The 72,089-nt window shown below is 45.2% G+C and overlaps 1 pseudogene; it reads right to left on the bottom strand.

Moving 5' to 3' along the window:
* Positions 1 to 23,927: 23,927 nt before the first annotated feature.
* Positions 23,928 to 63,042, bottom strand: LOC144254022 (transmembrane protein 132B-like; annotated as a pseudogene).
* Between the last annotated feature and the right edge of the window lie 9,047 nt (positions 63,043 to 72,089).

Raw genomic sequence — 72,089 nt, 5'->3', positions numbered from 1 at the left:
CCAGTAAGACCAAGGCTCTTGTAGGGGATCTGCAAAAAGGGTTGGGATTTCCTGAAATTTGAAACGTTGAGATGAGTTCTGTGTAGATTTCTGCATTTTTGACAAAAGGGTTCCCTGACTTAGATCACTTGAAATAGAGGGAAGGGGAGGACCAGGAAAACAATGGAAAGGGAGCCAGAAAGGCCACAAACTGGAGAAGGCTGCTTTGCAGGGCTGGAGCTGTGGCCTCAGCAGGGTGCTATGTCCCCAGGTGCACTCTGCATCTGCAGGAGCCCAGGGGCACCCTGGTGTGTTCCCTCTTGCTGGTGCTAGAGGCGCAAGACCTTGGAGACCCAGCAGGCGGGCAGGGGTACTCTAAATAGAGGTGGCAGGAGCTGAATCCTGATAGCAACTTTTGCTTTGGAGAGGTTGAGGAGTGTTGCAAATAAATAGTCCAGTGATCTTTGCAAAGTCATCTCTCAGGATGTCTGAGAGTCAGGCATCCCTAAAATGGAATCTCAGCTCTGTGCTTGACTGCATGCTTTGGAAAGGGGAAGCTACGTCTTGAATTTCAGTTCCCTTGGCCCCTAAAATGGAGATAATGACATCCCTAAGTGATAAGTTTGGGGCAAGGATTAAATAAGTCCCTGCCTACGGAGCACCCAGTAGAGACACGAAGGAGCACCCATGCACTGTTCTGGTGTGCTATTGTTGCTCATGAAAAAAAAGGTGCACTTTTCATTGAACCAAATAATGGCTTTGCACCGCTAATCAGCCTGAACTTGATTCTGCTATTTGGTGGCAATTAGATCTGGCTGTTGACCTAATTATCCAGGTCTAGGATTAGACTCTACCCCTGAGCTAGGGAGAGCTGTTCCCAGCTGCTCCAACAACTTACCTGGTGGTAAAGGGACACCTGTAGTCAAAGATTTGCCCCAATCAGCCTCAAGGATGCCATGAGCTAAAGCTACAAGTAGTGAAGAAAATCTCATTTTCCTCAAGTCCTCACTAATTACAGCATGTCATCACAGGCTGATGAGTGTTTACCCAACAGAACGAAACAATGTGCTGATTCCTGATCCAGCCACAAGCTTAGCTGCCATTTAAACAGGGCATGATATTTAAAATATTAATTTCATTATCTTCTAGCATCTTATAATTATAACTCCAACGTATTGCTCAGCATATATTTGCATGTGTAAAGAATCCATCACTGTTATTCTTCATGGCACAAATGGCTGTTGGTTTGACTTCTGACCTGAGCTGGCATCTAGCTACTGGGAAAGAAACAACATGTTTTCTGCACTGAAGCCTCCCAATGCGGAGGAAAGAATGGAAGGGCAGCCATGCAAGAGGAGCACCATGTCCCTCACCTGGGAGGCAGGCTTCACCTCAGAGGGGTTCAGTGATGCTCGTCCTTTCTGCTGCCAAGCCAGCCAACAGACTGAAAGTCACTTCAATACTCCTCAAAGTCCCCCATCATTGAGGGGGAGGGGGCAGGGAGCTCTGGAGGTCACTATCCAGCTGCAAAGTGCTCAGGCTTCAATGTCTACTTTAGTTCTCTAGGATAATGTTCTCCAGGGAGTCTTGATGTACACTTTTATCAATAAGTACTCACACACACATCCATAAAGTAATTACTCCAGTAGCTGTTGGTCCTACCTGCGGAACACTCCAGTTTACATCTCACCAGAAATACCACAGGATTGTAACTGTAGAGCTGCTCAGCTTAATAAATCAGATGATTGACCCTGAGCAGAAGTGGCAGATGCTATAAGGAAGGGACACCCATGGTGGGCAGATATACTCAGAATGGCCAGTGTCATCTGCAGCCCTCCCAAGCCACCATGGCTGCCATGGCTGACCAAGAGCCCCTGCCTGGAGTTCCTGGCCTCTTCACTCATGATTGTCCCCTTTGGTCAGCTTGCTATGTCCCTCAGGGCCCTTGCCATTCCTCTTCTCCCGCTCTAGAACCTTCCCTTCCCCACTTACCCCATGGACTGCCCACTCACTCCTCCTGGGTCCTGCTTGGACCAGCTGCTCAATAGTCTGGTGGTTTCTCCCTCCCAGCCCTGTCTCCACTGGGCACTCCTGTGCCCCCCACATTGCCCTTTACCCCTCCTGGCCTACCCTATATTTACTCTCTCCCTCCTCAAAATTACAAGCTCCATTTACATTCTATGCCCAATGCCTAGAACAGAGATGCTCACTAAATGTTTGCTGGGACAAATCCTGAATCAACATCTAGCACAGGAACTCAGCACATGCCATCCAGTGACACAGACCCTCCCTCCACTCAAACCTGTTTCTGGAGAGCTGAGATACGAGGGTATGTTTCCAATAGAAACCACAGGTGTAAGTGGAGTCTCCTCATGCCTCCCAAAGAATCCTCTTTCTGTCCACTCTCCTCCCACTGGTGAAACAGGTCACATGACCAAGGCTGAGGGCAACAGAATCGAGGCTGGACTCTGTCCAATGAGAGCAAATGACCTCTTCCGTCTCAGCTGCTGACACTTATCATCACCACATGGTCATCATCATCATCATCATGCCATCATCCTAATTGCCATCATGTCACTATCATTGTCATCACCATCATAGTCATTGTCATCATCATCACCATCACCACCACCACCATCACCATCATTGTCATCATCATCACCACCATCATCATCAGCACCACCACCCACCATTTCTACCATCACCATCACCACCATCACCATCATCATCACCATCACCATCATTGTCACCATCATCATCATCACTAGACCACCATCACCACCATCACCATCATCATCACCATCATCACTATTATCATCACCACCACCATCACCATCACCATCATCATCATCACCATCACCACCATCATTATCATCATCACCATCACCACCTCCACCATGTCCACCATGTCCACCATCACCACCATCACCATCACCATCATTGTCATCATCACCGTTGCTGTCATCATCATCATCATCATCATCCCCAGATGGAGGGCATCACCAGGACCTCTGAGGCAGGGACTACAATGCGTAGGGTCAGTGCCTTCCATCAAGCTCAAAAGCAAAGGTGGCACAAGAAATTTCCGTGGTAAGAATGCAGTGGTGGTGTGGTTTGTACCTCCAGGAAAGACCGAGAGAAGCTCCTGGGTGTGAGCACGTGAGGGCCTGGTGAGCTCCTCATGATAAAGCTTGAGCGTGACCTGCTGCGCCTGCTGTGGCAGGTATCTTCCTCACACAGAAACCAACCAGCCTGAGGCAGATCAAAGCACATTACAGATAAAACACAAATGTGTGATTGTTAAGAGCAGCACAGTAACAAATCTAGTGTGAGGCAGTGAACGTCACTCTGTTATTCACTCCAGTTTGAAGAAAAACATAACATATAATTAACAAGGTTGCATATTTCCTAAGAATGTTTTTAACCTGACATTCTGGAATAATGACCATGTTTTCTATTTCAAAACTTGCCATGTAACCCATATGGACTGCCCTTGTTTCAGGGGGAAAGAAATTCATCAGTTTGTTAAGTCAATAAGGGCCTTCTGTTTTATTTGTACTTGTAGTTTCTTCACTAATTTATTGCTTTGGTCTTTTTGGTGTCTCACATTTTCTCATGGGGATGAGTTATTGCCCACAAGTAGCTGGCTTGGAGGAGATGCCAAGTAGTGAATCAGGGCGGGTGGGTGGTCAGGAGAAGGGATAATGGGACATCAGATATCTGTGGACCCAAAGCAGAATTGGACTCACTGTACAAAACAGAGGTGCTCCTCAAAGGTGCAGCCCAGAGAATCCCCCAAATGGGCCATAGTCTGAGGAGAGATCACTCGTGACTTTCAAGTTGCTGCCCTTCATCTCTCCTTGGCCTCCAGTGGGCAGAGGCCCCTACCAAGTCAGCATGAAGTTCATCCTCTCTCTGTTGTCAAGAAGTTGGCTTTGCACCCCTGAATCTGCAGAAAGGGACATCATGTGAAATGCTTTGTGAGAGCACCACACATCACTCCACCCTCTGATACACTCTGCAATAAGTAGACTTTCCGGAAACCAAGGGGAACATGGTGACATAGTGACACGGGGCAAACAGAGTGGCTGCATGTCGTTTATGGGCTCAAATCCCGACTATCTTGCCACCTGGCCTTTACATTTTGTTCTAGTGTCCAGGCCTCACTCTCCTCAAACTCAAAATGAGGAGAAGAGGAACCGACAGCCAGGATGGTGCCGTCGACGCTGGCAGCACAGCTTTTCCAGGACAATTTATCTTGCGTGTTCAGATGTTCAAAGCTAAAAATGCCCACCCAGGTGTGGCAGTGCGAGACGCAGGTCCTCGGATGAAGTTGAAAGCACAAAGTTGGTCCATGGCTCTGAAGCCTTGAGGCCCTGGGTCTCAAGCATGTGGTCAGCCAGGATGCCACCGGTGGCACCTGCCTAAGGACCCTGCTTCGAGTCCCTGCCTTGGCTGACACTGAGCACAGGACCAAGAAGGACCAGCTCATCTTGCCACCACCTGGTCCCACCTCATTTCGCTCTCAGCTGCAGCTGTGCAGTCTGACCTGCTCTCTCCAGATACAGATGGAGACAGGAGTCCAAGAGGTCAGTCCCCTCCCCCAAAACATAGCACTGAGTAAGGATCAAGTCTGGATTGAGAATCCTGCTTCTACCCACAGTCCACGGAATGTCAAAGATGCCTCCCTTACCTTTTCCAGGAGGGTGCAGACGAGCACTGGGTTGGTGACCCTCCCAACAGCTCTCTGCCCCCTGAGTCCCCACACAGCCGCCCTCCAGTCCTGTGAACTGTGTCCATGTGTCCATGAAATCCCAACAGCCTTCTTTCCTCTGACTCTGGACAGACAGTACCAGCCTCACAGGTACCCGAGATCCTGTGCCCAGAGGGTCCCCCAGTTGTTCCGCTGCGCTACGCTCACCATCTTGAAATCATTGGACCTGTGCTCTGGAAGCACAGTCTGGGGGCAGAGGGCAGTGCAGGAGCACAGAGCACCACAGCAGGTGTGGCCGCCCTCCTGGCTTCCTGTCACCTGCAGAGCCTGCAGCACACCGGGTAGGCTGGCAGGGTGCCTCGGGGCCAGCAGGATGGGTAGTGAGTACTGCAGGTGCATCCCAGGAGGGGATGCTTCAGCTGCCCCAACAGGCGCTGACACTTAATCACAGCTGCTTTGAATGCAAAAAGAAGGCAGCAGCATCCTAGGAGCCATGACAGCCAAAGAGCTGCCTGGCCCATTCCTGCCTGGGGCTCTCCTGGAGCATCGGCCACCGTTCAGGCTGCCATGAGGTCAGGGAGGAGATGGGGAGGATGATGCCAGGATGATGCCCCTTGCTCACTGGCAGGCTGGGGCCGAGCTGGCCGGCAGGTGGCGTCACATCAGGAAGTGAAAGAAACAGGGGAGTCCATTTGTGCAGTGCTGACACCATTCCAGTGAGAACAGAGGACACCGCCTTCCCAGCTAGGAATCAGGGACTTTCAGACGTGGGGGTTCTGCACCCAGGCTCATGTGCGGGCGCTGCGTTTAAAACTGGCATCAACTGCTTCAAGATGACTGCAAGACTCATGCCAATAACTTGGAGATTTTGGGTTTTCTTAACTCAGAAAAACACTAAACAGCAAGCTAAAAAAAACACCATGAAAAATTGAGAGGCCACAGGAGAAAGGCACCGATTCTCCTTCCACACCAAAGGTCTTATCCCTTTGAACCAGCTTTGCTGTGCCCTGCAGGGGATGCACCTGCCTTGCCCCCAGGCTCTGGGGGGTCTCAACCATGCTCATGATTTCCACCCTGTTTTAATGACATCCTCCTTGGATGTAAAGCTGGTACCTTACAGATTGCTGCACCCCCTGGTCACCAAGAGGATCAAGCCCCCAAGGGGCATTCCCAGGAGTGTTTTAAATGAGACTTTAGCCTGAAGCGGGAAGAGTAGGAGTTCTCACCAGTGCAATGAAAGACATTAAGAAGGAAGTTAATCAAGCTGCTGATGAAAATAAGAATAAAAATTTGTATGCACTTCTTGTAAGTTTCTTCCTTACAAATAAATGTACTCTTTAAAATCCTCTCAGCTGTACATAAAAACAAGCTCATTAGTCTCTGTTTGAAATTTTTCAATGTCTAATAATAGAAAATTGGAATCAAAATGGCTTTAAAACTAAAGGCAATTTATTGCTTCACTTAAAGAATCACAACATTTTGTCCCAGTTTGACAGTACTTCCACAGACCTGGTGTGTTTGTTTCTTGTCTTCTTCTCCTTTGCAGTGACTATATCACAAGCATGTCTCATGATCACAAGATGGCTGCCAGAAACTCCCAGGCACACAAGCTTCCTCATTCATCTCTTTTTCCATGTATGTGTGGTTATAAGCTAACATAATTAAAATCAACTTGCATCTTTTATGTGCTACCATGTGCACAAAGGTTATGTGAAAAATGAAGTCAATGCACAGGATAACATATCTCAGGCACAGAGAAAATGCAAGAGAATGGCTAAAAGTATTGTCTAAACAGCTGGATCAAACTATAACTGAAATCACAATCCTGACTTTTTTTTGGGGGGATGGGGTACCAAGGATTGAACTCAGGGGCACTTGACCACCGAGCAATCTCCTCAGCTATATTTTGTATTTTATTTAGAGAAAGGGAATCACTGAGGTGCTTTGTACCTCACTAAGCTGCTGAGGCTGGTTTAAACTTGGGATCCTCCTGCCTCAGCCTCTTGAGCCGCTCGAAGTATAGGTGTGCACCACCGTCCCCGGCACAATCCTGACTTTTCTATTACAAGTTATCCATAAAAGCTGGTTTTTTGCTTGTTGATGGATTTCAGTTATTGTCAATCAAAATAAAAGACAATAAAAAGAGCTCTTCAGCACCAGACACTCACTGCCTTGGTTTCTTGAAGCTCCCAACCCAGAGAGAGAGGACACTAAGCAACCATCTGGAAGTACTAACTTCATGCTCCTGAGAGTCTGGACACGATGTGAACTCCTTGGACAGTAGCCACGCCACCCTCCTGTGAGTGTCAATTTCTGGAAACCTGGTTTAGAGAGAGGGCGGCAGTATACTTCAACACAGATGGTTGGCATGTTCTTAAAGTGTTAGTTTCCCTACTGCCAAACCCAACCTTGAATTTTTACAAAAGAAAGAAGATCAGATGTCTACAGATTATTTTCATGAAAGATAACATATTTCTACTGAATGTGGGCAGTGGAAGAACATACCCAGCAGTCACCATGCTGAGTTTTCCTCGTTGTCTGTCCCTCCTCCTTCATTGTGTGTGAATATCCCAAGGATGCCCTGGTCCCCTGCCTGGCCTCTGCTGAGCCCTGTACTGGCAACAGCAGGGGCATAAGTGGCTTTGATGAAAGCTCAGGTTTAAGCCACTCACTCACCTCCAGTGTGTGCGTTTGCTCACCCATGTCACACAGCTCCTGACAGCCTGGAGCCGCGGGCCCACCCCAGCCGCCTCTTTCCTCTTAGAGGATCTGGCTTTGGGAAGAGGGACTCCTCCCTTCCTAAGCCCTCTGCACCTGCTGGAGGTGGGGATGTAATGCCAGGTTCCTGGGACCCCAATAGACCTCCAGGAGCCGAATCCGATACAATCACACAAGAGTCTTTATTGCAAGCTCAAGCCTGGACTCAACTGTTCCTGACGCAGTGGTCCCAGGGAGTGAGCCCCGCTCCTTTGTTCAGTGAGATTTTATAGGTTTTGGGGGATACTCTATGAGTCACAACATCACACAGCAAATCATCACACACCGCGGGAGAGTCAAACAACAACTCTTAACATTGATTAGCACATTCACTGGCGGGAACTAGTTGGGTAGGGGTGATTGGTTAGTACAAGAGGGGGATTCATTTGAACTGATTGGTTTAGGCCACGAGAGGTGTACGTGCTGAACTACATGGTTTCCCAACACGTTATCAACCACCATAAACTACTGGGGGGTCATCTGGCAACCAGGTATTTTCCCTGTCTCGTGCTAATTGGTGGTTGCTAGCCTCACCTAGCCTGACTGAGTCAGGGACATCTGGCATGGCAGATCTCTCCTGTTATTTGCAGGCAAACAACTCAGCAGGGTGGGTATGTGCCTAGGAGTGCTCTGTGGGTCTTTCCAAGGACAAGGGTCACACCCCCTTAGACAGGCTTTGCTCTGAGGTAGAGGCTGGTTTCTCAAAAATGGAGTCACATCAGTTTCTCAGGAACTGATGTTTTCATGTACTTGCAAGGTTCATCTCTATCCCCAAATGGTGCATCTCCCCGTGCACTCTCCTGGGGAGCTTCACCAAGCGCTGTCCCTGCACTTCCTGCTCCTTTTCCTCAGCTGGTTTCAATGCTCATCTTGCCCTGCATCTTCTGACTACAGAGAGGCAAGCCCAATTGGGAGAGTTTGGGTCACTGAGTGCTTCCTTCATCGGATTTTCTACAGGGAACCCCTTGTATTTCTTAATGCTCTGCTTGCATTCAGCCTGGCTGTCACATCCATTCCTATGAAGAAGCTTTACCATGTGGCCCAGGTGGTCTCCATTTCTGGACTCACTTTCTGTCCAACTCCCAGTTTTCACCCTCTGGGGTCCTTCCCCGAGGAGGGCAGGTGATGTCTTCAGCAGGGTCCCTAGTAGAAGCTGGGCAAACCCATTTTCTATTCACCCAGATCCTCTCCTTCTCCGCCTCAGCTCCTGTGAAAGCAGGCCAGTGACCCCTAACACCCTCCGGGGCTCTGAGGTCCCTTTGGGCTTGGACCCCTTAGGGTTGGGGGCTTTTGTTTCTTGGGATGACAGCCATCCTCAAATGAGTCATCAACAGTTAAAATGAAAGGTGCAGCATTCTCTTATTTGGAGAAGGTCTGCTTTATTCTCAGAGAAGGACTTTTTTCAGATTTGTATTACTTTCCATCAAACACAGAGTCTCTGGCTGGCTGAGAGTGGTGACTTCCATGGAGGGAGACTTGGTCTCTACAAGCTCTGCAAGCAGGAGACGCTGGTCTTGAATTTCATGAAATCTTTTAACTCATGCATAAATCACTGGGCTACCATTTTTGCCACCTTAAAATGAATGTTTACTGTAGAGACCATGACAGCAGGCCCTGCCACCCTCTGCAGAGCAACACTGGCCTGGTCACGAGCTTCAGGCACCACCAGGAGCACCTGCCCAACTCTCCAGGAGCTGGAAGTGATGGGGTGGTGGCCAGCACTGAGGGGCCCTGTGGATCTGCCTCTGCTGGCCAGTCCCCTACTGGGGCCACATGGAACCCCGTGGATTGTGCTGCTTGGAATCTGACCAAGGGGACCAGGGGAGCATTGTCAGCGGACTGAGAGAGGGAGCCAGGTTTAATAAGGAGGTGTCACCTATTGTCCAACCTCTTCTATGTGAAGAGCATGAGGTACAAATGAGTAAGGATGATTAAGGGCAGAGGTGACCAGCTGGAACTGGCAATTTGGACCCCAGAGGATGGAAGCTAAGCCAGTCACTCACATTCTGCACCCATGGTCCAGGGCAGGAAGGTCGGGGCGTCTGCAGGGGGGCGTGTGTGTCTTGTCACTGCCTGTGGCTCCTCTGGTTCTCCACGAAGACTCTTCCTGCAGTAGCCCAGCAGCAGACCTCTGGCCAAAGGTCACAGGAACCTCCCCTCAGAGTCTTCCTGTTGATTGCTTAGTGTCCTTGGGGACAGGCAGGGGGAGCTGATCCTCCAGGTACAGGACTCCGCCCCCAAGTGGAGGGAGAGAAACAGGGTGGGCCTTCCAGGGTATCTGGTTTTTGAAGAGGATTGTTTTCCTTGTGACGTGACTTATGCTGAGTGCAATTTTCAGTGGATGGACACATCTTAAGGGCACAGCTCTGAGGGCTTTTAAAAAGCCTTCACCTACACAGTGAGTCCCAGGTCTAGATGAAGGCACCTTTCCTGGTCAGCACAGGCCCTTGTGGAGGCAGGCATGCTCACTGTCCATTCTTGGAGACTAGTTTGCCCACAGTTGCCTGTCAAGCCATGAAAACTACCAGGGCCACTCTTCCACATTCACCCTCCTGCAGTTCGAGAAGCTGCATGGGCCAGCTTCCTTCTGAAGAGCACCCACCTCTCACCACTTGAGGACGGCTCCTGTCTGTCATTCTCCTAATGCCATCTGGGTGGCTCCTTCCTTTTCTGTCCACTATGAATAAAGCTTCTGGGAACACGTTGTTCACGTCTCCATCGTGGTTTTACTCCCCTGGCTGAAAGCCAAAGAGTGTTGTCCTAGGTAACATTGTATCTGTTTAACTGAGCCAGGAAGTGACAGCACCTTTCCCAGATGGCGACAGTACTGTGCAGCCTCCCACAGTGCCTCAGTGCTGGTCCCCCACGCCCTCACCAATGTTGGGTGTTATGCACAATAGAGGTGCGTGGCGGGACTTCACCAGGGCTTTAATTTCCATTCCCCGATGACAAAGACAGTGGGACACTTTTTCTTTCTTTATTCATTTGGGAACTTTCTATTCAACTCTTCTGTCACTTTTCAAAGTGCTGCTTGCCTTTTTACTGAAATGCAGTAGATCTTTCATTCTAGATAACAGTATTGAATTAAGAGTAGTTTCTCCTCTACTGTGAATTGCCCATGTATTTTCTTAAGGATGTTTGAAATCATAGATTTTTAATTTAGTGAAGTCTAATTTACTAATTTTTCTTTATGCTAATTGACTTTGTCTTAAGAAACTTTTTCTTGCCCCATGATTAAAAAATATGCATTCTTCTATGTTGTCTTCAAAAGGTTATAAATCTCATTTTACATTTAAGTCTGTGATTCATTAAGACATGATGTATGGTGGGACTTAAGGGTGAAATTTCATTTTTCTCCACATGCATATCAACTTTTTCCAGCATCATTTCATAAAAAATCTTCCTGAACACCCATGGAATTCCCAGGACTCCTGTATTCCAAAATCAAACAATCATAAAAGAGTGGATCTATTTTAAGACACTATCCTGTTCTAATGACTGGCAGATATTTACTTTCTTATACTTATTCTAGAGTATTTTTTGTTTTTGAATGATACAGTAAATGATATTCATTAAATTTCTTTTCCAATATTTTATTTTTAGAATATGGAAATTGCTTCATTATGCATTAGTCTTGTATCTCATTGCTTATATTATATGGTCTGGTTCAGATATTAGCATTAAGACTGGCTTCCTAACTGTACAGACTGTTTTCTCCTCCTCTGCGTTTTCACAGCATGTCTTTAAGGATAAAGATGTTTTGTTTTTTTAAGTGCTGGGAATGAATGCCAGGTCCTCCTGCGTGCTAGGCAAGCGTTTTACTATTTAGCAACACTCCCAACCCTAAGAAGACTATTTCTTCCTTACATATTTGACAGAATTCATGAGTGAAACCATCAAGCCCTTAAGTTTCTTTGTGAGCAATATTTTATTTAATTGATTTGGTCCATGCAGACCTTGATTCCTTCTTGTCTCAGTTTTGACAAGTTTGAAGCTAAGTTGCATCTTTCAAAGAATCTGTCCATTTTATCTGAATTGCACATTTTATTGCATAAAGCTACTCATACCATTTTCTTATTAATGCCTCTAGAGCTATAGTAATTTCTTCTTGTGATGCAATTCATAATGTGCATTTTATTTCATTCATCTTACTAGGGATTTGTTGATTTTATGATTTCTTTTGGGGAAATAAACTTTGGCCATGTGTGCCCACTCATTATCTATGCCTTATTTTCACCCACTTCAGTATTAATTTGCTCTTCTTCTACACACTCCTTAGGTGATGGTTTAGATCAAGATCAAACCCTGTTTCTAAAAAAGGCCCAATAATAAATATTTTAGATTTTGTGGACAACACAATCTCTAAGGCAATGACTCACCTCTGCCATTGTGTGAAAGAACAGACATGGACATTATATAATGTGTGACAATGGTTCTGTGTCAATAAAACTTTATTGGCAAAAACAGGCATCTGGCAGGTTTGTCTTGTGAGCTATAGTTTACTGCTATATAGATTATCAGCTTTAATAAGCTCTTCATTTATAATTAATGAAAATATGTTATGAATATTTAGCCATCTTACAAAGTTTGATATACTCTGATTTTTCACTTTGATTCAGTTCAAAAAGTTTTCTAAAGATTCTTTTGATTCTCCTCTTTGACCCATGGGTTCCATAGAATTGTGCAGATTAATTTCTAATATTTGGAAATTTGCTAAATAGCTTTCTTGTTTTTGTTGTTGTTGAATCAGGGATTGAACCCAGAGTCACTTAACAACTGAGCCACATCCCCAGACCTTTTTACTTTTTGGGACTGGGTCTCACTAAGTTGCATAGGGCCTCACTAAATTGCTGAGGCTGGCTTTGAACTGGTGATCCCCCTACCTCAGCCTCCCAAGCCACTGGATTAGTCATGTGCCACTGCACCCGTCTTATTCAGTTGATTTCTAATCTACTTTTATTGGGATCAGAAAACAGATGCCAGAGGAATTTAACCCTCTGATGTTATACTGAGACTGGTTTCATGCCCCAATGTATTTTCTATCTTGGAGAATTTTGTTCTATGGGTGCTTCTGTGTTCAGTTATTCAATACAGTCTTATATATTTAAATTTAAATGATTGGCATAGATCCACTTAACTATATTTTTATTTTTTCCTATTCTTATCAGTTCTGAGATAAGAGTGTTGAAATCTTCAAGCAGATAAATAGATAGATTTCTCAAATTTCCCTTCATTTCTGCTATTTTTGCTTCATTTAATTTGAAGTTCTATTTTTAGTGCATGTCCACTTAGGATTTTCATATCAATAAGCTGACCATGTTGTTGTGGTGGTGATAGTAAAGAAGGAGGAGGAGGAGGACGATGAGGAGGAGGGGAGAAGGGAAAAGATGATGTTGATGATGGTATCCACTTGAGGTAATGACCCTTCTTTTTTAAAGTCTATTTTATCTGATATTTGCCTAGTCACACTGGAAAACTTATTTGTGTTGAATATTATATCTTCTTTCAAACTTTTATTTTTTGTTTCTTCACATTTAAAGTATGTCTCTTCAAACCCACATATACACAGCTATCTCATCTAGACAAAGGTGCCATAAACATACATTGGAGAAAAGATAGACTCTTCAACAAATGGTGCTGGGAAAACTGGAAATCCACATGTAGCAAAATGAAATGAAACCCCTCTCTCTCACCCTGCACAAAACTCAACTCAAAGTGGATAAAGGACCTAGGCATTGGACCAGAGACCCTGCACCTACTAGAAGAGAATGCAGGCCCAACTCTCCATCATGTTAGCATGGGAACTGACTTCCTCAAAAGACTCCTAAAGCACAGGAAGTAAAATCAAAAATCAATAAATGGGATGGTATCAAACTAAAAAGCTTCTTCACAGCAAAGGAAACAATCAAGAATGTGAAAAGAGAGTCTAAAGAATGGGTAAAAAATCTTTGCCACCTAATCCTCAGCTAGAACATTCATCTCCAAATATACAAAGAACTCAAAAACTTAACACAAAAAAACAAATAACCAAATCAATAAATGGGAAAAGGAACTGAACAGGCATTTTACAAAAGAAGAAATATGAAAAGTCAACAAATATATGAAAAAATGTTCAACATCACTAGCAAGTAGAGAAATTCAAATTAAAACTACACTGAGATTCTATCTTACTCCAGGCAGAATGGCAATTATCAAGAATACGAGCAACAATAAATGTTGGTGAGGAAGTGGGGGAAAAGGTACTCTCATCCATAGCTGGTGGGGCTGCAAATTGGTGCAACCAGTTTGGAAAGCAGTATGGAGATTTCTCAGAAAACTTGGAATGGAACCACCATTGTACCCAGTCATCTCACTCCTCAGTATATACCCAAAGGATTTAAAATCAGCATACTAGAGTGATGCAGTCACATGGATGCTTTAGCAGTTCAATTCACAATAGCTGAGCTATGGAACCATCCTAGGTACCCTTCAACAGATGAATGGATAAATAAAATTGGTATATACACACAATGGAATATTACTCAGCCATTAAGAAGAAATTATGACATTTGCTGGTAAATAAATGGAACTAGAGATTATCATGCTAAGTGAAATAAGCCAATCCAAAAAAGCCAAAGGCCAAATGTTCTCTCTGCTATGTAAATGTAAATGCTAACACAATAAGGGCAGGGGAAGTAGAAATTCATTGGATTAGACAAAGGGGAATGAAGGGAAGGGAGGGGGAATGGGATTAGGAAAGACAGTAGAATGAATCAGACATGACTTTCCTATGTTCATATATGAATACATGACCAGTGAAACTCCACATCATGTATAACACATAAGAATGAGATCCTAATTAGGTTAAGTTATATTCATAAATGTATAATATGTCAAAATACACTTGATTGTCATGTATATCTAAAAAGAACAAATGTTAAAAATAAAGTATGTCTCTTATGAACTTCAGATGGCTCTCTTCCTATTAATCCTGACTTGCTGATAAATAAAAAATCATTTGATTTCTAGTTGTCGCCTCTTCTTTTTTTCCCCTTCTGTCAAACAACTCTTAATATTAATCAAGTATTATTTGGCGTTCCAATTTTTCTCTTCTACGACCTTATTCAATATACCTTGCTGCATTTTCAGTCTTATCCTAGATCACTATTTATCACCTTATAGCACAGATATAGAGTACTTCATGTATAATGCAGAACTGTTAGCAGTGTCCCTTCATTTAACCCTCCTTGTGCTTCTATTCATATCACTTATTCTACATGGAAATATATATATGAAACAGGCCCAACCGCAGGTTGAAATTGGTAGCAGACAGACTCAGTGACAAAGATATATTAATAGAGATTATGTAATCCAAAAAACACAAGGAACACAGAGGAAAAAAGAATAGAGAAAAAGAAAGCCTCTGAGGCTTGTATGAAACCATTAAAATCACCAATATACAAAGAGAGTATAGGCAGGAAAGGGAAAAGTTTTAAGAGAACAACAGTTGAAAACTTCCCCAATTTAATAGAAATAATTCATCTATACCCCTGATAAGCTCAAAACACTTCAGACAGGGTAAATGCAAAGAGATCCACACTCTGACATAATAATAAAAATGTTAAAAGTATCAAGAGAAGAATGAATCCTCATATACCAGGGAACAACAACAACAAGGTCACGCTCTATTGCATCAGAAACTGTGGAGGTCAAGAGGGAATGGAATGGCATGTAAATTAATGAGAAAAACTATCACCCCAAAATGCCACATCTAGAAAAAATATCAAGAAGGAAAACTAAATAAAGCCAGCCCAGGAAACTAACGCTGAGAGCATTTGTTGCTGGAGATTTTCCTTATTAGAAATGCTAAAGAAAGTCCTTCAGGATGAAAGCAGATGGTGACAGGTGACAGGTGGCATTGGAAAAGGTGATCAGGTGCTTATAAACATAGTATAAATGCATATCTCTTCTCCATTTTTAACTGCTTTAAAAATAAATTGTATAAAGCCACATGAGTGTTCTGCACCTGGGCCAATTACATATTTAAATGCAGCAGACCTGACAAAGATGCCACATTGTCAGCAGCAGGGACCCTTGTGACCTCCGATGCCAAGCAGAGTGCTCACAGGCAGTTCAGGACCCCAGGGACACTCACCTGCACATTACCCTTGCTCCAAAGTGGCACCAAACTTCTTGAAGACATTGCCTTCTTAAGTTTTTTCACCTCTTCGTAGGAAAGCTGGGCCCAGAACATGCATATGCTGGCCAGCCCTTCTCGGTGCTGGAAGTTACTGTCCTTGGCACGACGAAACAGGTGTTCGGTAAATTCCTCTCTAACAATAGAGTACTGCTCATCACGCTGCTGTTGACAAGTGCTGTAGAACCTGCGAGCATCACAGTGAGCCGGGGAACATGGGCAGAGCTCATGCTCATGCCACAGCTGCCTGACATCAACCTTACCCTGCTGTGGAGGGTATTCTAAAGCTGAATGAATTCTCACATGGTTGGTCCTCTCTACAGACTCCAGCTCAGGCAACAGACATTGGAACCAACTGTCAATACAGGGCAGGAGTGTGACACAGCAGGGTGCCTTCCCTGGCTACATGTGTGGAGCCCTGGAGGCAAGACGTACAGAAGTATTTTAGTTATTCCCGAGTTAAATGCAATTGGCGCCTGCGTGAGTTTTCCTGCGTCTCCAGTTTTATACATAGAACTAACAGCCTCTGTCTGGCAGGGAGGGACACATTTGAATAAAGTTTTTTCTCTCATTAAAATTCAACTTTGTAAGCTTTATGGAAATAGGGACTTTTCTTGGCCTTCTCCAAGAACTGAATTTGCCTGTCTTAGCTATAGACACTCAGGGCCACTTGGGAATGTCAGTGATGAGCAAGACTTGGACTCAACAACTTCCCGAGACTTTCCCTGGAGCTCAAGGGCAGCCTGTTTCTCCTGGAATCTTTCTCCCAGACTTAAATAAGTCATTATTTTCTCTAACTCTTAGGGTCTCAAACAATAGATGTCCATTACTATGACAGCTATAACAATGCAGTTATGGCCACCTCTATGTACATTTTGAGGATTTCTCAGTATCTTCCTTGGAATGTCTTTTTGAAGAGATCCTTTCCTGGAACCTACCAATTAATTGTCTTACTATAACAAGAAATCATCCAACATGTTTTATTTCTTCTTTTTAAAATGATTGGAAGTGCCTTTACAGGTATGGTGAGGTACACTGTGGAACATACACAACAGGTTGTACTGAAAGCCATGGGCATCGAAATGGATAAATACATTACACAACCAAGAGTCAGAGAAGCACAGAGTGATACCAGCATGCTCTGTACATAATATCTGGCATTAAGAATCCAATTTCAGAAAAGTGAAAAATAAGGGATAACACCCTTTTCTTCCAAATGCCAGATAAAAATTATTTCTTTTATTTCTGCCTGGAAACCACCCAGAATGTACAGTTGACTGGGCCCAGTGTGTCTGGCCACTCACTATGGTCTATAGCCAAGGGTCCACCTGTACAAGAGGCATCTGAGGCTGGGCCTGACAAGGGGGACACAGGTTTAAATCTCTAGGTAACATCATGCTCTCTAGACATCTATCACAGAGAAGCAGCACTGTAAAAATGATTGGCCACAGAAGACATGCGGCTGCCTCCTGCGAGTGTGGCCCTGCAGGGTGGTGCTCAGCGTGTGGGTGTGCTGCTTCTCACTGGGTCTCACGTCTTTTCCTCTGAGCTCAAGCATTTCTTTCCTTAGTTCTCCACTCTCAGATCCTGCCTTTCAGTTTTGATGTTTGCTTAAACCAACAATGATGTGTGGAGAAGGCCTAGAATATCTTGTAATGGAGCCCTGGACAATGGGTTTGTTCTCAGAATCCACTCTGAATTCTGAATTGTTGCCCTTGCTGTAAGTCCAAAGCAAGGCTCCAGAGAAGGACAACTAAGGAAGGAAGCCACTGGATCTGTGCTAAGAGGAGGGACATCTGCCAGTCCTGGCATCTTCTGGTGTCTGAACTGGTGGCTGTGGAACACTTCACTGCACAGGAGAACTGGGATGGTGGAAGGTCTACTGCATGTTTCCAGATGTGTCCCATGGAGATTGGCAATATGGATGCTGAGTGCAGGAGTGGTGTGCTTCCTGTCAGCCCACGATGTTCATGGAATGGAAATGCTTGTACCATTTAGGAATATACACGGGAAAAATGGAGACCCTAAGTGATTGTGATCAGGAGAAAAGACACATTCCCTAAGGAAGCATCTTGGAGTGAAGTGAATACAACATAAGCTATTTCATTCAGTGAGTCAGATTCCTACAGGAGAGGTAACAGTAAAGTAGTAGGTCTTTCAGCTCCAACCTTAGAATAGAAAGTAGAAAACCCCATGTGCTCTTTTGGTAGAAGGAAGTGAAAAAGAAGTGCCAAGTCAAAAGTGAGTTCCGCCATCCTGAAAAAGTGCAATGGTCCTCCATATCCACAGCTTCTACATCCACTGATTCAACCCAGATCAACCCATTCAGAAAAAAATACATCTGTACTAAACATGAATACTTATTCCTGGTAATTATTCCCTAAACAGTACAGTATAACAACTATTTACATAGCATTGACATTGTGTTAGGAATCATAAGTAATCTAGAAATCATTCAACTCTACAGGTGGGTTGTATAGGTTCTAGGCAAATTCTACTATACCTTTTTTACATAAAGAACTTGAGCATCCTCAGATTTTTGTAACTTCGGGGGGACCTGGAATCAAGTACCACAGATATGAAGAAGGGACCATAATATTTTCAAACAGGTAAAAAAATTCAGCATCACACAGACCCCAAATTCCAAAGCAGCATTCAACTCTAAAGTGTATCACTACAGAGGGTGGTGGAGATGTATGAAAAAGCCATTGTCTTCTCAGTTTCTGCAGCATCTTAATGAGATTCAATCTTTAACATACAATGACAATGTTTCATCTGAACAACTGACCAAGAGGAGCAATTAAAACCAAAGAAATTTTGAAGACGTTTCATAGAACACGAAGGTTGTTCAGCGTTGAGCTGACAACATTATTGCTTCCTTAAACTGGGAAGATAATGTTCCTGAATGAACTTGAATTTCCACCTGGAAAGCACTGGTGTCCTACTTGTTTGAACCATGGAACAGTCTGTAAACACTGTAACCCAGGTTAGATGTCTCTACTTTTATACTTCTAGAAATTTCTAAAAGCAAACAACAAAAACACTCCATTACCTATCCAAATTGTATAAAGTCATAAAGAAACTAACAAGTATTAAGGACTTTAATATTTTAAAAAACTGAAATACAGTTTTTGCATTTTGTGCTCATATGCACAAAAAATTAAATACAAAGTGATCCCTGTATAACATATCTCATTTCAAACTTTCTTTTTTGTTCCTTCTCTTTTTGAGATATAAACTGTGAACAGACACACTGAGATCTAGGACAAGATATCTGGGTTCTGTGGCTCAGTCTTCCCATGTTTCAAGGACAAAGAGGCATTGAAAGCTGTTAGTGGGTAACAATTACCCAAGTGCTGAAAAGTAATCCTGATGGGGGTGGGTTTGTACACCTAGCAAAGTTTTTTGGCTCATTTGCTGCCAAATGAGCAGAACATTTTATAAATAAGCAAGAAAGCCTGCTACCTCACAGCCTAGATTTCACAAGTCAGCTACCTCATAGCCTACATTTCACAAGCCAGCATTTACAAGGGTCTGAAGGGTCTAATGAGAGACCAGGTGTAGCATGAAACATTTACAACATGCCAAGTTACTGCCTGAGACACTCATATGCACCCTGAGAACAATGGGTAGTATTTGCCAAAGTGCCAAAGATAACACTGGCAGTTTCAAGAAATGCACTTGCAGCCTTAGGTACTTGGCCAACACACCCACCAGTCCCTCAAATGAACCAGCTACCTCATCTTTGAAGCAGAGGTCCCCACTGTCCTGTGTCTCATTTGCATCTCTAGAGCTTCTGTCTGGATCCTCAGCACCCAGGCTCAAGCCCATGCAAAGCTACTGCCCAAATGCATCCACAAAACCAAGTCACTGACCAGGGAAAGCCAGAGGGTGGCCAGTTATCACACTACCAAACACCCACTGCACCTTGCACTTTAGCCCTGATTTCAAGGTGGTTTGACCCTCAACAGAGACATGAAAAATGAGTCCTCTTTGTGAGACATCTGGAAAGTTTCCCCAGCCTGTTAGGAAAACAAATGGGAAAATTTTTAAATCTCAAAGTCATCTTTGACTTTTAGGGAATATTTCATTTTGGTGTCCATTTATTACATCATCAAGGATGTTACAATCTCTGGCTAAAAAGAAAAATATATGTATCTATAAATATGGCCAATCATAGAAGTTGAAATTAGAAAAAAAAAACATGTAGGTAAAATAATGAAACAATTGAAGAATGTTTAAATGTTTATTTTCATGTTAAAAACGATGAATTACCCTGTGGTTAGAATATACAATTATGCAGGAAAAGTGAAGACACTTTATTTCTGAAATATTTCCAGGAAAAAAGGAAAGATCCAAAAGTAATGAAGAGTAAAATCAAAATATTCCAGCAACTTTCATCAACATTGCCAACATGAGGCATGTCATTTCCAGGCCAGAATTCCTAACTCAATGCATTTCACGATGTCAGGTCCTAATGTTTTTCCCATCATCAGTTGATATATTTTTGAGTTGGAGGTCTGTACATTTAAATGCTACAGTTTTGCATGCTTTTATTTTAAAATGTATTTATTTTGATACACCTCTCAGAGTTTCAGTGTAATGTCTATATTACATACAAAAATATCTGATATCCACATTTCAGCATAGCTTTTCCACCATCCAACCTGTCCTTTTACATACAGGTGATGTACGTCACAGAACACATATGTAATTTTAATTGAGAGGAAGGTTACTAAGTTTATAAACCATCTGAGGTGTCATTTACAGAGACCAAAATGGATAATTAAGATAGTTTTTAAGATAATTAGAGTAGAAAGCCCAATGGTGCCAGTGGCATGAAGGATTCAGATGAAGCCACCCTCAGTGGACTGAATGGATCTTTGCTGACAAAACTTTTACTATGGTCTCAATTTGCCAATATTAGAAAGATCGCTTTCTAAAAAGCTGATCAATTTACACAAAAGTGGACTTCTTAAAACTTAAAAATCAGCAAGTACATATCTCCAGATATGGCGATGGGACAGAAACACCAATCCATGTTTTCACTGCATTCATGTACATAAATCGAAACTTTCTGTGTAGATATGGAAGATTATTGTAGGCTGGGAATTTACCCTGGCCAGTGTGTGCAACAGCTAGGAAGGTGATGTTCCTTCTCTTGGTACACAGAGTATTCTGGGGTTTGCTGGATCTTTTTCTTCCTCTTCTTGCTCTCTCAAATGCAGCACACCTATGTTTAAAAGCAGGCTTTTTGGTCTGGCAGCTGTTTCTTGGTCCCTGTACTCTGGACTTGAAAGAGGAACGCCAGGACCTGGAAACAGTGGCTGCACATCTTCAACTGCTCCAAGCCACACAGTCCTCAGCTCACATCTCAAGCTCCCTGCCTGCGACCAATGTCCACAGCCTGCAGGTTCCTCCCTCAGGAGGAGTCTGAGCATGCCACTCTATGGGGAAAAAGGGAACTTGGCAGCCCTTGACAACCTGGGGCTAGGTTATTCATCGAGCCCCAGGATCTGAATATCTCAACCATGAAAACCCAGAGAATGAAGACAGGTGAAAGCATGGTGACTGGAAACTGGAGTTCAAGGCTTAATAGTTTATGTTGTTCCCATTTGGGTTTAGGTATCTCGAGGTGTAGTGCTTAATAGCTGTGGCTGACTAGCTGGAAAACAAGGTGATCTAACCCATGATTTATACTCTGCAGTAAATAGGAGCATAACATACTTCAATGAATGATGTCCACACCACATCTGAAAACCACTGTCACTCTTGAGTCCCACTGAATGGTCTATGTTTGACTCTTCAGCTTCAAGCACACACACGTGTACATGTGTATGTGTGTTTGTGAGTGGATATTATATGGTAAAAGGGACCTTTTCCCATGACATTCCATTTGACTTCCTCCATGTTGAACTAAATGAACTCTAATGTGAAGGAGCACAGGTGACTATATGGGCGCTGATTCATGCTGGGTGAGTCTGTGTTGTCCACCAGAAGCTTCTTCAGGATCATGGTCAGCTTCCAGCTCCATTTAGGCTGATCTGGCACAACCCAATACTCCCTATTTGCTCTCTGTCCCTGCCCCATGTTTCCACCTCAGGAAAAGCTCCGATTTGTATGTTCCTTAGTGATGCTCCCCATGACAATGGCAATTCCTCCCAAACTGTGCCCCACCAAAGTCTTGATGTACCAGTGGTTGGGAGGCAGCCTGCTGAGTAAACCCCTCCCCTTCAGTTCACACTCCTCACTTTCAGAAAGGACCTCCATTATTTCTTTGATATTGAAGCTCCAAAAGAAGATGGAACTGAAAACGTCTCCTAGGAGCCAGACTTCCTGGATAGCTTGGCTATGCGTCCATCAGGCATGAACTCTCTTCTGTCCTCACAGTTGTTTTGTGCTACCTTCCCACTAAGCCCTCTGAAAGGCCACTGGCTAACCAGGGAGTTCTTCCTAAAAGGCGCCAGCTGTCCTGCAAACTCCTTTTGCAGTTAAGGCCTAGGTATTCTGCTTCATTCTCCAGTTAAGTTGAAGCTCTCTGTAGTCCCTGGCTTCAGCTCCTAAGCACCATTTTAAATACTTATAAAACCAATCCAATACCAGCCTCTGAGGTCACCACTGTACCACCTGCAATTTCAGCCCTGTCTGTGGCATGCAAGAGATATAGGAGAAATTTCTGGCTGCTGCTTCATGGCTAGAAGAGGCTGAGTTGTCAAGTTCCCATCCATGAGAATCTAAAATAAGAGAGCAATTGAATGAAAACAATTCTCTTTTGAATAGTTCAGTTGTCATCCACTGGCAGTAAGGGTGACTTGCTGTATGTGCCTCTTACTTTGGGCCTTTCAAATTCCATTTCTTAGGGATGCAAATGGCTCAGTTAACTCATAATGAGACATATTAGTCCAGATGCTTTTCCACCTAAAGCATCTTAATAAATAAAAATGTCACATTTTGCTAATCTGAAATTCTTGCTTTGAGATGATGACTCATGATGATTCTAAATATTTTTATTTAAAAATTATACAAGAATCACTTTTTTCCTCTTAGCACTTTGATTTCTCAATAGCTATATTTTGTTCATAATAGCTGCTTCTTGGGCTCTGGAACAGTCATTTATTTTTGTAAATTCTGGGGGGAACCCATTGCTTTTCCCACAAATGTACACCTGTGAAGATAGTTATTGTATGGATAATTTATATATATTGCTAACTTGAAACATCATTTAATTTTCTTTTTTTCTGGTAAAATGGAAAGTTTAATTGGAAGCTATTTCCTGGACAATTTCCCTTCAGCACAGATGTATATGGATTCTACCTTTAGATTCAGTTTGGATGGTACATTGTGTTGACTACAAAGAACCTGCATAGTCACTGTTCCTTAAGGGCTTTCTGCCCTCAGCAGTGTACTCCAGGAGCTCCCCAGAATTCTTGGCAAACAGAGGACAAAAATAAATGTGTGTGTTCACAACTTTCCTCCAAGTTGTTTTAAACTTCACATAGAAAAATGTAAAGAGATGACCCTCCCTCACTGGATATCAACATTTTAAGCAAAACCCCTGTCCCAGTCATACACAAGAAAGTTCAACAGCAAAAGGTAGGAAAAAGAAAGTGAGAATAAGCTTCTTAGATGCTGTCACTAAAGAAAGAAGTGCTCAAAACTTGAAAAACCTGACATCCTGTATGGAGACCCAGGAAATGACGTGACGCAGCAAATCCCAGGGAATAAAACTCATTTGTAAATCACACAGATCTCAAAGACTGAAATTTCTTCTCTTCATGTTTCAAAAAAAATTCCGGAGGTCAAAGAAACAGGTGCAGCTGGAAATGTATATAAAAATACTGAGCAGTGCTCCTAACTAATAAGGAAAGCTACATTCAGTCACTTCTCATGTGTGTCCAAACCCAGGCCACGGGCTGTACCTGCCCACTGTGCTTTAAAAGGTCTAGGAACAGGAAAATCACCATCCAAATCTCTCCTCACTACACACAGCCATTCGCCATGAGATGACGAACAATGTCTGTGGGGTCAGGTTTACTCTACCTGCACTGAGCTGGTACCAGGCTGTAGGCAAAACTGTTGTCTTAGAATTCCTCCAGTCCCTACATGTAGCTGTTTTAGAGGCATTTCCCAGCTTAAAACCCAGCTGACAACTCTCCAGGCCTCTGAAACATGCTTAGAAAGGGCTCCCTCCAGACCTCCACGTACTCAGCTTTGTGAAGTCACCCTATTGCTGATCAGACTCACTGATCTACCGTTCAGAAAATAGAAGGCATAAAGGTGAATATAACATAAGAAAGGAGTTTACATCTGGTCCTGCAGTCTTTCCATATAGTCTCTGAGTCCTGTGAGTCCCCCAGCCCCATGTCCTGGCAGACCCACTTGACGTTGTCATCACTGTCAAACAGGATGGAGTTGGTGTACAGGCCCCCATCCTCGGGAAGGATGGTGGTGTAGGAAGTAAACTTGACCCTCTTCCTCTTCGGGCCAGAAGAGTTTACAGGTTCGTTTTTCATCTCTTTCTCATAGACATAGTCAGAAGGTCTGAGCAGCTGACTGGTGAAGGGCTTCTGGGAACCTCCATTCAGCAGGAAGTTCCTCTCCTTGAACTGCAGCCCCCTGTCCATCATGGTCGTGCACTCCTCCGAGGGGAGCGTGATGTCCACTGGGTTCTCCAAAAGCTTCACCTCATTCCCAAGCCAGACCCAGTCGTGGGAGTGGGGGATGTTGCCCTGCTCGCTCCCCGCAAGCCTTTTGTGTCTGTACTTCCAGGCAAATGCCACGCAGTTGATCAGGAAGACCAGGATGGCCAGGCAGAAGATGCAGAGCAGGGCGTACATGCCGATCTCCAAGTCTGTCAAGCCCCTGGAGGCCACTGTAAGGTCACTAGGGTTACTGGATTCTGGAAACTTCCCCTGGGTGGGGAAGCTGGTGAAGGCATCTGCACCACCACTCTTGAGTAGCTTCTTGTCCTTCCCCTCCCCAGGCAGTGGCAGGGTTGTGCTCCTGTTGGTCCTGTCCTCTGGGCCAGCAGGGCCCCCACGCTGGAGCCACTCCTGGACTGCTCACTCCTGGCTCCCTCCCCACTCTATGGAGTTGCTCAGGTGATCTTTGTATTCCCAGTTCACGCCCTCAATGTCATTGCTGCCTCCTCGGTGCTCCTCCTCTGCCTGGTGCAAACCTGACCTTGACACTTCCTTTACCCACAGCAAGAAAACTCTTCCTCTTGGTCCTCTGGCAAGGCTCGCTGATCATCATCTCCAACTTTATCAGGGGCCCTTGTCCTTCACCCTCTGCAACCACAACTGGCCACTGGGACTGCAAGTTTGGCTGGACAGACACCACCATTTCATCCAATGATGAGACAGTTATGGAAAAATCCTTGGGATCATGAATGTCTAAAGGTGTCACGGAGCCATCACTGAACAAAATCCAAGAACTGACTATGGCTTCTTTAGGGAAACAAAATCAAAGCATGACCAGCTCCCTTCAAATTTACAACATAAGCAAGATTTCCTACATAAACGCTTTTAAGTATATGTAGAAAAAAATCTTCCATTTTATAATCTTTACCAGTTTTTGTCATGCCTTGAACTGGCATCAATAATCTGCAGGAGCTCCACTAGTATGAGAAATAAATAATAAGCTTTCATGAATGCACTAAATTGTGAATTAATTTATTGCATGCCATATCAAAGAATTTGACTTTGACCTTTCTAAAAACACTTTGAAAGATCAGGCAATTTATCTGAATCAATTTTAGATGCAACTAGTCAGGCTAGTGCTAAAGATAATATCGCTTTGAACCTTCTTTATTAGGAAGCCAATGCTGATGAAGCAAAACGCACTCTGGTAAATTTCTTGGTAAACGATGGATTATGAAGTTGGACTGCTTGAACGGCCCATTGCCTCGGTTATCTTTATAAATGATTTGCAACAGCCAGGCACAGTGATGCACAGCTGTAATCCTAGCCAACCAGAAGGTTGAGGCAGGAGGATCATGAGTTCAGGGCCAGTCTCAGCAACTTAGCAAGATGCAGTATCAAAAATTACCCATTTGGTTTGTCCAAGGTAAAAAAACATGGCCCTCAGCTCACAGTCCAACAGCAGACTGCGCCTGTTACAGGTTATCCTGCTGGAGAACAAATGGCAGAGGAAATGAGCCTCTGTCTCTACACGCTTTCCTAGACCCAATGTGCTAGGGGAGATGCAGGGAGCAGCTCCAAGAATAGCAAGGTGCTGCGAGGGGCTGCGAGACCCTGCTGACCTTCTGTGTAGGACAAAACGATCTGGAGAGGAGCTGACCATGGACCAGGGCACAGGCCTCCAGGCTCTCACCTGCTGTGGGGCCTGGAGGACATCCTGGGCAGCCACTGTGGAGACGATGACCCTTCGGTCCACACTGTGAGGCTGCAGGGAGAGGGACAAGCCAGCCACCAGCTGCACGCCCAGCTCCACGATGGTGACATGGTCATCCAGGACAAACACTGTCTTCTCAGCCAGGATGGAGTCAGAGAGAGGTGAGAGGACCTGGGGAGTAAGTGAGACAGCGCGGTCTCTGCCCACGTGACAATTTCAAGTCCTGGAGCTGGCGGGGACCTTGAGAGACTTTGCAGTGCTCTACAGAGCGCACACAGGAAGACAGCTTAAGTAGGTATCCTGCCATTGTCCAATTAAACTTAGCACTTGAAGGAGTTTTATAAAGGTCACCTTAATCCACTTCCTTTCTTGGGATTCATGCCATGATAACAACAGTGTATTTTCTGAGATAAGCTTGTTTTAAGTTAGAGGCAATAACTCAAATTGCCTGCATTGGTACTCAGCACTCAAAGAGTAGCACTTTCCCAACAATTGACATTCAGGCTTTGAAAGCACTGACCTGTGGTCAACTCTTTTGAAGGAAATGGTGCTCAGCCCTCTTCTCCTGCTCACATCCCTTCCAATGGGCAGGTGAGATGCCTATCATGGGACAATATGATCACTGTGTGGACCACTGTGGGCTAACTGGATGAACAGTTAAAGTGGGGCAGGGAATAGTCATGTCCTAAGGAGCCATTCCTACCACTTTACCATCTAATGTGCAACCATGGGAGACTGAAACCGGGACAGGAATATGTCAAAGGCACAATTTCTAGAACAGTCCCCCTAAATGTTGACCTTAACCTTCAAACACAATGAGAAAGCACTCTACAATCACACTGTTATATGGCATAGCTGGCTCTAAAACAAGGGTCTCCCGAATTATACAGGAACCCTTAACAGCAGAGTGTGTTCCCCAGCTGGTAGCAGGAGAATTCAGACTCTAAGTGTGAGAAGGACTGAATCCAGCCATTACTGATGAGAGAGGGACCATGTGAGAAGGAATGGAGGGGTCCTCTTAGAGGATAGGGCAACACCTGGCTGACAGTAAGGAAACTGTGACCTCAGTGCTATAACTATAAGAGAGCTAAGTTCTTCCAAGAAACTGAATGAGATTAAAAGCCAATGAGTTCCAAAACTCCAAGATTAAGGGCCAAGCCCAGCCAGCACCTGGATCTCAGCCTTAGGAACCCTGAGCATAGAACCAGCCTACCCACCAGGACTGTGTACCCACAGAATATAACTTAATAAACTACTGTTGTCTTGAAATGTTAAATTGGTGGTAATATATTACACAGAAATAGACACGAATATAGAATGTTACATATTTAATTCAACTTTGTCGAAAATTAACTTTGGCAACACCTAAAATAAGACATAATTAACTATGAGCAGTAACATTTTAAATTTGCAAAAATAAAACAAGCTGTGACTTTTTCTTTTTTAATCTTGCCAAAATCAGTTAGAAATTATTTTACTATTAGTATGATGAAAATAGAGAGCTTTTAACTATGGATTCTTTGTGATTTATAGCCAAATACATGCTTTAAAAAATATTTGCCTACTGTTAAAGGTATAATATAGCTAAATGGTTAAATGCCAAGGTTGAGGAGAAATTTGCTTTCAGAGGTTCTACCACCTCCTAGTACAGATAAAAAAAAAAAAAACAGTGTCATATTGGGAAAAGGATGACTTACACTATGTGTTTCATTTAGCTTTCTCTGATAAAAACAGATCAGGCATTTTTCTCAACCCTCTCTAAAATACAAAATGTGTTTAGGTTATTAAAATTGGTGAATACTCTATTGCTTGTCATGATTCTGTTACAGGAAGACCCGGTATCAGCACATTTGCACAATCACCCTCACACATGTGCACACCCCTCCATGGCAGCATTTGCCTACATCATCAGCAGGTACTGGTGTTGGAGAGGTAGCAAAACATGAACCCCCTGTACCTGAACAGTGGTGATTCCCAGCTCCCGACCAACCAGGGTCCTGCCATCCTGTAACTGGGCGACTCTGGGCTCCTCCACCTTCATGAACTCTGTCACGAGGTCAGTGATGTCAAACTGCCAGTCTGGGCCCAACACGTAGGTCAGCTGACCCAAGTCAGATGACTGGGTCACAAACTGGGTGAGGACATGCATCAGGGCATGCTGGTACTGCAGGGAGCAGCCTCGCCCCTTCTTCTCCTCGTCCTCCTCGTCTTCGCTTTCCCAGGTGGGCCTGAACACAAACACACCACAACAGAGTAAGCGTCCTTGTTGGGAAGGGGTGTCATGTGTCCCTGGTTTAGAGTACAGGTGATGGTGCAGAGTGAAATAAAGTGGCTTTTCTGAGGTCAAATCTATTCATCCATTGATTCACTCAACTTTCAGCAGTTAATTCATTCAATACCTTTTCAGCAGTCATCTTGAGCCACACAGGCTGCTTCACACTTAGAAGGTGGACAGCAAGTGCACCCTGGCTTCCCTGGTCCACTGCCACGGGAGACTCCAGACCAGACAGGCAGAAATGGAGCCTCTGCTCTTTGCCTTCTGGAAACTGGGCATCAAAATACGATTCCCCATGTGGGAATGAAGCAAGACCATGGCTTCTGAAGCAGAAATGAGAGGTCCTGAGACAGAGGAGCTGTCTGGATTCCTGCTTGCACTCCCTGTTGGGCCTTGAGCCAGGTGCTCTGCTCTCCCATGGCTCACCTCCCTGTTGGGCCTTGAGCCAGGTGCTCTGCTCTCCCATGGCTCAGGTACCTCATGCTGGAAATGAAAATAAGAATGGCTGCCTGTTCCTCCCCTTTGGGAGTATAAAGATCAAGGACCAAGACATCAAGGTGTGAAGACACTGGGAATGCCCCTTAGGAACTGCAAACATAAACCAGGAGCCAGTGGGCTTGGCCTGCTCTCATATCCCACTCCTCACTGGCCTGGGCCAGTGGACTCCACAGAAGCAGCTCCTTCCTGCTTAGGCCCTTGGGGTGCCAGAGCGCTCTCCCCTGGCACATCCTGCCCTCACCCACAAGTACTGCTCTGGGAGCAAAGCTGCTCGTGTTACTGGTAAAACTTGTGAGTGGATCTCTCCTTTTGCCCATCCTGGCTTTTGCTTTCCTTCCCAAGGCTCTGGCCCTTCCTCCAATCCTGGCACATGCTATGCATCTGTCCATATCCCACCCTGAGAAATCCTCTGGTTCTGTAATTCCAGAACCTTCCCCTAAAGAATAACCTCTCCTGTGGCCTCATAAGAGGGGACTTTGATTCATGGCTGTTGCCTAGTCTGCGACCACCAGTGAGGAGGAATACATCAGGGGATGAAATGACAGCAATTCCTATGTACTGTTGTTACACCTACTATGGGCCTAGTCTCCCCATGATGACAGCTGACTTTACAACAGCCACACGTTTAATTCATTCATTCCTCACAAAACCTGAAGACTGAAGTTGGACTGCTATCCTGATCATGTGGATAAGAAAGGGGCCACGTAACTGATCATGTGCAGAGGCAGGGCCAAGCCCAATCTGGTTGTCCCTGTGTGCGTCCTCACTGGCTCTACAACTAACCTCATCTTTACTGTGGCTGTGACAAAAGGCTAACAGTGGTTAACACGTGTGTTACAGTTTAGATCTGAGGCATTCCCAAAAGCTCATGTATGGAACAATGAAAGAATGTTCAGAGGTGAAAAAATCAGATTATGAGACCTATGACCTATTAATCCACTGATATGTATTAACTGGTGGTAACTGTAGGCAGTGGGGTGTAGTTGTAGGAGGCAGGTCACTGGGAGTAGGCTTTAGGGGTTTATATTTTGTCCCTGCTGAGTGTGGTGCTCTCTCTACTTCCTGAGAAGAGTTACCATGTCTGCTTTCTTCCTCCCTGCCCTTCTGACATGATGGTCTGCCTCACCTCTGGCCCAGAGCTATGGAGTCATCTGACCATGGACTGAACCTATGATACCATGAGCTGAAATACACTTGTTGTTCTCTATGTTGTTCTTGTCAGATTTTCTGATCTCAGTGACGCAAACTGACTAAAACATGTGACAACTGCTAACTAGCAGGCTTGCATCCAGTTCCATTTGATTTCTGAAATATGTGTTATTCACAATAGGTCAATCTGCCTCCTTGAACCAGCACTGTGACCAGCAATTCCAGTTTCCTGAAGTGAGAAGTAAAGATCTTTATGGGTAAGAGAGATGCCTTCAGAAAGAAAGGGACACAGCATTAAAAACATTGTGACATGCTGAAAAGTCATTCCCATTCTATTTTTGAGTCCATCAGAATATATCACCAGCACTGTTTCTGTTCAGTGCTACAAAGTCTTTAAATGCTGTCCTGATACTTAACAAAGACACACAGAGACAGCATCTACTCAGAAATTTAAAACATTGTTTTCTTTATATTAATTTTTGATACAATTTATTTTATAATAAATGATACCAGCTGTCTTTTTTGTGCTAGTGATGAGAAGTTCCCCTTAATTAAGTGGATAAAACTGAAAGAAGTGCATTATAAAGTATATTTTACACTTCATTAAAAGGTGGCAGTATGATAAAAGTTGTCAGTAAATACGTGAACTTTTAGAAGTTCTGAATTATTGAAACAAAACAGTTCTGTTAAGTTAGGATAAACTGTATTCTATTAATTCTTTTAACTTTTAATTTTGAAATAATCACAAATTCACTGAAAGAAAAAAAAGTATGGGGAGATCCCATAGTTTCATTACCCAGTACTTCAAAGTGACTATCTTTGTAATGAGGACAATACCAAAACCAAGCAATTGGCCTTGGCACACACAGAGCTCATTTAGATTTCACCAAATTTAGAGTCACTTGTGCCTGTGTGCATACCATGGGTGTGCAATTTAACCTCCATGCATAACTTATTTTGGCCTGGTAACAAAGTTTGACCACTTGGAAGGCAGGCACCTTAATTCCATTTAGGTTCCTTGGCCTCCCTGCTTTCACAAACAATTGTTTTAAAGACTTTCTCTATGTGCTTTAAGCACCACATTGATGAGGTCCTAAGTTTTTGTTTCAACCAAATATGATTGTCAAATATAATTTAAGAAATTCATGAATTCAGGAAGACTTCTATCCTATTTAATTTTCACTGATTCTGTCATTCTTTTTTTCCTTTTCAAAGTTCCAAATCTTTTTCAGTTATCATTTTCTTTTTCTTTGGAGACGCTCCGTCAGCCATTCTTTGAGGGTAGGTCTCCTGGAAATAAATTTTGTCTCTCTTCAGGTAAGAATGTCTTTATTTCCCCTTCATTCTTGAAGAATACTTTTTCCAGATATAAATTCAGGACTGACACTTCTTTTCTTTCACCATTGGAAAAATGTGCCACGTCTTTCTGGCCTCCGTGGTCTCAGGTGAGAAATTCATCCTCATTCAAATTAGTGTAATATCTGGATGTTTTTAAGATTCTTCCTTTGTCTTCTAAGTTTCACAAGCTTAATTATGATTTGCCTTGGCATGGATTTCTTTGGATTTGTCACTTTTGTGATTTCCCAAAGTTTCAAATCCATAAGCTGTGTCTTTTGTCAAATTTGGGAAGTTTTCAGCCACTATTTCTTCAAATACTGTTTCATCCCTATACCATTTCCTGTCTCCTCAGATTCTAATTACAGAACTTTAGGTCTTTTGTCATTGTTCACAAGTCCCTGAAGCTCTGTTCGCTTGTTCCCAACCTACTTTTCTCTTACTCATATTGAGTAAATTCTTTTGTCTGTCCTCCACTGACTTGATCCTCTTACAGCCCCACTGACAGTTACTCTCTTTTTTAGTCCTATGATTTACATCTTCTTCTTTATGATGAGTACATGTGCTTGCTGAGATTTTCTAATTTTTTTGTTTTGTTTTGTTTTGGGGCTATTTGTAATTCCTCACTAAGAGCTTTGTTTTTTTCTCCCTGCTTGGTGTAACAAGTGATTTTCAATTGTCTTCTGCACATTCTGAATATTATGACAGAAAACCCTGGATCCCACTAAAACCTGTTTTAGTAACTTTGTTCTGTTTTAGTGCACAAGTGCTGATGGGCTTTTCTGAGCTTTGGCTCTAATGACAACTTGGGTTTGGAGCCCAGGTGATCTGTTTCGGACACCATGGGGTGCCCACTCCTTCCCTGCTAGTTTTGCCCAAAAGGCAGAATTCACAGCCCTAGAAGAGGTGGAGGGTGGGCCAAAATCAAGAAGCCACACAGGCAGTCAGCTCTGGGCCTGTCCTTTGGGTTTCAGGAAAGAGTCTTGAGTCCCATCCTCGGCCTCTGCTGAAGGGCCCACTTTTCCAGCAGGGAGTCTCTTGCTTTTCCCATAGCTGGCCATCTAGTGATGCTAAAAATTTCAACATCCTCAGGTCCTGTTCCTTTTTATCAGTGCTGCCTCCATTTACCTCTCCTCTTGCATTTTACCATACATAGCAAGAAGACTCCAAGGTGCACACCCATCACTTCCTCAGCCACAGCCAGCCTCACTTGCTTTCCACATACCGGCAGTACCCAGCTCTGCTGAGCACTCTGCGGCCTCCTAGCAAGGATCAGCCTTCCTCAATTCCCTCCAGGCCCTCAGTGGCAGCATTCTGAAGTCTAGATTTCTACCAGCCCTGCAGTTGTCTGTGCAGTGAGTGATTTCCCCAAGACGATCCTCTCACATTCTGAGCGCCATCACCACCTTCCCTGTTGCCACTCAGGCCAACCTTGGCCTTTCCTCTCCTGTTTCTGGCCTTGACTCTGATGAGCAGATGTGAGGGAAGAGCCCACCTCTAGGATCTGTCTGATTGTTGCAGGTTATTTGGATCCTTTTGTTGAAGGACTGGGGCCCCCATTTTCTGACTGGTGCGCATCCTCAGGCTACTCCCAGTTCCTAAATACTGTCACCCTCTCTCCTTGAAATGTGGCTCAGTCCATTTTCAAAGCCAGCAACACTCTGTCCAAATGTTCACACCTTCAAATCCCTCCCACTTACACTATGTATTGGCTATGGAGAATGTTCTGCTCTCAAATGGCTTATCTGATGGGTCTGGCCCACCAGGGTACTCTCCATTGATCAGTTGTTTGTAGCTATTTCTGTGAAGTCCCCTCACCACCCTATCAGATCAGTGTTTGGTGATGGGAATCTTGGAGAGCAAGCAGTTCATCTTTAGAATTCTGTCTACTGGAGTATGCATCACATCACTGAATTCTTGGGACAACTTTTCAGTAATATTATTCTCAATTCAGATAAAGAAACTGAGGAATGGACAGGTGAAGCCACAAGTTCACAGAGCTTTAAGTGGGAAAACCAGGGTTTAAAACTCAGAGAGCCTCACTCCAGAGCTCTCAGTCTTAATCCCTGCATTGTGTCCATGAGAAATGACCAACATCCATGAGCAGGAAGACTAAGGAAGAGGAACACAAGAATGAACGGGAGTGAGATGGGGATGGAAAACAGCTGAGCCAATGCCAGGCCCCATGCTTGGCACACCTGTCATTTCACTGAATCCTCACAACTACTCTAGAAGGTGTTAATACTAAAATGTGAGTGAGTCCCAAGTCAGACTCATCTGAACCCCAAGCACAGACCACTGTAACTCACTGTGGTATGGTCCTCACCTTCTGTTGGAGGCCCCGGGATCCTCCAACCCTTGATCTGGCTCAGCTCTGTGTCTGAGATCTCAATCTGCAAGGGGAGTCGGGGCGCCCAGACAGTGACTTCCACCTGGGAGGTGAAGTGCTGGTAGGTGAAGTTCACTATTGTGTCCACTTTACTCTTCATTTCCTTCCCATTCACGAAAATGGAGTCACAGTTGTTGGAAACCTTTGGGGAAGAGAGAGAACCATGAGATGCACCAGAAAGAAAAGCACAAGCAAAACCTAACAACAGCAAAGCACGTGAGCAGCAACAGCTCTGATTTATTAAGACACCAGAAGAACATGACTCCCATAAAAGGGTAATTTGTAGGCACTAATTAGTGACAAATACTGATAAACAGACTCCAGTAAAAGCATTTTGTTACAAAACTCTGACAAGTAAACCCGTAAACATAATTTAGTGGAGTTACACAACCTCTGTTGCTTTTGCGATGTGCTTTTTCTTTATCTTACCTTTTTTCATGAACTCAAACCACCACCAATCAAATCCCAGGTGCAATTTGTTTCACTCTGGCACCATATTAGAAGATGCACAAAAGGTTTTTGTTACATAAAAACATACTTAACTCAAGCCATAAAGAGGATATTCTGAAAAACCAAGAGAGCTTTGTACTAGATTAAAATCCTGGTAAATCCATGAGGCAAAGCACTCATGAAATGTGCTAGAAACATAGATGCAATTATTTTTGCCCCATTAAACTATAATTTTGCAGAATAGTGGTAAGGATGTAGCATTTTAGCATGGTCTTTTGACTCAGCGTTTGGAGGCTCTCCCTTTAATTGATCCACTCACAGATTCAGAATTAGACAATTTAAGGCTCCATTTCAATTCACATCTTCAGGATAAGCAAATAAAATGTTGCTGCCTTGCTCTCCTGGCCCATCAGGAAAACGTATAGATGAGGAAAGGGGAAGGAGTAGGCATCACGTCATGAAGAGGAGACAGAAAATAAACCATCAATTCACAACAGAATCACAAAACTGCAAAGGGGCCAGAATCTCATTTTACAGATGAAGAAACTGAGGCTACAACATAACTGGCCAGAGGTCTGACAACTTTTTTTAACTTAACAAAATAAGCTTATTATCTTGAAGTTCCAGAAGTCAAAAGTCCAAAAATCAATCTTGGTTAAAATTAGCAGAGCTGGGTCTGGGGATGTGGCTCAAGTGCCTAGCATGCATGAGCCACTGGTTTTGATTCTCAGTACCACATAAAAAAATAAATAAATAAAGATATTGTGTCCATCTAAAAAAAAAAAAAAGACTAAAAAAAAATTTAGCAGAGCTGTTTTCTTAAAAGTCTGTATCAGACTGGGCGCTGGCAAGGCTCACAACTCAACCCAGTGATGGCACCACACAGCCAGTCTGACAAGCCACCAACTAGAACCTGACACTTCCCTTCCTCCTCTCTTCACCTAGATCTGGAGCTGCAGCTCAGACCTCTGCTCCAGGCCTCAGACCCAGGAGCCCAACTGCCTGCTAAGCATCATCAGGTGATTGGCTCAAGAGTGACATCAGAAATACCAACATCCACACCCAGGGAAAACCTCCAAGTTATTTGAGACAAATTACTACCCTCCCCTGCAAAATGGTACCAATATAAATGTGCTCCCTGAGGAGGAAGAGGAGGCCTCCAACCACCCACCAATCACGTTTCTGGATGTGGTAGTTCACCGTAGATTCAAACCAAACTCTCACCCTTCATCCCAGTCACAGAGAAAGAACCTTGTCATTTCCACTTCACAACATCAGCATCATCTTAGGGAATATATAAGTGTATTTCACTTAGGCCACTAACTAGAAGATCAGCTGAAATCACAGTGATCCTGACTGAGTAACCCTGGTGCATAAAGCAATGCAGAGGTAGCCAGAGAGCAACTGGGTCATTTTGGAGTCCCCTTCTGCCCTGTCAGAATGGAGTAGTCCAAAGTCCCCTTCTCTCCAGAATCTGCTCTTCTGAGCAACAAATCTGCCCTGGCATCACAGTGGATTGTTTGTGGAGTACTTTGTGTTGATGTTGTTGTTGCTCATGTGGCTATTCTTATTGAGTGTTTTAAGTTCCTGTATATTTCACATAGTAACTTTCTGTCACATTCATTGTTTGCAAAAATTTTCCCCCATTCTGCAGGCTGTCTCTTCCCTCTATGGCAAGTTTGTTGCATAGAAGCTTCTCAGTTTGACTAATCCTATTTGTCTATTTTTACTTTTATTCCCTGTATTTTGGGGTCTTATGAAAAATGTCATTGCCTATACCAATGTCACAAGATGTTTACTCTGGTTCCTTCTTGTGGTTTCACAGTTTCAGATCTTACATTTGAGTTTCTTACCCATTCTGTTCTCATTGTCATTTTTTGTTGTTGTTTGTGTTATGGGGAATGAAACCAGGGCCTCCCACATGCCAGGCAAGTGCTTTAACACTGAGCTACAACCCCAGTCCTCAAGTTTATTTTCATACCAAGAAATAGAGGTCAAATTTAAATCTCCTCCTAGTGAATATCCAGTTTTTCCAGCACTATTTATTGAAGGCATTCTCCTTTCTCCAACATATGTTTTTGGCACCTTTGTTGAGAATCGTTTGCCTGTAAGTACATAGGGTTATTTCTGAATCTATTCTGTTCCACTGGTCTGCATGTCTATTTTTAAAGGGATAAATTCAAATGGCCAACAAATTCATGGGAAAAAAATCCCTCAACTTAATTAGCCATCAGGGCCATAAGACTCAAAAAATACTATCTCACCAAAGTTCGAGTGGTCATCACCAAAAAGAAAACAAAAAACAAATGATGGCAAGGATGTGAGTGAGAGGAAACTCTCATACATCATTGATGGGAACCCAAACTAATACAGTCATATGGAGAACAGATGGAGGCACTAAAAGTAGATCTACTATATAATCCACTTCTGGGTATATCTCCAAAGGAAATGATATCAGCATATAAAAGAGATACCTGCCACCCACATTCATGGATGCACTGCTCACAGTAGCTGATATGGAATCAACCCAGATGCTATCAGTGGATGAAAGGATGAAGAAGCTGTGCTATATACACACAGTTGTATATAATGGAATATTATTCAGCCACAAAATAATGATATTTCATCATTTACAGCAAAGAGGGTGGAATTAGAGGGTATTACATTAAGAGAAATAAGTCAAACTCCATGTTTTTATACATGTATGTTTTTAAAAGTTAATCTAAATGTTTAACAGTGATTACTAGAGGCTGAGAAGTGTTGAGGGGTGGGGTGGGTAGTGGGAGATTGGATAATGTGTACCAAAAGAGTTAGATAGCAGTAATAAGTTCTGGCGCTCTACAAAAGAGATGGGGGACAAGTCTTTGCAATGACCTATTATGTTTTATGTCTAACCAGAGAGAAAAGCTCAAAGGCCCCAATTATATGATAGTGAGAAGAAAATGGAAATATTAATTGTCCTGATTTGATCAGTACCCACTGTATACATGTATTAAAATATCACACTGTGGCCCATAAACATGTACAATTATTGTGTTCATTTAAAGTTTGAAATGTTTGAAATGAAAATGTTAACTACCTTGATTTGAACATTATGTTCTCTATGTAAGCATAAATTATCACACAGTACCCATGAATTTATAGAATTAAAATAATACTGTTTTTAAAAGATGATTCAGGTGATAACCAAAAATACAAGCAACAATAAATGTTGGCAAGAATGTGGGGAAAAAAGGCACACTCATACATTCCTGATGGGGCTGCAAATTGGTGCAACCACTACAGAAAGCAGTGTGGAGATTCCTCAGAAAACTTAGAATGGAACCACCATTTGACCCAGCTATCCCACTCTTTGGTTTATACCCAAAGGACTTAAAATCACATACTACAGTGATGCAGTCACATCAATGTTTATAACAGCACAATTCATAATAGCTAAACTATGGAACCAACCTAGGTACCCTTCAACAGATTAACAGATAAAGAAAGTAGGGCATGGAAACATAACGGAATATTACTCAGCTTAAAGAATAATAAAAGTATGGCCTTTGCTGGTAAATGGAGGGAACTGGAGAATATCATGCTAAGAAAAATACGCCAATCCCAAAAAACCAAAGGTTGAATATTTTCTCTGATATTCGGATGCTAATTCACAATAAGGGGGTGGGGGGGGGGGCTAGGGAAGAATGGAGGTACTTGGATTAGTACAGAGGGGACTGAAGAGGGGAGAGGGTGTAGGGGCAAGAAGGATAGTAGAATGAATCAAACATTATAACCCTATGTGCATATATGATTACATGAATATATAACTCTACATCATGTTCAACCAGAAGAATGAGAAGATATAAACCATTTATGTATGATGTGTTCTACTATCATGTATAACTAATTAGAACAAATCTTTAAATTTTCTCTAAAAGATGATAGTAGACAGTGGAGCTAACAAGTCTCTTGGCCCCATAATTACAGTTTGAGCTGAAAAGGGCAATTCTTGGATTCTTCAAATTTTAGGAAAAAAGAATACTTTCCCATTTTCTCTGCTTTACTTTTTTAAAGGGGAGAAAATGAAGAGCAAAAAAAAAAAAAAAAATCAGCTATTTTGGGGGGCATGAATGAAGAACTTAAATCTGCATTATTGTGCCCAGGAAAGGGAACAATCAGAATATGATTTCTGTTTAGAGCAGAAAAATGGAATGGAGGGTCATGCTCTTACTTTAAAATCCCATGATGCTGACTCAAAGTTAAACCTGGCTGCCATCCATTTAGATACTTAGGAATGGTAACAGAAGTCCTATTACAAAGCAAACCCTCTTTCCATGGGAGCACTACACTGGGGCAAGTGGAGATTCAAGAAGAACCTTTCCTCTTGAGCAAAAGAATGTAATCTGCCCATGCCTTGCAGACAAATCCATTGGTTCCCTGCCAATCAGAAGGCTGCAGTGCACATATTAGGAGGTTCCCTTCTGCCCTCTCCTTCTCCCTGATGCAAGTAGTTGTCACCAATTGCTGGGACTTTCCCAATCCTACCTTTTAGAGTACAGATCTCAACTCTCCTACATTTATGAAAAAGTCTGGTTCTTCTTTGTCAACTGCTTCCCACACACAACTAATTCCACTTTGGATCACTCTGAACCACATCTCACTGCCAGGAACACTTCATCTTTGGAAACCATGAGAGTTTTTTTTCTGTCCTTAGAATTGAAATCATAATGCAGTGATTCTGCACCCTTTCAGAGCATGTACAGATTTAACCCTGCCTTGTATTTCAGGAATCGATGTACAAATGAAATGGACAAAATAATTAATTATTTAAAAATGTAAAAGAGTGAAAGAATTTAGCAGTTCTGCATGTTATCATTTTTCTCTCCAAGGATATAAATATCCTTTAAAAATGTATGTTCTCCATCTTTGTGTGATTCAACTAAAACAGCTCATTTAATATGAGTGCTAACATCTGAATACGTGAAAACATACAGGGGCCATATCAGACATACAAAAAAACAGAGTTCCCCACTCCACGGATTCACCAATTTACAGCTGGCCCTGTTACTTATGGGTTCTGTATCTGTAAATTCACGCTTTCTAAAAATTATTTGTAACCCCCAAAGCAACATTCAGAGGACTTTTGTGGTGACTGGTGGAAACATAGACTGCACTGAAAACTCTTGAGTCACCTGTCCCACGCACACACCCCCAGCTGAGTGCTCCCTGTCACTTTACCACAACTTCCAACAGGACCACCGCCTGCGGGGCAACTCGCCTTTGCCCAGGGCATCACTGCTGGCTCTTCCTACCGCTCCACACAACAAGCCCCACCGTTACTCCCTGAATGGTCCAGATGCTCACTTCACCTGTCCAGAATCCAGGCACGAAAAGGCTGCCATATGCTCAATTTCGTGAGGGGGTCAGGGCGGACCACGCCCAGCGCTACCCAGGGGCTGAGGCCGCACAGAGGCAGCTGATCCCCTGAGGCGTAGGGCCGCTTCCCCACTCACAGGCAGCGATCTCGCCCGCGTCCTTCCACCGCTTTTCCCCATGTGGACCGTGTCCGCAGACCTGGGGGTCACACAGACAGGACCCCACCGGCCACTCACCACACAGCAGCCCTCGGCCCACACCTCCTGGGTTCTAACACCACTATGGCTTCCTTTCACTTCAGGAGACCACGGCGCTCCGCCCACCTCAGCCTCGCTGCCCCTCCACTGATTGGCTAGGAAGAGGCACGTGGTACGACCCTGGCCAATGCCGTGTGAGAAGCCCACTAGGGATTCTGGGAAAGGGCTCCTTCACAGAGACACTCAGGAAGTGACGCATCCTTCCACTGGATGTTGTCTCATGGAAATGCAGGAGGATTGCCCCAGGCTCCAAGAACCTCCTGGGAGCTGGCCAGGGCCTGGAGATGTGAGCTGGGAAGGATGGAAGGAACCCAGGTGCTGCCTTGGCCCTGACCCGGAGAGGCTGATGGACCGGCTCTGCCGGAAGGGCAGACTTGGACACCTTCACCATTGTGAAGACCATATTCATGGTCACCACTAAGATCATGCCAAAGACCCCAGCTCAAGGGCCACTGCTCAGAGGGCCCCCCTTTAGGCTTATCCACTCCAAACTTCCTGTACCCTTCTGGTGTCCCTCTCCATCTATGTTACTCCACATTCCTCTAATTTGCTGTGCGTGCCCCTGAGTACACACTACACGATTTCCTTAGGCTTGGTATTGTTGCATGTTTTACATTATGTAGATTGCACCAGATTGCTCTGTTATGCTACATCATTTCCTTCTCAGTAGCTATTCTTGGAATGCTCCTGGTTGATTCTTATCCCTGGACTCCACCTGAAGGTAATCTGCCTGTGGACGTGGACCTGTCTCCTCTTCACTCCTCTGGCACAGTGCAGGGCACTTAGAAAGCATTCAATAAGTAGATGCTGAATGTGTGACCAGGTCACAACTGGTTCTTCTGGGACCTGTTCCTCCCAGGCATCACCAAAAGCAGTGTGTGTCTTGGTGAAAGGGAAACAGGGGCACTGAGGTCTCATGCTGATGGCATAAAGAAAAATGAAAGTAATTTCAAAGGTCATTAGAGAAAACACGGTGGGAAGATACAAAGTAGGTAAGAAAACACAAAGCTGTTACGTATATGACCTTGGAGTCCCAGGGGTCAATTTGGCCTTTTTACTAGGAATTGAGATCCCTATATATGAAATTATACAGAGTACATGTGTATTGGGGCAGACGAATTTTAGGAGATAAATGATGAGATATTTATGATGAGATAAAAATCAGAGTCAGGTTTCCATCATTTTTCTAAATAATACATTCAAGGCTGTCTGAGCCCCAAGAGGAACATTGAAAACCAAATGCTATCAATCCTAATATAAGAAGAACTGAAGACAGGATTGGAAACAGACAACTTGTGTCACATTAATCTATAAGCATGTGTAAAATGGCTTGTAAATGTCATCTTAGGAAACTTGCCTTTAGAGGTTAATATTTTTACTGTCAAATTACACTTTTGCAACTACATTAGTCATGAATAAAAGAGACCAAAGGGGACTCTTCAAATGTAAAGATATCTCCTTGGGGATCTTGTAAGACACAATTTCCTTCATTTTCTGTTTAGGAAAGCAGCAGGAATTTCATCTGCATTACCAGTCCTCTGTGTTTGCCAAATTGTCGACCCATTGGTTAGAGATGGGAGACTGTGCATTAAACCTCTTCCTTATGACACCTCCTCCAACCCAAGAACTGTGCCGCTAAGTTAGAAGGAAAGAACAATACAGAATCAGGTAGTATGTTGCTCACAAAATTCACAGAATATATTGAAATTTTATACCAAAACAGACAAAAAGAAAAACCTAGTTAATTGAAATCTGAACCAAACACTTTGTATATACTAGTGTTTAGCAAAGTATACTCTAAGGTACAATAGATCCCAAACTATTTAATTTACCTTGAATTTTTGCCAAAAAATAAAAAGGAATAATAGTAGCTATCATGTATTTTTTATTACATAACAATTATTTTCAAAGATTTACTTAGAATCATACAAATTAGACACTCCAAATATTCGGTATATGAGGTGTTTTATCCCTATGTTACAGATGGGAAAACTGAGGCCCAGGTTAGGCTGCTTCTCCAGTGATCACAACGGGCAGATGCAGAGTGTGGGTTCACACTGGGGTCTGTGTCAGAGGCCTCCTAGGTACAGTGTGTTGCTGCCTTGCTGCACCCCACACAAGGAAAACGTGGCCTTGCCTCTAGAGGACAGTAGGCTGATGGGAAAAGGCAAGATCTAAATGCACACATGGGGACCTTTAACCAACCTTGCTGAGATATAATTTATAATTAATATGGTGCATATGTTTAAATGGTACAGTCCTATGAATTTGATGCTGTATATACCTATGAACCCACCCTCCACTCAGAATATTCCTGTCACCCTGAATGCCTCTTTTCCATCCATCACTCCCTGAGTTCCTGACTCTGTGTAACTGCTGATGAGCTTTCTGCACTGTAGAATCACATGTGCGCTCTGTGCTTACGAGATGCCCAGGTCTTGCTGGCTGCATTCGGTCCATCCAAACAACAAGAAGGGGCTGCTGCTCACCTTAATTTGAGGTGCCCATGACATCTCCTGCCCAAAGAGACTCTCTGTCCCTCATCCCCCACCACTGGACCACCTCTATAGAGGAAAAAAAAAAAGGAAGAAACAAAAAAGCTACCCAAATTGCATTCAGCAAAGCTTAAACAAGCACTACCAAAATGGTGCCCCTTATCAAGACTATGCCAACAACCAAAGCCCAAGGTTAGGATTTGGTGCAAAGCTTAGCATGTACTTGTCTATGGGATGTCTTCATTCAAGCACTTTATCCCTTCATAGGGAATAGTTAAAATGCACTGCCAATGAAGGTTTATATGAGAGCCCCGTACTTCACATGCATCCCACCGTGCCTGGAAAGACAGTGTCCACCTGCTGAGCCCAGCAGCACATGGTGCTGCTAGCATCCTGCAGAGTTGTGACCAGGGCCCTGGGCTTTTGGGAGCATCTCTGCAGCATAAATGCCACGTGCCACATGCACAGGTGCAGGGGCCACAAGCTTAAGTCTTCAGGGTGGGTATATAGATAAGCCACATAAAAGACAAATATTTTGCAGGATTCTGAATCATAGTCTCAGAAAGAGAGGAATATTGAAGGATAGAATTATTTGTGTTTTTCAAACTTGTTTTGAAACTACTTTTGCGGGGGAGGGATTGAAGATTTAACCCAGGAGTGCTCAACCACTGAGCCACCTCCCCAGCTCATTTTTTATTTTTTGAGATGGGTCTTGCCAAGTTGCCAAGGCTACCCTTGAACTTGTGGTCCTCCTGCTTCTGCCTCCCAAGCCACTGGGATTACAGGTGTGTGCCACGACAACTAACTGAAAGTTGTTTTGTTTTGTTTTTTAAGAAAAGAAACTTTTACAAAAAGAATAGTGTGAACTGTGAACTTGTAAAAATCAGAAGCTAAGAATTTTCATCTCTGAGATTTTAGGAAAAGTAGCTTCTCACCACCTACTCCAGGTCATAGGAAGGCCCATGCTAGACACCTGGAAGGGCCAAGAGAAGTCTGGACACCCACGTTCACACTCACAATGAAGATTTCTGGGGAGGTCCAGGAAAACAGACCCCAACCAGGGTCAGAGAGGAAAGCCTGGTGCTCGGGCAGGCCGGTTGGCCCAGTCAGTCATCAGAATCCACCCCTTAATTGACTCTGAGCCCTTTCTGTCAAGGGAAGTGCTGGTTGAATCCTGGCTATAATCCTGGTTCTGGCTGGTCTGAGAAGGAGCCCCTGGGGTGAAACTACAGTGATTCTTATGTAAATGACTTGCACGCCTCCTACATATCCCTTGAGACACTGCTCCAACACCACCTGCTCCACGAAGTCACTATGGCCTGTCAGCCCTCACTCTCCTGTCCCCATTTCACTTTGCACACATGTTTAAAGGAACATTTCTAAATCATGACCATTGAGGCTAAGGGTCATGCCCAAACCATCTGTGCAGCTGTAGCACCTGGCAGCACAGTGTGTGTTTGTAAAGTTACAAGATTAAGGGAGACTTAAGTTCCTGTGAGGTTTGAGCCAATGGCTTCTCAGGCCAAGTCTCCCAAAGTTTGGTTGTCTGTGTGGTGTGGTGTGGTCACCCACTGGGAAAGACAGCCAGCGAGGCTTTGAAGTGAGAGCAGGAGGAAGTCTGCTGGTGACCCATACCCTCAATCTCCCTGTCCCTCCAAGGATCCTAGAAGGAAGTCACTTGCTGTAGGTTCATAACTTTCACAGACACAGCTTGCTCCTGTCTCCCCAGCTCACTCAGTTTGGGAACGACCAGTAATAGTTCAGTTCTGCCCACCCAGTTTGGCCCCCAGCAGGCAGGTGTCTGTGGGGGGTGGGCTCCTTGCACTGAATGCATCATTTCCTGAGGTACTTTAGAAACAATCCAATAAATATTTGTTTTACGTCCTACCAAGTCTCATGTTCCGTATCAGAAGTGGCACATGTGCCAGGCTTGAAGAAACGCTGAAGCAACATCTATAGATGGATTTGCAAGGCCACAATTTGAATTTCAGACAGCTTAGCAGAGACTTCAAGTACTAGACAGCGGAAGAGCACACTGAGCCCACTGTCCTACCAGAAGGCTCTGAGCATGACCAGGGCTGTGCCCTCTGAGGAGCAGCAGGAGCCCCACAAGGGAGGGAAGAGAGGCTCTAATTTCAGGTCCTAAATAAACAAACAAGCAAACAACAACAAAGCCTGAATTAGGGCTCCCTCAAGTGTATCACCCCAAACAGCAGGTTTTCAGGAAAAACCACAAGACATGAAAAGAAGCATGTCTTAGCGGAGACTGCCACAAGGAAATATGACCCACTAGGAAACTTCAGCCTCATTGTTTTCTAACCATTCTGGAGGGTGAGAAGCTTGAGACCACAGTGCTGGCACACGTGGGGACTGCAGGGGTGTAAAGAGTGTTCCCAGCCTGCCCAGCCCTGCCTCCCACTGTGCGCACACCTTCCTCCCAAGGCTGGGCCTTGGGGCATGCAGAGAGGAGAGGAGGGTCTGTCCTCTTCCTCTGCTGGAGGGAATGAGCCCCATCATGAAGGTCCCACCTGTATGACTTCATCTAAACCTAATTATGCCCAGAGCGTACCTCCAAATATCATCACATTGGAGGTTAGGGCGTCACCAGGTGGATTTGATGGAAGGATTCAAACATACAGTACACAGTAAACAGAAAACTGTTACCCACCCACAGGGGGAAAGGCAGGTGCCAGAAACTTCCTATGAGAGCTCATATGTCGATCTTAGCTAAGATTTAAAAATACGGAAGATATATATCATACAATATATAAACATATTTATTGCATATTATAAATAATACATATAAAATATCATATATTTTTTAAATAGTAAAAGGATAGTAATATGACAATGTCATAACAAGTAGAAAATATCAGAAAGCAAAATTATTTTTTGGAAAAAAAATTCCAGAAATTTAAAAAAGCACAAAAATTGAAACAAAAAATCTTTTAGAGAAGATCAAAATTAGGATGAGGTGGACAGAAAGAAGTGGCCAAGCTGAGAGATTGATAGAGATTATACCCCAAAGAACAAAGGAAAAGACAATGAGGAAAGTGAACACAGCATAAGAGAAACACTGAGCTCATCCACAGATGTAGACCCAGATGCTAGACAAGGGGAAGGGGAGGGGCAGGAAGTGTTGAGGAAATAATGATTAAAACCATCCAAACCTGATGAAAACACCACACATCCAAGAACTTGACAACAAGCAGGGTAAACACTGAGACAGTCACGTTCAGACACATCTCAGTAAAAATTTTGAAAGACAAAGAGAAAATAATACAAACATCAAAAGAAAAGTTATTCATTATGCACAAAGGAAACTCAAATTAACATCTGACTTATCAGACATAATGGAACCGGAGGCTGAGGAACACCATCCAAAAGGTTCAAAAGGGACTGTCAATCAAGAATCCTATAGGCAGCAAGATTATTTCAAAATGAATGCAAAATAAATACATTCCTGAAAGTTCTTCAAGCTGAGAGCAAGTTAGCTATATGGTACTTTGAATCCACATTAAAAATACTATTGAAAGTAATTGCCTAATTATAAAAGACTATAAATGTGTATCTGTTTTCCTACTTTAAACTGATTTTAAAAGCAGTTATCTCAAGCAGTATGTATATAATTGTACTGTTGGGCCCAAACCATGTAGAAATGTAATATGGTGAACAATAACAGGGAAAAGGAGGTAGGCAAAAGCAAAGCTGCGCGGAGTGGGAGTTTGACACCAAAGGCTGGAGCCACAGAAACACACCAAAGGAACAAGCCAAGATGGTAAATAAGGAGGTTAATTTTAAAATTATCTAATTATGGACCTGCTCTCCTACTCTAACCTTCTATATGAGTCATAAATTACATGGTGGTAACAATGCACTGGTATGCCTATGACATATTTAATATGCACAATAATAATATCACAAAGAGGGATAAGAGTTATACGGAAGTAATCCTTCTGTATCTCAAAGGAATTATTACTACAAAAATCTCAAGTTGATCTGGTAAGATGTGTATGGAAATCCTGTAGCAACTACTAAGAAATTAACCCTAAAGTAGTTTAAAAAAATCATTAAAAGAATTAAAATATCACACTGGAAAGCATTCAGCTAGTGCAAAAGAAATTGGTAAAAGTGGAAGAGAGAAAAACAATAGGAAAATAATACGCAAAAAGTGTACAGAAGAGGTGATCAAATATATCAATAGAATGTTCCTGTGAGTTGGTTTGAAAGCCCAACAGAGAGAGATCATCAGACATGACGGAAACAGGAGGTCCCACTATGTGATGCCTGCAGCAGAGGCACCTATGTCCAGAGATGAACCAGGTGGAGGGGAAAAGGGCAAAGGAAGGAGCTCTGTACACACCACTCTACGAAGCCTACAGCAGCTATCAATGGGAGATAAGTGGATTCTGACAAGAAAGAACATTGTTATTAGTAAAACTGCGAAGATATTAGGAAGAAATAGCAATTATAAACATTAGATCTGAATTAGTGAAACTGATCATAGAAAAACATAGAGAAAATACACACAGAAAAGAATTGGTACATTAAAAATAACAAAATAGACATTAGGTGGGCTGGGGTGGTGGCTCAGTGGTAGAATGCTTGCCTAGCATGTGTGAGGCCCTGGGTTCAATTCTCAGCACCACATATAAATAAATAAAAATAAAGGTCCATTGACAACTAAAAATAAAAAATAGACATTTGGTTAGACTGACAAAGGAAAATGGAAAGAAGACCTAAATAACTAAAACCAGGAGTGAAAGAGAGAACATTATTACGACATTTAAAGAAAGAAAAAGGGCTACAGATGAACACTATGAATGGTTGTGTGTTAACAAATCAGAAAACCTAGAGAAAATGGACAAGTTCTACAGCTGACTTGGGGAGGAACCTAAAACCTGAACAGTCCTGTGATAAGCACAGGCGGTACTGGTGATCACAGGAAGAAAAGCCCACGCCCAGGTGGCATCTCAGCGAATTCACCAAATGTTTACAGAACCGACAGCAACCTTTGACAAACTCTTTCAAATAATACAAGAGAAAAATCTTTCCCGATTCATTTCATGGGGCCACTTTTAGCCAGATACCAAAACCAAAGAAAAGTAAAAGTATTCAAGAAAATAGCCAACAGGATCCAGGAATATATAGCAACCTATATGAAGACTGTGCACCATGGCCAGGTCAGATTTGTCAGAAACGCAGGACTGGAGTGACATCAGAAAACTAACTGAGGGAGTGCCCCATACCAATAAGGAACAGAAGCACACCAGCATCTCAGAAAAAAAAAAAAAAAAGGCACTTGACAACATCTAAAAGCAACTATGTCAGGGATGACAAGCTAGGGACAGAAGGGGCTTCCTGGCCCAGATGAGGACACCTGCCAAAACCCACAGCTAACATCAAACTTTGTGGTGACCTTGGCCACAGTAACACACAACACAGGATGCTGGTTCCCTGGGGGCACCCTCTGCCTCGTGATTGGTTCAGTGCTAGCCAATGGCATGAGAAGGCGTTTGCTGAGGGCTTCTGGGAAATGAGCTCCCCCTGCCCTCCTGTGACCTCCAAGAGCTCCTGCTGCTCTGTCTGTGGTCCTGGGACCTGGGGCAGGACCAGCTGCAGCGGGCTTTTGACCAAGTGGTGGGAAGCCACCTGGGCAGGGGAGAGAGCCCCAGAGAAGCCTCTTCCTTAGGGCGGAGGTGGAGGGGTGTGAGGCCAGCAAGTCCTCTGCCTCTGTCCCCAGTTTGCACATCTGAAGGGAATCAGCACTGACCTCAAAGCTTGTCTTGCCTGGAAAGTGCTTGGGCAGTGGAGGGCTCAGTGACAACTAGGTATTCTGACCACGTGAGTGAGGACACACAAGTTACAAGGCACAGACTCCACTGAGAAGAGAAGGGCGGGGGTGGGTCATACTAAGGCGGGAAAGTGGCAGAGCCTCAGCTGCAACCAGGAAATGTCCCTGGCCCGTCTCTCTGCCTCTTGGCTTCTCAGCTGCCCCTTCTCACTCTGTGGCAGGACTGGCCCTGTCCTTCCAGGCACTGGCAGACACTTTACTGGGACCTCACCTGTTAGAGCGAAGCCCAGGCTGACTACTTCAAGTCCTGGGAGGGAGAGTGCCATGGGTCCTGCTCAGGGGGCAAGCGGCCCTTAGGCTGGCTCCTCAGGGACGGGTCATGCAGGGTAGACATGGCAAGCAGCCGGCCCACAAGTGCAAGGAGAAGTGAGGGAAGCAATTACCAGAAAGAAAGGGGGAAAGATAATATCACCCTGGGCAGATGCCCACAGGTGTCTCCTGTGTTGGTCTAATTAAGTGAACGCGGTTGGCACACTGGCCACTTCCTCATCACAGGTGATCGACACCATGTTCACAGGAGCCAAGGACCACCCAAGCAGCGTTTCCCATTGTGTCGTCTGTAGGCCAAACTGCGCTCTCCCTCACGTGGCTGACCACCTCTCCCCGCCCCTCAAACAGATCTGCACACGTGCCTTTGTCCTTATGGTTCAAGGGGGTCAGAAGGCATGACAGGCTCAGGAGCATCTGTCACAGAGCCTCTCTCCTGTGACCTGGTTATGAGCTCATGAGACCACAGTCATGATTAAGAAGCAAAGCTTGCCCCCCAAGGACCAGGCATGACATTCCACAGTGCTCTTCCCTGTTCACGGCACCCACTTCAGGGAGGGAACCTTGTCTCCTCTGGGGGTGGGTGCTCCTGGGAGATGTCCCCTCACATCACTGGTTCCTGGCAAGATGAAAACCCTGCCCCATAAGCACCTGATCAGATGTTTGATACTTTGTCCTTTCACAGAATGATGTGGAACATGGAACAGCAAATACCCAAACACCAACAATAAATAAGTCAGCACATAAACATCACAATGTCAACCAGAGCTAAAGGTATGGGTGACAATAAGGAGATGGCAGAGAGGGACTGGGCAGGACTGGGCAGGGGTGAAGGGAAGTGGAAGTGTGGACCACGAGGATGGCAAGGTCCTCTTCACCCTGAATCCGCTCAGCCCCATTGCCCCGTCTCTCGCTGGTCTGAACAATTCCAGGGTTCTTATTGGAGAAATGAAGGGGATTCTTCAAGGACCCTTCCTCCCTTTCACTCATCCCTCTCTCTGTTGCCAAAATCACCTCATTTTCAGTTAATTTCTAAAATTCTCACTTAATAAAATAACGTCCTCCATCGATGACAAGATAGAGCCCCCAGCTCCTTGGATGGAGTGGCCAGCCTGACCCAGCCCCCATCAGCCTCCCAGGCTCACGGTCATGTGGTCTCCAACTCACCTGCATCTCTGCCTTTGCTGCCTTGTCCTGCCAAGAGGACCTGGCTATTCTCAGTCTACCTGGTAAAGCCCTCCGTCACCATCGAGAACAAAGGTAAGCTTCCCCCTGCTCACAAGGAGGCTCAAGCCCCTGCCTGAGCTTGCTTGTCCCCCACACGTGAGTGCTGAGGGGAGCCATTGGTAACTTAGACTATTGCCTGTATTTCCAGATTTTCCAGACCCAACAGATAGGTCTGGAAACACATTTGAATTTCTAATTTCTAAAACAAAAATGTTTGCAAAGGGGCTCTTGTCTTGTTGATGTACTCAGCAACGCTAGCCCCTTCCTTTTCCTAAGATTCTGCCTGCAAGATGAGCAGGTGACCAGGTACACTCATCCGGCTCCCTGAGGATGCCCGCACCACTTGGACCCCAATCTCACCCCACCAGGTTCCCACCACTGGCCCCAGCACAAAGCTGAGGAGTTGGACCATTCTCAACTGGCCAGGACACTGCCTCAAAAGTTTTGAACAAGGAGGGTGAAAGATTCTTCTCCTCCCTCCTTACAAGGCTATACAGATGTGATCTGAGGCTACAACAGCTGTGGACAAGCTGCTCTGGGAGGAGAAAGTCCATGCATGGTAACAGGCACAGAAAGCATAGTAAGCAGCTCCGTTCTCTGGCTTCTGCCATCACCAAGACGCAGGCCTCCCACTGTCTGCTGGGACACCAACACACTCCTCTACTGGGGGAACTAAGTTGGACCTAGCCACTCAGAGCCACTCAGAGCCACAGTCCTGATTAATACACCTTTGCCTCCGCCTCCCGAGACGCAGAACTCAGCTCCTTCTCAGGGGACAGTGGACCAGGCCGCCCCACGGCATGCCTACCAAGGCAGAGCACGCATCTCAAAGGAAGCTTTTCATGGGCGCTTCAACTGCACTGTTTTGTTTCTATTCTTATAGATGTGACTCTTGGCGAGCTCCGCGCCCATCTGCCCTGACTCACTGAGAAGATTCCGTACAGAATCCCGCTCAGGCAGGCTGTGGGTGGCGCCTGTTGGCAGCCTCAGAAGGGCCTCCTCCTGCCAGGACACCACAGCCATGCTCTGCTGTCGATGGGCCTGGGCCCTGAACTGTCATGGGTTGGGGACGGTCATCGATTTATTAATGATCCATGTTCTGGATTTCAATGACCAGGTGTCACCTCCGAGTCCAGCCTCAGGGAATTCAACCTCAATAGCAGTGGCCCTCCCGATGCCGCCCAGCTGTGCAGCTGCATGCTCTCTCCACCTTCAGCAGACCAGGGATCCGGGCTCCATGCAGGACTGCAGTATGCTCACTCGGTGCTGCTGACATCTTTCTCTAGGGCTCTGACTCACTCAGTACCCTTCACCACCCTTCACCACGATGTCCTCCAGCCTCACCTGTGCCCTCCCACGCCCTGCACCCCAGACACCCCCGTCCCAATTCAGCATCCTCCGGATTCACTAAATCTTCCCTAAATTCTACAGATCAGGTCTGTGTGGGCAGCACACAGGTGAAGTGCGGATTCTGGAGTGACGCAAACCTGGGCTCCAGCTTCCCGTGCCTTCCTTCAACCTGAAGGGCCTGGACACTTGACCTCTGTGAGCACTGGTCTCCTCATCTCTGCAGTGGAGGTAGAAACAGAGAGTTCCGCGGTCCATTATCAGAATGCAGGATTCAGCCTTCAACGCAAAATTACTGAGGATATAAGAAAACTAGCCAAAGAGGAAACAGAGCAAATGATTAAACCGGCAGTTGACGCCTGAGTGAGGAGACAAGACAAATCGACTCACAGGAGGTGGGGGGAGGCCCGGTTGACCAACAGGGATAAACCCCACATGGGACAGATCAATCCCAGAAAGGCCTTCCTGCCCAGGAAAGCAAAGGGAGATGTGGAAACTCCATGTACATCCTTAAAATAACCAATAGGGGACAGTAAAACTAGGTGACATTCAGGAAGACTGTGCACCCCACAGTTCTCAGACACTGAGGAGCTGGGGAGGGCTCTTGCACCTCGAGGAGACAAAATGCTGGTTGGAACAGTCGGGGGTGTGCCTGCGCCCCCAGACACCCAGGCTTGCAGGACTGTCAGTAAAGCCTCAATGTTTGTAATACTTTGTGTCTCTTGGTCCGTTCTTTGGGTTTGGACAGGAGAGCATGTTTTTCATAGAGGCACAATTCCTGTTATCCAAAGGGGTTACTGTGACCTCTACTTGAAATAGCAAGTTTCCTATGTGTGCTTTTTGTCTCTGGCCACATGACCTCAGAACTCTGCTGAAAAGAAGATCATCACCAAATACAGCCCCTTGACCTTGGACCTCCAGAACCATGAGGCAAAATTAAACCTCTTCTCTTTATAAAGTTACCTGGCCTCAGGTCTTTAATTATTGTAACTAGAAGACAAACCAAGAGCAGGGGAGAGACAATATAATCAGAGAAGGGTGAGAAGATTGTGTGTGAGAGAAGTGGTCTCTTACTACTGAGAAACCATTCCTCTCAACAACGGGATGTAAGCAAGAAGCCTGGGTCTGTGAACAGGAGATCACATAATCCACTCCACCTGCTCCTGGAGGAAGCACATACCCTTGATTCCCACTGAGATAGAAGTCATATTTCACCAGCTGAATGGGCAGAGATCACTTCCAAGAGTCCATAACAGTCTAGTGATAAACATCAATAAAGCATTAATAAATTCCTTGAGCCAAACTCCCTGAGTATTTGGGGAAAGCATGTGAGAGTCTCAGAATCTCTCATCTATGTTCCTTGCATCTCCTTGGTGCCAGGACCTTGGCTGCAAAAGGAGTTCCAGTCTTTCATTCTTTTTAGGTTTGTTAGTTCCTCACATGAGTGAATTTCTCTGTAGACCTTTGAGATATTTAAGAGAAAAAGAGGACACATCTTTATCTGCAAAAGGTAAGAATCATACAATCTCATTGGTATCTTTAAAATGGCCAATGTGCAGTCTAAGAGTGGGGAGAGAACAGCCCACCCCAGAGATCAGCAGGGCGCACTCAGGGTGAAGTCAAGGAGCACCAAAGAAAGCAGCCTGAGAGCCCTGCTCAGAGGCAAGATGGCGCCCTATGCTCGCTTCAGGTGGGGTGACTGACTGTGGGGTTCAGGTACTGTGAGCACAGTAAGGCATGAACTCATGCACAAGAAATGTGTGGGTGCCCAGTACCTACGAGGCTTTACAGAGTCAGGATCCAAAGCTCACTTAAAATGTTCAACATCTCTAGCAAGTAGAGAAACACAAATTAAAGCCACACTGAGATTTCATCTCACTCCAGTCAGAATGGAGATTATCAAGAACACAAGCAATAAATTTTGGCAAGGATGTGGGGGAAAAGGTACTCTCATACACAGCTGGTGGGACTGCAACCTGGTGCAACAACTCTGGAAAGCAGTATGGAGATTCCTTAGAAAACTTGGAAAGGAACCACCATTTGACCCACTCCTCGGTCTATACCCAAAGGACCTAAAATCAGCATACTACAGTGATGCAGTCACATCAATGATTAAAGCAGCTCAATTAACAATAGCTAAGCTATGGAACCAACCTAGGTGTCCATCAATGGATGAATGGATAAACAAAGTGTGGTACATATACACAATGGAGTATTACTTAGCCATAAAGAAGAATGAAATGATGGCATTTGCCGGTAAATAGATGGAGCTGGAGAATATCATGCTAAGTGAAATAAGCTAATCCCCCCAAAAAAAAACAGGTTGAAAGTTTTTTCTGATATGTGGAAGGTAAACCACAATAAAGGGCCGGGAAAATAGAAGTCTGTAGATTAGACAAAGGGGAATGGAGGTAAGGGAAGGGCACCGGAAAAGGAAAGGCAGTGGGATGGGTGTGACATGATTCTCCTGTGTTGGTGTATGAAATCACCACTGTGGGACTCCACTGTCACACACATCCACAAGAAGGGGGTTCCTAACTAGAATAAGATACATTCCGTGCTTGTATAATTATGCAGAATGGATTCTGCTGTTGTGTTTAACTAAAAAGAACCAATTTTTTTAAAAGAGCAGCCTTCCCACGATCCCCTGAGAGTGAAGGCTGAGTAGGTCTAGACCCGCATCCCTGACTGCACAGCCCCACTCTTCCACAGCAGTGCTGTCCTCTTTGGGCCCCAGGGAGTGGCCAGAGGCTGTATTCAGCATCTGTTTGTGGAGCAGCTGCTCGGTGCCAGGCTAGGTAGCAGGTGACCAGGATGCACTGAGGAGCCAGACCCATAGTGTCCTGCCCCATTGGAGGGCTGAGGGGAGAAGGGCACAGCCAGTCCACCAGCAGCAGGGCCACTGGACGCTGACCATGGGAGAGAGCCGAGCAGGGAGCCTGCATCTCAGGAGAGGGCCACACCAAGCTCCTACTGTGCCTTCCCTCTGGCACATCCATGGTGCCATCCACGCACTCCCCCAGCCGCGCTTGCTCCCCAGGTGACAGGGAGGAGCTGGAGCTGGGGGTGACCACTGGACAAGTCTGCTGCCCTGGGAACTCGGAGCTCGGCAGCTCACCAAAGAACCGGCTCCCAGAGCATTTCCTTCTCAGCATTGTTAAATAACCAAAGACAGTACTGGTGCAACACCCCCATCCTCCTATGGAATTAGGGAACAAACAAGCAAGAATTTAACTTAGATATAAAAATTAAAACACAACCCAAAAAGAGCTGGCCCACGGTGCTGTCATCTCCCACTTTATCAAGAAAAAAGAATTTTGAAATACTTCAAAGCTCTTTTTCTCTAAGAAACAGCCTTATAACCCCATATAGAACAAAGGACAAAACCCATGCAGTCATCTGAACAGACACAGAAACAAACAAACAGGATTGGAAGGAAAATTCCTCCACTTGATGAAAGTCGTGTGCAGAGCAACAGAAACAGCTAGAGTTAAGCTTACTGGAGCCAGGAGAACGTCCTCTCCCCAGGATTAGGGCTGAGGGAGGACACCCACTTATGCCACTTGGTCAAGGCTTTGTGAGGGATTCTTTATAGGCAAGCCTAGCAGGGTGATTAAGCAAGACAATAAGCCACCCAACAAGAAAGGCAGAAATAAAGCTCTCAAAACAGAGAACAAGGACTCCAGGATAATTCAACATGGAAAGAATGTCTTCAACAACAGAGAATAAATGGTGCTGAGAGGACCATAAAATCCATGCTAAACAGAAGAATTTAGACCCTTACCTCACATTCAGGAAAATTAACTCAAAAAATGGATCACACACCTAAATGTACCAGCTGAACTATTTAGAAAATTTAGAAAAATATGTGAGACAAATCTTGTGAACGTGGATGAGGCAATTATTTCTTAGGTTCTACAGCAAAAGCTTAATTCATAAAAGAAAAAATTAGGGGCTGGGGATGTGGCTCAAGAGGTAGTGTGCTCGCCTGTCATGCATGTGGCCCGGGTTCAATTCTCAGCACCACATACAAACAAAGATGTTGTGTCCGCCGAAAACTAGAAAATAAATATTTTTTTAAAAATTCTCTCTCTCTCTCTCTCTCTCTCTCTCTCTCTCTCTCTCTCTCTCTCTCTCTTTAAAAAAAAATAAAAGAAAAGAAAAAATTCTACATTGGATCTCACCAAGTGAAAATTTTATGCTCTTCAAAAGATGAAAGATCATGAAAGACAGGTTAAAGTCTGGGATGAAGTCTCTGAAATCATACCTGATAATGTCAATCACAAGCATTTTTAAAAATTTGTAACGGGCAAAAAATTTGAGCAGCACTCTACCAAGTATCTGTAGGTGTCAAATAGCATGTGGGAAGACATACCATAGCACTAATCATTCTGGAAATGCAAACTAAAACCAATATGGCCCACCTCTCTGAACCCATCAGAATAGCAAAAATTAACAGGGCGATGACACCAAGTGCTGGCACAACTGTGGAGGTAACAGGACTCTCAGATACCCATGGCAGGAAAGCAAATGCCACGCCCACTTCAGGAAACAATTTGGCAGCTTCCTAAGGAGTTCAACATGTGCTTCTGTGTATTGTGTGACTCTTCTGTTCCTAGATAAATGACTGCTTGAAGTGACAGAAATGACAGACAAAAGCTTGCATGAATGCTCCCAGCAGCATTAGCCCAACCAGGAGCAACCCAAATGTCCATCCACGGGGACAAACTGTGATATATTCACACAGTGGAATACAGCTCAGCAGTTAAAGAATTATGGAGACACATACCAGCAAGGATACATCTCAAGTTAATTACACTGAGGGAAAGAAGAGAGAGAGAGATAAGAGGGGCAATGAAGACAGAGATAACAAACATACTTTACTGTTGCATTTATATGAAACTCCAGAAAATAAAAATTAACTGTCAGTGATTACATGGGACAAATGGAGAGGGGCGAAAGAGAAGGGATTATAAAGAAGCAAGAAGAAAGATCAAAGGCTAAAGATATCACTGCCCCAATTTGGGTGGTGATTTTGCACCCACAAAACCATCAAAATGTACCAAACTCTTCATTTAAACATGGGCAGCTCATTGAGTGTCAGCTGTGTGGTCATGAAGCTGTTAGGAAAATGGCAGAGGGAGGCAGCAGCATCAACACATGGCCTCTGTGCCTGGACCCATGCCTATCTGTGTCTGGGTCTCACCGCTCTGTGATCCAGTTAATTTACGAACTTTGTTTAGCTCCTCTGAGTTTCTTCTGGAAGCTCAGTGAAGCCGACACACCCTCCCTACCACCAAAGCTGCATGATGCGGGTTTAAATTGTGAATCAAGAACCAAAGCACAATGGAGGGCTCCCTTCCCTCCTACTGAACACAGAATAAATATGTCCCCAGGAGACACCAGACACTAGGGATTGTACCTGACCAGGCCTGAAATCTGTAGCACAGTCACAGCCCCACGTCTCCAGCAAACCCCAACCCTGTAGCAAGCAGGCCTGGCCAGGGAAGAGCAGATGAGGGTCCCCAGGAGGAGGAGGGGGCACGGGCATGCATCCTGGGCAACTGATGGCAGAGGTGTGCAGGTTCGTGAGGGATTATCCAAGATCTCCTTGAATTATACAGAAACAATTCCAGGATGTTAGTTCTTAATTAGAGATGCCAAAGACAGAGAAGAACAAATTATCTAATTAATATTGAAATCATAATGAAGCTGACAGGAACAAAAGGTCGAGAAGGCAGCAGTGCCCATCCCTGGCCAACAGGAAATATATGACACATCTCCAATTAGAATGGAACAATGAAAGTCGAAATTACCAGCATAAAGAAGGACAAAATTAGGCAATAACATCCAAACCGCCTGACAACTTCTTCTGAGCTGCATGGCTCCTGGCAGCCCGTGAAGGAGGGAAATTCATGCCAGAAATAGAGTAACCGGGGATCTGGGTGTTAAGGTCTGTAAACAAGTCAAAATAACACCTGGTATTTTGCCAGGGGAATGTTAGAGTTCGTAAACAAGTCTGGATGGTGCCTGGCAAAATGCCAGAGGGAGTGGTTTGAGAAGTAACGCCAAGGAGCCATTAAGTGTGGAGATTCCTTATTGGTTGACTGCTGTATCTAGTTTATGCTAATGCAGATAAGCTGTGTAAAATGTATGAATACCTCTGTTGTTCTACAATAAATGGCTCCTACTCCTGCTGTATCAACATACACAACTTATTCGTCACCCCCCCTCACCCCCCCCCACCCCCACCCCCGGTTATTTTGCTGCAGCCGGACTGCGACATCTGGGAGGAATTTTTGTGAAGCATTGCTAAAGGAGAAAGGATGGCCTGCAATCTCTTGGAATTTTTCTCTGTGTTCTTCCAAGTAGAATTAGCATTAGCTAGGGACCATTGGGTCGGGCGTTCTTTTATCTGCAACAACAACAGAAACAATCCACACCAACCCAGGCGTACAGCTTAGCTCTGCCTGAGCCCAAGACCTGCCTCCTGACCAGCACCCCTCACACCTGAACCCGAAGGGTCAGGTGCCTGTCAGTGATGTCATCTCTGTAAGGGCCCCCATGAGAACACACCATCGTCCAGCCCGTCCTGTCTGAAAGTCCAGCCTCTTGGAGAAACTCCTCACAGCCCTCATAGGGATACAGTGATCCCCAGAGTGAGGCTGCTCTCCAAGGTGCTGACCGGCCCTCCAGGCTGTCTGGTGACCAGCAGCCCACAGGCTGCTCAGCAGCAGACTTTGTTTCTTCTGACACCCGCTGCTGCCTGACCTGACCCCTCCCAGGCCACCTGTGGAGACGAGACCCTTCCTGGGCAGGTAAGGCTCTCACGTGTCAGTGCTCTGTTATTGGCCCTTTAACATCTCCTTATTATGAGTCCAGCTGATACCTGAAGGCCAGACACTTACTCATAGCAGCCACAGGCTGGAGGCACCATTTTGAGATCTGCATGAACTTATATTTATTTCTCTGGGAGCATGTTCATCTCCTGCTGAGAAACTCGACTGGCCTTAGTGACTCTGGAAGCCACAATCCACTGACACAAAACAACTGCAAGTGCAGAGAAACACAACCTTGTTTTGAAAAAGGGGTTTGCAGAGGTAAACTTAAAGGATCTCAAGAAGAAATCATGCTGAATTAAGGTAACCCCAAATTCAATGACAAGCACCAGTATGAGAAAGTAAGTTCATTCAGAGACACAGGTAAGAGGTGACAAGGGAAGCAGAGATTAAAGTGAGGAGGCCATAATCCCAGGAATGCCCAGAGCCCCCAGAAGCTGTGCAAGGCAACGATGGACACTCTCCAGAGTCGCTGGGGGAGTGGGGCTGCCAATGCCCTCATTTCAGACTTCCAGCCTCCAAGAGAACAATTTCTATGTGTTAAGTCACCGCATTTGTATAACCTGTGACACCAGCCCTAGGAACGCAACATGTGTAGCAAAGGAATGTCACAGATGCCTTTAAGGACCTAGACTGGGGTGGTTGTTGGGCAGGTCTTTGTGAGGGGCAGAGGAGGGCTGCAGTCAGAGAAGAGGATGTGGTGATGGGATCAGGGGCCACGGGGAGAGGTGAAGGCATCACACTGCTGACTTTGAGATGGAGGAGGGACTCGAGCTGGGAAGGCAGCCTGCCTCTGAAGCTGGAGGAGGAGGTGGCTCTACCAGCCTCTCCCAGGCTTCCCAACTCCAGAACCATGGGTAGCCACCAAGTTCATGGTGACCCGCTACAGCAACCACAGGGACTAACACACACATCTTACAGGTGCTGTAGGTGGAAACAGGTCCTTCGTAGATCCAGAGTAAGCCATCATCAAGTGACTCCCTGACTGTCACTGCCACCTCACCCACACGGTGTGGTACATGACATTAGAATGACTCTCAGGATGCACGGGTCTGAAGGCCCTGGAAGGGATCCAACCCCCACATCCACTGGAGCACAAGGAGTGGAATTGCCCTTTTACTTGCTGTTTCCTGGTGTTCAAACTCCAGGCCCTCATAGTTCCTAGCTTAAAGGTCCGTGTGAAAATGAAGTGAGTCAACAGTACTAATGTCCTTATTGTGTAGTACCTGGCACTTAATAAATTCTCAACCAATGGTGCCTCTTAATACTCATGAGCTGTTGAAAACTGCTAAGGGAACACGTTACATGCACTTCATCTTGGTAGCTCCTGGAGCTCTATATGCACTTAACAGGAAATTCGATGGAGATGCCCCAAAAAGACGAGAAAGCCACTCATGCATGGTATCTCTTCCCACCACCAGGAATCCCTAGCATTCATTTGTTTGATATTCAACCAACATTTACTTGTTCCAGACACTGTGCTCAGGGCTGGGAACAGCATAGACACAGCCATAGATACTGTGGCCCTACAACCAAGTAGAGGTTAAGATTTGTAGACGTGATCATGGACATGCATATGCACGTGGATCTAAATTTGCACATCTATCAGTGCAACACTGACATATGATGGCTCAAACACTTTGTGACTTCCTTTAGATATACATTCTCATTCAATTATTCCCCAAATTCACACTTCATCACACAGATCTAACAAACAGCAATCCAATTAGACATGCTCAGAATAGCTGGGCTGCCACCGGATGAAACCTCCACCAGGAGACACAGAGAGTAAAAGGCGGCTGCCCAAGGCCAGCTTACCTGGGCACACCCCCCACCCCCCCACCCCCCACCCCCGCCAGCATTTCCTTTAAACTAACCCTTGCCCTTTGCCTGTGGCTTAAAGCAAGGAAAACATTTTTTTAATCAACTGTCTTTTGAACTTCCAAAAGCCCAGGTCTCCTCTAATGGGCTTTCCAGGACTATTTTGATTGTGGTTCATTCTACCTTACACAATGATGTTAAAAAAAATCTCTATAGAAGGTAACTTTCCACCATATCGTTATCATTCCCATTTGTAGATATCTGAGTTCACAGGAGTTAAGAGATTTGCCCAAGGTCCCGTGGTAAGGAAGGTGGAGTTAAGATCTGAACCCCATCATCTGTCTGAACGCTTAACCAAAGAACTCACCACCTCTGCAGTTCTTCCATTACATTGAACTGAAAATGGTCTTTTTTAACTTCCACTTTAGGAATACAAAAAGCACAAATCTCCCTCTTCCACATGATGGCCCTTGAAAGTCATAAAACTGCTGTCACCCCCTCACCCTGGGGCCTCTTCTTCACCAGGCTAAACACTCGCCCTTGCTGTAGTCTTTCCTCCTGTGATTTGATTTCAAGAACCCTTGGCCACCCAGACATTCTTTGGCAGAACACAATCCAATTTTCCGGTGTCCTCTTAGGGCCTGAAGGATGACAGAATGAAGTAGATCATTTGTTGCTCCTTTCTCTTTTTTTTTTTTTGAGACCACAGTATGAGAAAAAACTCACTTTCATCTAAAATCTAAGTTCAGAAAGCCAGCCTCCTAAGTATGACTTGAGGTGGCAAATGTCCCTCCACCTCCTTGGGAGAGACAAGAGGGAGTAGTGGGGACTGTGGTGAGCTGGGGGGTGCAGGCCTTACACAAAGGGTCTCCTCTACTCAACTCCAGGTGCAGCCCATGTGGGCCCAAGGCCCAGGACCACATGATCTCTAGTTTCATTAGAAACTAGAAATCCAAATTTCTGTACCAATTTGTCCACTTTTACATGACCATAATGATTAAAGAATAAAAGCCAGCCAGCCACATGTACGTACACAATGCACGTACACACAGGTGCACATGCACACGCACACACACACACTCTCAAGATGCATCCCCTACTTTTTTTTTATTATTATTTTTAACTTCAGAGTAATTGCTGACTTAAAAGTTAACATTTATCCCCTCCAATTTTTCCCAATTATGGTCAGGTTTCAGGTTTTTAAAATATTTATGCCTTCAGATTCTGTCCTTTGAAAGTCATTCCATCCCAGGTTGAAGAAGCTAATTTATGCACTGCCATAATTTGCATCTTCCTGGATTCCCACTTCCTTGCCATCTCAATCCCAGACTCAGGCCACTGAACCCCCAGTGCATGAGATTTTTGGGGACCCAGAGAACTCATCCTTAGGGCCCCATGGTGTTCCCTGTGCTGTGAAGGAGCGAATGAGCAGCAGCACCACAGATTGAGGGGCTCTCCTGAGAATATTAACAACTCTGCCAACGTCCAGGGCTGTCCCTGGTTTGAGGCTGAGGCCAGCACAGGGCTCTATGTATACCTCCATCCATCTTGGAGTCACAGCAAAATGACTACGTACATTAAGAGTAAAGCCACAGCCTGTGCATCACAGTTGTCTAATTAAGTTTGGCCCACGGACACGGGCAGCACGGACGGCCAGAGGACCTGTCCTACTGCAGGGCTGAGCTTGGTGATCTGTGGGCTCCATTTCACACCTAGAAGAGTAAACAATTGTTTGCTAAAGAAGTTGCTTTTTCATGAGGTTGCAATAGGCAAAACCTGTCCTCTTCCAAAACTGTATCTATCAGGAGGGACAGAGGATATTTTTGGTGGGATCCATGAACTTGAACTTGAACTAGCCTCCCTCAAGTGGAGCTCTCCAGGCAGGAGAACAAGGATCCTGTGTGGGGCTCCACAGGAGGCTCTCAGGAGGGGACTGAGGGCTTAAGGAACCCACTGAGGGGAGTCACTTGTCTGGATCCATGATGGCATAAGCACACAGAGCCATCTCCATTTGCCAGCGTCTGCTCCTGCTTTCTGGAAGGCGGGGGAGGGGGAGGAGAGTGTGGCCAAAGGCACATTGACCGTGTTTTCATCCATGCACATGATCTCCTGCGAGCACTTGGTCCCCTGAGCTGAGAAGGTAAGGCCTGAGCTTGTTCCACCTCCAGATGCCTGAGCAGGGCCATGTGTCCAGGTCTTAAGCTGGTCCAGCTTTCTTCTCATGGAGAATTAACGTTCCAAGCCCAGGAAACCACCGATACCAAGCTTGAGTTTTCTACAGACTCCTTGTTTTTCACTAGATCTCACAAATACACCATTTCTTCTTTACTAAACTGTCTCTAGACCAAGACACAGCCTCCCGCAGGTTGCACTGAGGGGAAATAAACCCCTCCGTGACCCTTTCTCCCTGGGGAACCCCGGAAGGCCTTCCTGTTGGCCATGAACAGTTTTGCTGAACGTCTGAACCAGAGCTGAGAGAAGGCAAGGAAGGGCAGGGCTGGGCATTGAAGTCTTCTCCTAAAACATGGGGACAGAGTGGGCCTGAGGCCTCTCTCCGCACTCAGAGGAGGAAGGATCGTCCTCAAGACTGAAGTCCCTTCTCCCCAGGTCTCTGCTGCAAAAAGAAGCAGCAACCAATGTACTCAGAAAAAATGGGCAGATACACCCAATTTAGCAGTTCAAAGAGAACCCTGTGAAGACCGTGGAAAACTGAAAACATGGGCTGCTTCCCGGCAGAATTTGGAGTCAGAAGTGTAGCTAATTAGAATGAAGCACACAGTAAAAGTGTCCCTTGGACAGACTCCCCAACTGAGCTATGTGCCTCAGGTTATATTCAAATTAAGGCAGATAGCACAGGATGAGCTATTAAAAAATTTAATAGTCACTTATTTTAATGTTACTAACAAAAATTTAGTACATCAGGCTCATGAGTTTTATTATCCTGTAATGAGACCAAATCTGCTTTTAAGTTTGAAACAGGGAGGCATTTATTAACACCACACGCCAACCAGCGGGGCCAACCAGCCACTCCAAAACAGCAAGGCAGTTAAAGAAAATATATTTAGTAAATAAAATGATTGGGCACAGAGAGTTGGTACCAATTGAGATGGTGTGGGGACTGTTGATGCTAAGAGAACAGCACCCTACGAAGAAAGAGAGGGAGGAGGGGGAGGGAGATAGAACTGAGCATGGGCACAGATTTGCCCTTGAGATTCAGGCTTGGCAGAGGGGAGCAGCTCCGCCACCCACAGATGCTGACTGACCCAGGTGTCTCTGATTCAGGCGTTTGCTGCTTAGTGAGGTCACTCTGGCCCACAACCCTCGGAGCACAGGGTGCTCACCAGATGTGGGAGGCTGGGCACAGTGAGCCATGATAGCCAGGTGCACATGGGAGACAGGTGAAGCCTTCACGTACCTTCACGATGTCCTCATCAGCTGACATGCACTCCACAGCCTCCGACACGTCCACCATGGAACTGTCCTCTTGAATCCCCGTGACTTTGACATGAGCGAGCTTGGATCCCAGGGAGCGGGGTGAGGCTGGCCAGCACCGCCTCTGCCCTAAGAGCCTTCAGGGATGCAGCCATGTGAGGGTGGGGGCCAGCCAGACTGATGGCCACCTCTGGCAGCCAGACCCTCTCCTGGCACCCAGCCTCTCCGGGACCACTGAGCTGCTCCCTCCTCCACCTCCTCCCCCACCCCGCACCTCCTGCATCTGTCGGGCTCACACCGGCACAGGATTTCTCCCCAGCATTCTCCAGGGCTCCATCTGATAGTCCTTTGGGCAGTGACTGCCCATTCTGGGCTTAGTACACACTTAGTACACAGGGAGCACATGCTTCATTTTTGTTTCAAACGAAGAAAGACAACAGCACAAAGAGCAAAGGAGAACTCGTCACATCATAAACCTCTGCACACCTGGGCTGGGCGCCGTGGCCCCTCCCTCACCTCTCGGGACCCCAGAGATTCCCCTGCAAACCCTGGTGACCCCGGGGGCTTGTGGGTTCTGTCTTCCTAATTCATCTCCATCTGTCAACTTCCTGCTGTCGCCTCTCCCAGCTCCCCTGCCCTCCCAGCGCCTCTGGCCTGGACAGCTACGCTGGCCCCGGGGATCTCCCTGGGTCTCTCTTCACAGGGCTCAAGATCTCCAACCCAGACTATCTCTCTGCCAGATCAAAACTCCTGGAAAGTGCCCTACTGTTCTTAAGGTAGGGTCCCACTCACTGAGGAGAGCCACCTGGGCCTTGCCCACCTCCCCGTCCTTCTCCTGTCCCCTTCTCTCTGTCCCCTGCACAGTCCAGCCTTCTCACAGTGTGGGCAGCTTCTGTCCCATGTTACCTCCCATGCAGAGGTTCCCTGGTCTGCAAACAGGGACAAACAAGCCCCTACTCCACAGGGAGCTTATGAACATTGAACAGGCTATCTGTGCCCCACCTCAGGGCGGAAGGTGCCGTGAGCACACCCTCCATGCAGCTGCTACAGTGGAGCTCAGAATGTTCACTCAATGAATGAGCTAAAGAGCCACCTCAAGGCTCACGCAGGGACCACGGTGGAGAAGCTACTTCCACACCAGGCTGGAGAGGAAGGCCAAGCAGACAGCCAGCCACGGCTGCACAACTCAGCTCAGCAGTGGAAGTCCACAGCATCGGCTCAGCTCCCCAGGAGGATCCAACAGGCCGTCGCCCATCACTCCTCTCCCCAATCCCTGCCTCAGCCCATGCACTAGGCAGGTCCCACACTCCGTGTCCTCAGTTGGCCCCCACTCTCCATTCCAAACCAGGAGAGAGGCAAGAGAAGGAGCGGGCCTTGAATGACAGCCACAGCGGCCACCGAGACTGAGCTACTAGGAGACGGGAGGTGTTCTAAATGACTGGTATGCAAATAATCATCCTCTGTGCTTCCCAATAACCCTCCCAATATAGTTCGAGTTTTAGTACCATTTTATATATGATTTGCTTTGCAGTGATATCAAACCTGCAAATAATAGCTAATTTTCAAGAGAAAATATCAAATTTATAAGGAACACATGGGAAAGGTGGCGGCCCAGTCCAACAGGGTGGTAAGTCAACCTTCTTGTTTTGACATGTGTTCTTTCCTCGATGTGGGATTTTTTTTTTTTTTTTTTTTTTTTTGGTGCAAGGGATTCCACTCAGAGGTGCTTAACCACTGAGTCACATCCCCAACTCTTTCTTTTTATTTTTTATTTTGAGACAGAGAGTTTCACAAGGTTGCCTCCAATCTCATTAAATTGCTGAGGCTAGCTTTGAACTTGTGATCCTCCTGACTCAGCCTCCTGAGCTACAGGGATTGCAGGTGTGCACCACCACACCCAGCTTGGGATGGGGTCTTGAAAAGATAATTTCAAAATAATGTAAATAAGTTAACCTCTCTAAAATCATAAAGTAGGTACATATGTACCGTCGGCACATCGAGAGAGCAATTACCACATCCAATATTACATCAAAACAATGATCTGGTCGCGGAAACTGCTAAATATCCACCATCAAAAACAGAACAAGTTTTTTCTGCTCAAGTCTGTGGAAGCCCCAGGTCCAATGCCTAGAGAGCATCTCCACACTCCTCTGTGGAAGGCCCTTCTGTCCCATGAGGGCAACACCAAGGGCAAAATAACAGTGAGGCCATCAGAAAACTCTCTTCTCCATAAAAGTCACAAGGAAACTGGCAAACACTGTCAAAATAACGTTTCCTGGGCTCTGGAGATGCCCCAAACACTTATATGACTGGGAGAGCATTTATACAAGAAATAGAGGGCCAGGTCCTGGTCAAACACAGAGACCTTGGTGGCATTTTAACTTGAGGCCACTCCCCCACTCTCCAGCTCTGCAATGGCTTTGAAGCATGACACCACCTTCCCAGTAAAAACCAGCAGTGTGGGCACCACAGGGAGGAGAACCCCACCAGAGACCTTTCCCACCCACATTCCCAAACCACCCACGATACACACCTTGTCTGTGGGTTCCCTGGAGCACCCCACTGGCAAGGCTGTATGTGGCCTGGCTCTGGGCTCATCTTCTCCCTGGAGATGTTTGTCAAAAGCAATTACAGGCGACTGTTCACCTGCACAGCTCTCTGAGGCCTGGAGAGCACCTCATCAAATAGCTTAAAGGGGAGAGATGGGCAAGGAGATGTCCCAGGGCTTTGGAAGACTGCGACATGTTCCTGGGAATGTATAAGTATGGCCATGCTCATCCAAGAGCTGTGCATGTGCCCAGAGTAAAGGCAAGTGCCAGGTGCCTAAGGAGATCCCATAACAGGCTGCCCAGCAAGGTGGCCTGTCCAATGGAATGCCACTGAGTCATGAGAAGGATGAACTGACAGACCACAATAGGGACGGGTCTTAAAAACATTATGTTTAGAGAAAGAAGCCCGGACACGCATCTGCCAATTCCATGTGTGTGAAATGTCCGGAACAGGTGGGACGTGGATCAGTGACTGTGAAGGGAGCAGAGGATGAAGGGCATGGAGGTCGCTGGGTGGTACGGTCTATGTGGCGGGACAGATGTGAACGTTCGAGAATTAGCACTGATGGTTGCAGAACCTTGTACACACACTGGAACCCACTGCATGTTCTGAACACTGAGGCAATACTGTTCTGGGAACAGGCTCGTGCCTCGCCCTGGGTTGGGAGGAGCGCAGGGCTATGTACCAAGTAGACGTGGCCACTGTGACAGTTGTGCCAGTGAGAAAGGGCCTGGCAGCATAGGAACATGGTCAGTAGAGTGAGCCCAGGAGGCCTCAGCGCCTTGTGAGCAGCGCGGGCTCTCTCAGGGTGAGGTGACTCCACATGTCGTGGCCTCTCAGTGGTCAGAAACAACCTGAGCCATCTCCTGAGAAGATTTCTGGTGTCATCACGGTCGGCTTCCCTGGAGAGGGCTTCACTTCACAGTAGCAAAGACAAAAGCTGATGCACCATCTAGACTTCCAGCACATTCCGCAACCTGGTCACCACCATGCATCTGGCTCCAGGTGCTCCTCAGGATGTCACAGGCACCAAAACACCTCCTGTCGATGTCTCAGGACAGGTGCTTCCCAAAGGATAGGCAGGACAAGGAAGAGAATCCCTGCTGAGCAGGCCACGCCCAAGGAGGGCCTCCCTGGTGTGTTCCTGGTGGCAAGCTGTCCCTCCTGACTAGCTGCCCTCTTCAAGCCCTGTTCACTGCAGGAGGCATCAGAGAGTCTGCATCGCAAACCAAGGAGCTTCCCTGGAGCGCGTCCTGACTGACCTAGGCAGTGAGCTGCCTGACAGGCTCCCATTACTCTATGGGCACTGCCCTCACCCAGGGTGGGGACTCTAGGAGGGGAGCATGGAAAGAATGTAAGAGTGGGGCCAGCTGCTGGTGATACTGATTAAAACCTCAAAATGAAGCCAGCACAAAGGACAGAGAAGCTGAGAGAGGAGGGGAACATCATCCAGTGACATTGCATGATTCCTGGATCCAACTATGCCTGAAGCCCACATGGATGTCTCAGTTACGCCATGCTATAACATTTTGTTTTTCATTTTGGCTTTGATATGGTTTGCTTAAGGTAGGTTCTTTTGGCATTTTCAACAAAAGGACTCAGGACTAAAAGACTAAATTTGGTGTACCTTCCAAGAACATTTCTATCAGGCAAGGAGGGGGAAAGCTGTTCCCAGTGCCTCAAACACAACCTCACTGTTTCCAGTGGAAACAAAACCCCATTGGCAGTGCTGATCCCAGTTTACAGGGCGTGAGACTTCTGGGTTTTGTTTCTTTGTTACACTGTGAGGTTTTTGTTTTTGCTATTTTGTTTATTTGTTCTTGAAATCATCCCTAAGCAGCAACTTCATATTAAAAGCAGAAGCTTGGAAATGGAAGGCGATCCTCAGGGTTATACAAAATGTCATATAAGAGGAAAGGAGGGGTAAGACAAGAGAATACAAATGGAAGAAATGATTTACAGTAGAAGGGGTAGAGAGAGAAAAGGGGAGGGGAGGGGAGGGGTGGGGAGGGGGGATAGTAGACAATAGGACAGACAGCAGAATACATCAGACACTAGAAAGGCAATATGTCAATCAATGGAAGGGTAACTGATGTGATACAGCAATTTGTATACGGGGTAAAAGCGGGAGTTCATAATCCACTTGAATCAAACCGTGTAATATGATGTATTAAGAACTATGTAATGTTATGAACGACCAATAAAAAAAAATAAAAAATAAAAATAAAAGCAGAAGCTGTTAGCTTTGTGTATGGGCCTGTGTGCGCGTGCACATGTCTTGAAGGGAGTAAAGCGTCCTTAAAGTCCCTTTATTTTAGAATGCAAGAATCCCTGGCATCTCAAACATTTGCTAGTGATTCTCCGTGTGCCCAAGCGGGTGGGGTAGCATCCACATTTCTTCAGCGTCTGGGACCATGGGGGAGCAGCAGGAAACAAACCACAGTGAAGCCACAGCGACCAGCTGAGCAAGAAAGATGCAAGAAAGATGCAGAACTGGACAAAGAGAGCTACCCCGAGAGACTCAGAGCTGCCCTGTGTTGGGGTGGCTCTGGGAGCCCAGGGGAGGGGCGTTGGGGACAGTGTCCAGAACACCGCCCCGAGGCCAGGCCCAGTAGTGCCCGCTGCTGCAGCAGAAAAGACTCCCGGGCTCTGCGTGGGCCTGCACTGACCGCCTTGCACCAACCCAGCCTCTGCTGTTCTGGCCTCATTGGTGATTAGTTAGTGACATTGGATAGCTGTAAACATCTGCGGCCTCACTGTGTTGATGGTGTACTCTTCTTCCCCTGCCAAATCCTACTGTGTGCACTGGTTGGAAAGGGCCCTGGCACATCCTCTCTGAACCTGTGGACGCATCTTACTGAGACAGCAGGTCCTGGCAGGTGACATTAAGTTGGGATCTCAAAAGGACCATCTGGAGGAGAGGAGGCCTCACATCCAATGACAGGTGTCCTTATAAGACAGAGGGGAGGGACATGTGGAGAAGACCAGCTGGGGAGATGCAGCCAGACGCCAAAGGCCCCTGGAGCCCCGGAGCTGGAGGAGGCAGTGCAGATCCCCCTGGGAGACACATGGCCTGCCGAGTCTGGAGCCTGGGCCTCGCTGTTGCATGAAGCTGCCCTGTTGTGGTCCCTGCCAGGCACCACAGCCCTGGAAGACCCACACACCACACCAGGAGTGTGAGCCCACCCACTCACTGTGAGCTGCCTCACATGACCGAAGGGCATCTGGGGCTCAGCAGAGCTGCCCCCCACCACGGTCCCCACTGTCCAGCAGGCCCAGGGCAGCGGGAAGGGCGTCCTGGGCTTTGCCTTCAGCAACCACCCGGCCTCTTAGGTAAGAGCACTTCTCCTCTTTCCTTGGATAGGAAATGGGGGGGACTGTCCATCAAGCTGCCTCTTCTAGACAGAGAAGAACCTATGCCACCTGGTCACACCCCTGACTGTACCTTAGAAGTACTCGCAGATCTTTAAAAGGATCAAAAGTGATCCACCCTCCCCTCGCCCACTCCCTGCTCTGCTACCAAGATCCCCCACTCAACCACGTTGGGGCAGGTCTGAGGATTGGTGTTTTTTATTTTTATTTTTTTTAATTCTCCAGATGCTTCTAAGGTTCAGCAAGGTTGTGAGCTTCCTTCTCTCTGGAATCTACAAACTGAGCATAAAAGTGAATAAAGTGACTGAAGCCCCATATCCAGTCAGGGTGCCCTGCAGAAGGCAGGTATCAGCGACCCCCAGCAGGCAGGCTCTCCTCTCAGGAAACCTGGCCCTCCAGCCTGCAGTGTGATGGTGAGCTCCCCATCCCTGAGGACTTCCTTCCTAGGTGGCCCTCCAATGTTTTGGCTGCTATCAACCAAAGACTTCTGACCAACTCACTCAGGAACCGGCAGAACAGAGGCTCAAAATGCAGTCTCTGCTTCTCTGACACAGACTGTGGTCCCCCCACCCCATTCGTTCATGAGCAAACCCTCACCCCACTGCTGAGCGCACAAAGTTTGCTGATAAAGAAAGAAGTGTTTTATGGAGAGAAGAGAGAATCTTCTACACAGAGCCTTGGGGCAGCTCTAGGAAGCCAGCCATCTGCAAGTGTGACAGTCCAAACACACCTATACAAAGATCATTAATTAAAGAATGTATGCGTACTGCAGAAGAGGAGAAATCACCCCATCAGAGAGTAGCTGGAACTCATTGTCTCGGAGACTTTGCTAACTCCCCTGACAGCTGGGGTGGACATCACCTGTCTTCTCTTCTTGAAAGCAGCAACTTCTCAATCCCTAGAGTACATAAACGAGAGCACTCACTATGCAGGTAGGAGAGAGAATAAAATCCTGCAGGGAAAATGATTCCAAGGATATCAGAAGTGCCCACTCATAAACAAGTGCACGCCAAGTAACTGTGACTTTCATTTTTTTATAATTATGCACAAATAATCTCTAATTTACAATTCTTGTAGCCGCACCTATGGTGTAAGAAGGTTTGTGCTTGAAAAGAATCACATGAACAGGAAAAAGCCCTGGGAATATATAGTTTCAAGGTTCCTGTATATAACATAACTCAAATATAAGCTTTGATTAATTAAAAATGCACTTTGTAAACCTTAGGGCAATGACTAAAACTTAAAAAGAACTCTAAGTAATGAGCCAATCATGGAGATAAAATAGAATCACAAAAGCACCTTGTCCAAAATCAGGCAGAAGAAGGAGGGGCAAAGCATACAGAACAGATAGGACATGAAGAAACCCATGAGCAAAACATTGGGTCTTAATGTAAATCTATGGATAATCACATTAAATATAAATGGTCTAAACACAATGATTAAAAGACAAAGACCATCAGACTGAAGGAACAAGTGAATGGGTTTCCATTGAGACTGTGTGCTTTCTGCAAAGGTCCATGCTAAACACTAAAACAAAAAAAAATGAAACATAAATGCTACTTGAAAGAAAGCTGAGGCAGCCACATTAATATCTGAAATGGACTTCAGAGCAAGGAATATGTCCAAGAACAAAGAGAGGCATTATGTTATACTAATGGATGTGATTCAACCAAAGGACATAATAATGCAGAGGGTACAGTGCTTCGAAATAATCAAAGCAAAAATTAGCAGAATAAAATTTAAATAGACAAAGCCAAACTCAGAGATATAAGCATTCTTAGTAACTAAGAGAACAAACATATCAATTGGAATATATAGAATCCTTTTGACCTTGAGTTAGGCAAAGACTGCTTAGATGGGACACCAAAAACACAATCATTAAGAGAAAAGATCAATCAACTAGATTCATTAAAATTTAAAATCTCTGCTCCTCTAAAGATGCAATGGGAGAAAATGTCTGTAAAACACAATCTGATAAAGAGCTTGCAGCCATAATATACAAAATACCCTCAAAGGTCAATAATAAGAAAATAAACAACCAATAAAATATGGGCACAATGTTTGAAAAACACATTTTGCCAATAATAAGAATGGCAATTAAACACAAATAAGAATATTCACCACTGTCAGGAATGAAGTTAAAAATCTCAACAAAATACCCACTGCCCATCTACCAAAATCAAGCAAACAAAATGATAATATCAAGTGCTGATGAAGATACAAAACAGCTGTGACATTTATTCACAGCCTAGAAAGAATGAAAAATGTTCAAACCACATTTTAAAATGAGTTTGCAGTGCAATCACCAAACTGCCTAGAAATTCCAAGAAAAATGAAAACACATTAATATTAAAAACCAGTTTGTGAATGTTCACAGCATGTTTACTGCACCCCCCCTTTTTTGGCTTGAAGGAATAGGCCAAAGTCCAGGGGCAAAAAAAGATGGGGGTTTGCTGGGGGCTGGGGTGGAGGAGGGAGGTGACTACCCAGGAGCAGAGGAGCTTCTGAGGCTGATGGAAATGCGTTATACCTCCATTGTGCCACATTTACACTCTGTACAATGCACAAGGATGGTACATTTGTCAAAACTCACTTGAAAGGATGAATTTCACCCTATGCAGTCACACTTTAATAAACCTAGCTTTTAAACAAAGTAGATGGTTGTAAAAATATCTGTCAACCAGCCATTCCTTTATTCTATTAATTCAGTAATATTTCCCTTTACTCCAATTAATACAGAAAGGACTCATTTTATTAACCTTACTCTTCAGGCCTGCAACATCTAATATCCAGAGGCTTTCTCTTCCACTTAAGCTGTTGCCGGCGCTAACTAGAGAGTTTAGGCTCTTCCCTGCCTGACTCTGGCCACTCTCATGATCAAGTGTACAGTGGGTCATGAGGACCAGGCAGGTGAGTGGGGGAAGAGAAGCGTGCATAAGCACCTTCAGAAAGGGACCTACCTGCTCACACGGGTGCAAAGAAGCTACATGGGAACATTGCTGGGGATAGCAGGGTACGTGCACTTTCAAGGGAAGCTGAAATTGCTGATTATTTTTTCAGGATCAAGAAGATCATTTATGTGACCACCTTGGCAGAAGCCAAAAGAGTATCTGATAGCATTTTTTGCATGCAACTTCTAGTGAACTAAGAATCCAATCTTTTCTATTGATACATAAAATTGCAAGTAGTTAC

This window comes from Urocitellus parryii, chromosome 3, assembly GCF_045843805.1.
Source record: "Urocitellus parryii isolate mUroPar1 chromosome 3, mUroPar1.hap1, whole genome shotgun sequence".
Taxonomy (NCBI): Eukaryota; Metazoa; Chordata; class Mammalia; order Rodentia; family Sciuridae; genus Urocitellus; species Urocitellus parryii.
Note: the sequence above shows the minus strand (reverse complement) of the source record. Positions and strands in the feature narration are given on the sequence as shown.